Source organism: Corvus hawaiiensis, chromosome Z (assembly GCF_020740725.1).
Source record: "Corvus hawaiiensis isolate bCorHaw1 chromosome Z, bCorHaw1.pri.cur, whole genome shotgun sequence".
Lineage (NCBI taxonomy): Eukaryota > Metazoa > Chordata > Aves > Passeriformes > Corvidae > Corvus > Corvus hawaiiensis.
The window spans coordinates 75,902,856-75,965,309 of record NC_063255.1 but is presented as its reverse complement, the minus strand read 5'-3'; the positions used below and the strand labels follow the sequence as shown (position 1 = coordinate 75,965,309).

The 62,454-nt window shown below is 43.3% G+C and overlaps 2 protein-coding genes across 5 annotated transcripts; both read left to right on the top strand.

Annotated features, from left to right (window-relative positions):
- Positions 1–8,900: 8,900 nt before the first annotated feature.
- FSD1L (fibronectin type III and SPRY domain containing 1 like) lies at positions 8,901–36,568 on the top strand. Of its 4 annotated transcripts, none has more exons than XM_048291843.1 (14): positions 8,901–9,001; positions 13,413–13,508; positions 14,430–14,561; positions 15,092–15,193; positions 17,674–17,696; positions 20,667–20,788; positions 23,642–23,851; positions 24,179–24,277; positions 25,637–25,763; positions 27,455–27,487; positions 30,671–30,765; positions 31,202–31,453; positions 31,802–31,890; positions 33,298–36,568. In XM_048291843.1, the coding sequence occupies exons 1-14, from the start codon at positions 8,987–8,989 to the stop codon at positions 33,415–33,417; spliced, it is 1,515 nt and encodes a 504-aa protein (XP_048147800.1). In that variant the 5' UTR covers positions 8,901–8,986; the 3' UTR covers positions 33,418–36,568. The 4 variants fall into 4 exon arrangements, with proteins under 4 accessions (XP_048147800.1, XP_048147799.1, XP_048147802.1 ...); XM_048291842.1 differs by having other exon boundaries at positions 30,668–30,765; XM_048291845.1 differs by lacking the exon at positions 27,455–27,487.
- A 165-nt stretch (positions 36,569–36,733) lies between these two features.
- FKTN (fukutin) lies at positions 36,734–50,202 on the top strand. Its single transcript, XM_048291930.1, has 9 exons — positions 36,734–36,906; positions 38,190–38,249; positions 40,151–40,354; positions 41,755–42,032; positions 42,775–42,907; positions 44,502–44,631; positions 45,746–45,879; positions 46,097–46,224; positions 49,262–50,202. Exons 1-9 carry the CDS (start codon positions 36,802–36,804, stop codon positions 49,473–49,475), a joined length of 1,386 nt encoding a protein of 461 aa, XP_048147887.1. The 5' UTR covers positions 36,734–36,801; the 3' UTR covers positions 49,476–50,202.
- The last annotated feature ends 12,252 nt before the right edge of the window (positions 50,203–62,454 follow it).

Below are 62,454 nucleotides of genomic sequence, written 5' to 3'. Positions count from 1 at the left end.
GAGTCTGTAATTAATTAAATAATGCCGTTCTATCCTCGACTTGAATTCCATGTTGTTCATCTTGCCGTCCCTGCGGACAACAGCGACACAGACAGACTTCCCTGGAGGATCTGGGAAGTTAAGGGGTCAGGTCTATCACCCACTGCTGCTCCCCTAAGAGAGCACACAAGCACACACAACACTGCCTCCACAGAGGTGCAGAAATGTGACTTTCAACCCTTTTGTAATTCTCTTCTTGTCACCAGGCTCACACACCCTGAATTCCGCTTTTTACCTCACCTCAATCCTTGTAGTCCTGACTTTTTCTTTTCTTTGATCACACAGGAGGTCTTCATGCCACGTTCAAAACTCAGTCTGTCCTCACCTTTCCACCTCTCTCCATCATTTGTCAAGCCAGATATAAAATCTGTCTCACAGATTAAACATCGCCTGAGAGAAAGGAAAAAAGGATTGGAAGCTGTCTCCAACTCTGGCTTGCCCTGATAGCAGATGGACAGTATGTTGAAATCTCTGCCCTGCTTTTTACAAGATCAGTTGATGGCCATGGAGTTCTGCTGCTATTTTTAAAGCTTTAATCTCCTTGCTTTCTGCTGGCAACGGGGAAAGTGGATGCGTTGTTACCGCTTTGCAGATCCGTGCTGCTGCTCCTCTCTCTGTGGAGAAAACCAGGGGTACCACTCCCTACAAAATGTCATGGTGGGATTTTCAATTGCTCTTGGTTCTGACCCCTTTAACAAGCAAAGTGGAGGGCAGAAATGCACTTTCAAGTACTTTTAACAATGTCACCTTAAAATTACTTGAACAAGGATTCTTGTGTAAGGTGGGTTTGAACTTCGCTCTTCAAATACCATTAAGGTGGAAGTGGTAGATGCAGGGTCCCTTGTTAGCACTGCATTCCCCACAAGACAACAAAACCATAAATAGAAGCAGCACTTTGTCGACATTTCGTTCAGAGACAAAACCTTGACTCAGGTCTTGTGGGGATGTGGCAGAAGCCCCGGGATGATGCAGGTCATGGCAAAGCCAGTGAAAATGCTTGCAAATTCATGTCCTCTATCTCTCTGCCCGGTCTTTGTTCTTCAGACCTCTGACAAAGTCGCCCAAATGTGCCCAACAACTTCTATTGGCCTGAGCAAAACTGCAGCTACTTCAGAAGAGGACATGCCCCCAGGAGGATAAACACCATTAAAATACAAATGTCCGTCGGAGAAAAGCCAGTGGCTCATCTGGCCAGCAAAGGGCAGGCTTTTCCAGCCAGGCACAGGCGAGTCGCCTTCTCCTCCGGCCGGGCAGACTGACGGGGACACAGTGCCATCAGCTGGGCACTTGCAGCCACCGGCCCAGTGTATTCCCACCCGAAGGCAGGGGCTCCGCACATCTTTTCCCTGGAGAAGCTCCTTGCGGGAGAAAACAGCGCACGCAGAGCCTGTGCCTGCCCTAAGTGAGCAGGGCAAGCCAGCCTGCAGCACAAAACCAGGATTAGGAGGTCCTGAGCCCATTAAGAGGACAGCAGCTAATCCTCGCTGCAAAGGAGCTTTAGGGACCTTGTGTCCTGCAAGGTGCACCCTGCCATCCACCAGCACTTGTTACCTGGAGGTGGCCGTGTGTGCTGGTTTGGGCTGGGGTAGAGTTAATTTTCTTCAGAGTAGCCAGGCTAATGGACAGGGCTCTTTTGGCCCAGAGCTGAAAACAGTGTTGATAACCCAGGGAGGATTTTTAATGGCAGAAGAACGATTGCCCAGCATCAAGTCCTTGCCTGCTTCTCACAGTGCCCCACCAGCGAGGGGGTGCACAAGGATTTGGGAAGAGGCACAGCTGGGAGAGCTGATCCCAACTGACCACAGGGATATTCCAGACCATATGGTGTCGGACTCAGCACACAGAGCTGAGGGGAGAAGGAGGAAGGGGGTGTGCTTCGAGTGCTGGCCTTTGTCTTCCTAAGCCACCTGTGATGGAGCCCAGGCTTCCTGGGGATGGCTGAACACCTGCCTGCTCACAGTGAATTAATTCCTTGCTTTGCTTGCCTCATGTGTGTTCTTTTCTCATTCTTTTCTCTCTGTATTTATCTCATCCCATGAGTTTTCTCACTTTTACCCTTCTAGTTCCCTCCCCAGTCCTGTTGGAGGGACAGTGATGCATGGAGGGACAGCAGCTGCATGGGGCTCGTTGCTGGCCAGGATTAAATTGGTGACATCAGTGGTGGTCCTGGCCCTAGAAGCAGTCTGCCATGGAGGCAAAAGCTTCTGCCCACAATTTGTTTCGAGAATCTCTTAAGAAGAAATGGGCAGTCCACATGACAAGCTGGAGAAATAGCATTCCTTAATCTTTAATGGCCAGAGGAGAGCAGCTGACTGTACAGCCCAGCAAAGGGCAGACAGCCCTGAAAACCTCATTAACTATGTTCCCTCTCTTCCAAACTGCAACTGGCCTCTCCACTGGAGTATGCCAGCACATCTCTCCCTGAAGAGGAGAGCTCTTACTTTCTCTTCTCCTCTTGCCTTCTGGTCTCTGAAAAAACCAGGCAGCTGCAGACCCTTTTTCCTGGGAGTGCTTGCTGATATGCCAGGTGAAAAAAATCCCTTTCTCTTCTTTTTCTCTCTTTTTGTTACCTCTGCTCCTCTGCAGTTTATCTCCTCACTGCCTGTCTTCTTTCTGCTGCTGGCTGGCTGGCTGCAGGTCTTCTCAAACCTGGTTTTAAAATCCAAAGTGACTTCTGGACTGCGTGGCTCTGGGCCAAGCCTTCACAGGCAGTGGCTAAGAAAATGTACTTATTCCCTGCTCTCTGACGTGGGTCAAAGCTTATTCCAGTAGGTGCTTTGGGTGAGAGGAGCAACCTCAGAAACTGACAAAGTGATGGGATTTGAAGGACTCAGGCTTCAGCTTCAGGGGTGGGTGACTCCTGAGCAATGTACATGTAGTGGGTCTTTTTGTTTCTGTCCAGCAGCTCTCATTAACTCCTCTGGCTCTGCTTAACTGGAGCCATGTATGTGGGTATATCCTGCTTACACAGATATATCCTGTCTCCTGAAGAGTTTCTCTCTCAGGGGTTGTTGAGGGAACTTTCCAGCCTGAGCAGTCAGGAGGCTCCCTGGGAGTCACAGTCCCACTACCCAAGTCTTTAACTGCTGGGACTGAAGCTGCTTCACAGCAGACAGTGAGAGACATCAGAAAAGAAAGAAATTCACAGTAGTTAAGTGACATTGAAGGCCAAACTCGACTGAGGTGGGTCCTTTTCTTCAGTAGAAGAAAAATGCAATCCACAGCAGGGCAGTGTCCCAGCCATGGCACAAGCCTTGCCAAGGCAAAGGCCAAGGGATGGCATGAGCAGAACTGATTTTACTGGGCTTGGATGTTCCCTTTTATCACTCCCACGGCTCACGGAATTTGATGCCAGGCCAATTTTCTAGGATGGAGAAAGGCTGTTTTCTCTCAGTTCCGGCTACCATGAGCTCTGTATCAAGCTGTGGCACTGAAGGGTTGTTTTCTGCAGGCTTGGATGTACCCAAAACATGCACCACTTACTTCCACATGCAGTTTCTGTTTGCTCTACTGATCTGGACAAGACTGTGACCCAGGGCACAGCTGCAAGTGTCTCTGTGATACTTCTGGTGCCATGGCATGGAGTGGGAGCTGGGAAGTTCAGAAGTTTGTCTCAAGAGGGGACACTCAGACAAAGGAGCTGACTTAAAATACGGGTGTGAAATGGTGTATGGTGTACAAGGGAAAGTTGTGCATGGTAGCAATATCAAGAGTATGAAACCTAGGGACATTGAAACGGGAAGTGGGAGAGAAAAAAAATGTGGGATTTAACAGCGAAAGGTACTCTGGAGAGCACAGGGTGTCTAACTGATTGGCTTAGGTATGGTTCTCTGTCACATCTTCAGGAATTTTTTTAAGCTTTAACCTTTGTAAGAACACACGAGGAGTACCAGGAGCATGTACAGGTGTTTTCAACAAACCCACTAAATTAGTCTGCATGGGGCAGGATCTTTATGTCCTCTGGAAAAGGCTGTGGTTCATCACCAGGTCAGAAATACTCTCATCCAGGAGCTACAGGGCTCCTGTGGGGCAGCTTGCTCTGCATCCATAGCCTTCCCAGCTAGATGTGCTTACAGGAATCAGGTTTCTACCCAGGCAAACAGCAAAACTTCCAAATCCGAGTGCTCTGACTAATAAAGGAGGTGCTCCATGCCACATTTCTTCTTTTTCTTACTTTCTCTTCCCCTCAGAAATACCCAAAGCTTGAACTCCAGGTCTGCAGGGAGCAGAGAGCCAGCACAGCCACTCTGCTACCCGGTACAGGATGTGTCCTTAATGGATTCAGACTCCAAGTTTTTCTGTCACATCGATGATGTCAAGCTGGAGTTGGGGACCAAAGTATTTCATCTCACCTATCCTGATTTATTATGTACTAAATGACAATGGTGTTTTTTACATCAATCTCACTAAACTCCTTCCCTCCCTCCTTGCAATTCAGTGCTACCAGAGACAGATTTACCCCTGACTTACAGTGCTTTAAATGTTAAAAATACTATTTTTAGAGATTCAAACCCTCATTTGACACCATATTCATAGTGGGCATGAAGGCAGCACTAGTGAAGAGCAATTGAAGTCTCAGGGTTTGGGTTTTTTTGTCTCATCCCACAGGTTTTCTCACTTTTACTCTTCAGATTCTCTCCCCCATCCAGCTGGTGGGGTGGGAGTGTGTGGTTTTGTGATGGTTCGCTGCCAGCTGGGGTTAAACTACAATACATGTATAAAACCAGAACTGCAGTGGATTTAAATGGGAATTCCAGGGGACCAAAACCAGTCGCTCGAGTTTCAGAACACATTTTACTCTCCTCCCTTTGTAATTGGAAGACTAATAAGAAAATTAATTAAAAAATCAAAGCTCTGCTATACTGAGTGTATGTACATAACACACAGTTCTTACCACAAAGCTGTATTTGTGCGCAGATTTTAAATAGGTGCAGAGCCTACTGTAGAAACAACAAAGCAGATTTGATAGTCACAGCCTTCTCCGCGTGCACATAAATAAAACCTTACTCTGTCTCCTCCAGCGCAATGACTGATTCAGAGAACTGAGGGAAAGCCTGTTTTCCTCTGCCCACTGTCCTCTGTTCAGCAGCACTCTCTGAGAGAGGCAGCCGAAGCTGTTAGTGGGGAGAAGGGAACTTGGCAAATCTTATTTTCTCGAGTTACGATAGGAACACCGCATGAATTACATTCAAAGACCACGAGCCGTCAGCAGACCGACTTCTGAGGCTCTGTTGTTCATCGAGCTAATGAAGCGATAAACAAGCATTGTCATGGTCTCTTAGCCCACCCACGGTGACTCCCTGCTGTGCAGCTCAGCCAGTCTCAGGTAGTTCGATGGCAGAAAAGCCGGGGAAGTCTTTATTGTTCTCAGATTATTTCATGTCCCACACACAGAGGCTTCTCTGCCGCTCCACCGATCTTCCTGTGAGTGGCTGTTTGTGCTGGCGGCTCCTGACCGTCTCAAAACAGGGGAAAAACAAGTGAAGAATAATGCATCAAGAAAAAGCCAGCACCAGTGAAGACCCTGCTGAGGCAGTCCGTGTATGGCTCACTCCTTGCTTTTGTCCACTTACAGACCCTCAGAAACACGGGAGGGCTCCAGGTCGATGGTGGGAGTGAGTGACCTCGTGGGGCTGGTTTAACTACCTCCAAAAAAGGCCTTTCCAGAGTCACAGGGACCTGGAGCTGCACAAGGAGAGGAGTTAGTTGGTGCCAGAGCCACACTGAGCTGCACATAAGCAGCTCCAATGCCTGTAGCAGTCGCCACGGGGTCCAGCCCTTCTCAGAGCCAGCACAAAGGAAATTTACGGTCATAAAGGCCTTCTTCCTCCCTTGTTATTTGGCTAGCTTGGTTTCTCAGGCAGTTTTTGTATAATTTTTAACTACTTCCAAACCTTCTTCCATACAGAAATGTAACGACTTCTACCTCCTTCTCTCATATCCCATAGATTTATCTGGCACTGCAAATAAATAGAAGTGATGTGGTCCAGCTATTGTTTGAAGAAAATACAACAACATCCTTATCTTATGCCTGGAGCAGCAAGAATAGAATGCTAATATTCCCTTTCTTGTGACTTTCAAAGTAGTAAGAGCTTTTAGGAGGTAGCCAGGTAAGGTCAAATCTTGGTTTACGCTTCAGGTGTTAAGTGTAAGGAAACGTTATGTTTGGTGGCAGAACAAAACTGCTCTGGGGAAAAATCATTCCTGAAAATTCTAACCTTTGTTTTAAAGAAAAATGTGATGAATAGATGCATCTAATTCACCATCCTGCATGGAGACAGATTAAATGCAACTTCTACTTGTATTATTCTGTGATTGCCCAAATTGGTCTATTACTGTTTTAGGGGCCCGAAGAATTTCTTCCTCCTTCAACTTCTTGCCATTGTTTCCTTTGGGTCTTCTGTCTGTGACATTTCTTTTTGGCCTAAAATGCGCTAAGAATGTTAACTTTGATGATACTCTTTTTTCCCCTCTAGCACCACCATCTGTGCCAGGGCCTCACCACCCACAGAGGGAAGAATTTTCTTCCCAACACCTAATCTAACTAACTGCTCTCTGTCAGTATGAAGCCATTCCCCTTGTCCTGTCACTCTAGGTCCTTTTAAATTGTCTCTCTCCATCTTTCTTGTCGGCTCCTTCAGGTATTGGAATTGAAATTAGGTCTTCCCAGAGCCTTCTCCTCTCCAGGCTGAACAATCCCAATTCTCTCAGCCTTTTTTTGTAGCAGATGTGCCCAATCCCTCTGATCACTTTGGTGGCCGTCCTGTGAATTTACATCCACAACAGCGCTGAAGGAACCCACAAAACTGTGGAAATATTTCTTGATGGTGACACTTCCCCTGCACTTGCAGTTTTGAAAGAAAACATCGAAAGATGTGTGGTTGAATCTTCCCACACAATCCAGACCTGGAATTAAGATGTGGGCCCACAACTTCAGAAATCAATGTAACCAGCCACCCCAATACACCACAGAGGGTTTCAGTGTTACTGGTACCCTGAGTGTCTGACCACAGGCACTACTTCTGACCCAGCTGCCTCCCAGGCCAAGAGATGAAAAATCCCTTTGGATTTTAGTATTTTATTTCTAAACTGTTTGGGGAAACCCTTGTTTCATGGGCTCATGGTCATGGTCAGTGTCCTCGCCTCTGGTCAGCCTGAGGCGTGGCAGTCTGACCACACATGATTTTCCTTCCTCTTCTTCCAACTGGTTTCAAATTGAAATTACCAGCCTGTGGGTGTTAATTGGAAAAATTAAGACATCAGGTACCCGGAAGACACCAAGAATGTTCAAACCACAGCCAAGGCCCAGTCTGGTACCAGTTGATGCATTCCCAGGAGATCTCTGGATGGAGCTGGGAAGACTGGAGGAATGCTTCTACATCCTCTTGCCCTGGATTTGTGCAGTGCTGCCAATGGGGAAGGCACAGCCACAGTGGGAGAGGACTCACAGAGGCAGAGATGGCTTTAGAGAGGCATCCTTTGCCACCTTCACTGGCAGGGGGCAAAATCTCCCCACAGTGATGTATTTCCACACTGGTAGTGGGCTCCTGTCACTGTGTCCATGCCAAAAGCACTGCATTTTAATTCCAGCACAATGCTCAGAGCTGCCAGAAAACCACTACGCTGCACTTCAGCCCAGTGGCTGCATCTCTGCCAAATGCCATCACCATGAAATTACTATTCCTTTCCAACACCAGAGCACTGGAAAAAAAACCCCTTCCTAAGATTGCATTAGTGAGCTGTGATGTAAAGCAAAGGTGCCTCGCAGGACATCCAACCTCACGATGCCCAGAGAAGGGAGTGGAGCTGGGAAGGGTCTGGAGCACCAGGAGTGGCTGAGGGAGCTGGGAAAGGGGCTCAGCCTGGAGAAAAGGAGGCTCAGGGAGGACCCTGTGGCTCTGCACAACTCCCTGACAGGAAGGGGCAGCCGGGGGGGGGTCGGGCTCTGCTTGTAAGTCCAACTGGACTGTCCAGTGCAGGGACACCTGGAGCAGGTGACACAGGAACATATCCAGATGTGGTTTGAATGTCTTCAGAGAGGCAGCTCTCCACAAAAGTTTGGAAAAAGATGGCATTATAGATGTATAATATGTCAGAGGATCTCCTAGGCAACTTCCAGACTTGGTCACTTAGGGCACAAGCATTTCAAGCACTGAGCACAGGTAAGTTGTTTTGCACAGTAATTTCTTGCACAGCCTACTATCACTGTTTCCTGCGTTTAATGGTTGTCCACGAGCACAATTTTGACAGCTTTTTCTGTGCTACAATTATTATCTTTAGGTCTCTTCTTTCACCTCTAAATAATTTCCTGCACTTAAGCACCATTATTCCTTCAGTTGCACAATTATGTCACCCCCTTAAAACCCATGCTGTATTTGAGCATGAAAAATACACTGCTGGATGCATCCATTCTTTTTTTTTATTTTATTTCCTTTTAAACCAAAAATAACAAATAATGAAAGGAATAAACGCCCACAAAGCCTCGGTATTGTCCTGTTACACAGCAGTCACAGAGACACCAGATCAAAAGTAGCTTCTCCAACAAAAACGCCGGAGAAGGTTAAAAGGAATGTCGGTGGGTGAGCTGTTCAGTGCCCCGCCACCCTCTCTGGAAAAGTTGAGGAGGAACTTCTGGTGCCAAGTTGGTGTCACTGGGCACCACCAAGAGCAATTGGGAGGTATCTACAGGGATTGCAGGCATTTATAGGAGTTGAAGCGATGCCCTCTCAGGGCGAACAGACCAGCGCAGCCCCCTCCGCCCATCCCCGCGGTGCGGCCGGGACTCGAACCCGCGGCCGAGGGGACGCGGCGGGAGCGCAGGCGCGCGCAGGCCCGGTGCGCGCGGGGCGGGGCGGCGCGGGCCCTTATCCCGCGGGAGCGGCGGGGCCGGGAGCGCATCGCCGCACCCGCGTCCCGCCGGCCCTGCCGCCACGCCCTGCTCGCCGACATGGACGAGGAGAGGGTGAGTCCCCGCGGGGCAGGGCCTGCGGGCCGCCCGGGAGCCCGGCGGGGCTTTTTCCCGGCGCTCGGCCTGGGAAGAGGGGCTGTGCGGGAGGGAGGGCAGCGGCGCGGGGGAGGGATGCTGGCGGAGTTCTGGGGGGACCCCGAGTCCGCTTCCCTCCTGGATGTGTCTCTCTCTCTTTCTGGGGACATTCCAACCCCACCTGGCCGCGTTCCTGTGCCACCTGCTCCAGGTGAGCCTGCTTTGCCAGGGGGGTTGGACTGGGTGATGCCCGGAGGTTCCTTCCAGCCCTGCGTATTCCACGGTTCTGGAATGAAGTGCTCCAGCGGTTGAGGAGCTCTTTCACTCTGCGTATTCCTGTCATAAGTAATTATGATGCGTGCATAAGCCCTTCTGTTTACTGTTGATGTAATCTTGTGTTGAAGGGAGCTAATGCATAAAAGGGTTTTGTAGGCGATTTTTTTTGTTGTTTTCTTCTTCTTTTTAAAAAATTTTATTTTATTTATTTTTTTAATTCCCTCCTTCCCTTGCTTGCCATCAGACCCCTCGGGGAACTCATTGAAGAGCAGAGATGTGCCCACCCAAGCGTTGGGGCTTTCTAGGGCAGATACCCCCTCCCTGTAAAAAGTTGTGACTCAGCCTCTTGGCTTCCAGTCCATCAGTGCAAGAGGGCTCTTACTGTGTTCTGTGGACCCTGTGCTTTCCTCAGCTTAGGAACGTGTGGGGCCTGAGTAACTTAGTGCTGGATAATGGATTGAAATTTACAGATCAGTGTAATTTTGTCGTGCTAAAGTCGAGCCTTATCCTCAGCGCTGTAGGAGTTAGTGGGAAATCACTGAGGAAATTAACTCTATCCCAGCCACAAAAGAACCTGCTGTGAGTTCACAGCTGGCAGCCCAAGGCTTCAGCAAATCCAGCTCCTGATCCGAAGCAAGCAACACTCTAAATCACAAAATACTGTAACTCTACGTAACTCATTTTACATAAAACTTATTTATGCTAAGCAGCTAGTATCTCTGGAGGTGTGCTTTGGAAGGTGAGATGTGAAATGTCATAAAAAGTGTGCTTCTGGTAGAAACTCTGTGAGTTTGGGTCTGTCTGCCTTTGCCTGCTCTGTGTGAAATTTGTCCCTCTGGGGGAGGGCTGCCCCTGTTGTGGGTGCTCTAGGTAGATGTTTCTGAGTGGGGTCACGGATCATATTTGAATTCCAGAGGTTCTGAATACAGCAGTAAAACTGCAGTGGATCTTGTATTTTACAGTGCTTTCTCTACCAAGGATTAACTTGCTAATGTCACCTGTTCTGTACGAAGTTCTCCTTCAAACTCTGGCAACTTCACTGTGTTGACAAGTGCAGGAGATTAAATTGATGGGGGCTAAGTAAGCATGTCCTCCTTGAAATTTGATCTGGATATGAAGGTTATAATGTCGCATGATTTTGTCCTGGGCCCAGCACTGCTTCAGGAACTCTTCTGCTTGCAGTCAGCTCCTGAGCCTTCAGTATGATCTTGAGCAAGTTCGTAACTCGCTTCTTATACAGAACTGCTGTGATTGTTTAATTTATCAAAATTTAGTTTTTATGAGGTGCCTGTCTGCTTCAAGAGGTGCCATGTCATGTTAGTTACTCACTATTCAAAGGAGGGTGTTTTGTTTTTATCCACCCGTCAAGACTACAAACGACATGTTGTAGGGCTTCCCATCCTTTTTCCTATCCTTTTTTACTCTTTATCCTCTGCTCATCCACACTCTTGCTTCACCAAAAGGAAAGAGCAGCATGAAGCTCACTGACAGCAGCAAAAATTACCTCTGTGATAAACATTTCGTAATGCTTCGAAAATCCATTTGAAACTGACCTCACATAGAGGTCAGAGAGAAAGCTCAAAGAAAATTGCTTGTAATAGAATTCTGTGAAATACTGCATTTATCAGTGGGCAATAGAGTTAAATGTCTTTTAGTGCAGAAATGCCAAGGAACTGTGCTGGGCTTAGTGCTGTTGAAGTTCTTCTGTAAACTAATGTAGAATGTAGGCCTCATCTGCTGCTTACCTTGGTAATTTTTCTAGAACTCTTTGTTCTGTGAAATTATACTGACTTCTCAGAAATTCCCCTTAAAGGAAGAAATGGCAACATCGCAGCATGTTTTTAATTTGGCATGTATGGTATGTCTGGAAGGAAATCTATGTTCTACATATCAGTATTAGAAGATTGTGTTGGAAAATAGAGTAAGGTAGTAGTTCCTAAAAGCTGCCTTCTTTGTTCTGGTGGTTTGTGCATTGGTGTTTTAGAAAAATTCTGTCTACTCTTGGTGGGTACTTTTAAAGGGCATTCAAACTCATTAAAATTTCACCAAACCTGGTTGAATTTCTTGACAGAGGAATTGGCAGCTTACTTAAAAAGAGCCATACCAACCCACATTTAGTCAGTTAAATGTAACTTCAGGTGAAAATCTTGTTTAACAGCTGGCTTCCAGTTGCTGCCCTGTGCTTGGCTGTGTAAAGGCCTTGTAAATGTTCTTCACGTGTAGCTATTTTCCTTTATTCGTGATGTAGCTATAAAACCAAGCATCATTGTTCAGCACTACACGCAAGAACACTTCTCCCCCATGTGTTGCAGCTGAGTAAGCCCTAAGATCCGTGCTGAAAGAGGATTGTGAGTTTTCCGTGTTCATCCAAATTGACAGTTGCGCTCATAGGATCTAAGGCTTATCTCCAGGCTATCTGGCCTGTGAAAACAATTGCCTCTGGTCAGTAGTGAATGCAGAAGCAGCTGGCTGGACAATGGCTATTCATCTGGCATTCTGATGTGTACAAAATTGCCTTCAAACGTTCTCAGTTTTCACCAGACAGGAAAAGGTTCAGTAATGAAGTGGTCAAGGTTTTCTGTGCCTCTGTTTCTGAAAGAAGCCAAGGTCTTGTTTCTGTTCCCCCAGAGTCCAGAACTGAGTCATTGCTGTTTGACCTGTCACATCTGTATGTAACGCTATGTAACACCATCAACACCTGTGGTAAAAACACTAAAATTTGTTTTTTCTACTCGTGGTTTAACTTCCTGAGTATGACACTATTAAGCAGGAAGGGGACTGGAATACCCATAAACACTTCATTGCAGATTTGTTGTGAGCTGCCCGGGAGGGGGTCACAAGAAAGAGGAAGGGGCACAGCTTAGGACGAGTGGAGAAGTTCCTTAAATCTGATGTAGTGTTGAGGTTCACTGTGGGTGTTGTGAAAGGATAAAATATTTTTCTTGCTTTTTAGCAAACAAATGTGATCTAGGTAGTACATGGTTATTAAGAAATTGCTTCTGGGGGGGACTTCTGCAACATCCCTTTGGTGGTCTGGCTGTTTCCAAGGTGTGTTTATTATTTCTCTGTGCCGTGGTTTCCTAAATTTCATCAAGTTACAATGTTAGAATGAGCAATTGTAACTGTAGGTCAACTGATTAATAATATATTAATTAAGATAGTGTTTACCTGTCTTTTTAGAGTTACATTTGCTTCTAAAACTTGTCAGCCAGCGTGAATTAAATTACAGAACATTCTTAGTTAACTCCTCATCTTTTATTTTTGCGTAGATATGCTGATATGCTTTAATAATATAACTTGACTTAATTTTATCTACCAAGCATTGATGTGTTTTTGTCAAATTCTTGGAATATGTGGCTGGCTGCTCAACCAAGTTAGACTTGGTGGTCCTATTTAATTTAAAATAAGTTTTGATGTACTTTAATAGTTTTGCTGGCTTGGTATGTGTTTTTTGTAAGCTGAATCTACTGCTTTTTGAACAGCTGGAATGCATATCACTGACATAACCTTGATTCTCTTTCTCAGCTGTCAGTAAGCTTTCCTCTTTGAGATCACTTTTAATTTGAATATAGAAATTACTCACCCAAAATGTTTTCCCACTTGTAGAATAAGTTTACAAATTGCTTTTACAGATCTATTCTGTATATAGAATAAACTGTGAGTCTGGTTATTTCACACTAGCTTCTTTTGACACGAGGAAATCTTACCTTTTCTTCTGGCTTTCATTTTACCAGTTTTTAAAATTTTCTTTATTGGGTCTCTGTTTGACTGCACAAGCACCAGCTTTCTCATCTGGAGAAGCTTTGTGGTGCCAGTGGGTGTTTTGGTACAGGTGACTTGTGTAGAAAAACATGTGAAACGGTGGGGTATCTTAAGGCAGGTTCTTGATTTCTCTTAGACTAACACCTGGAGATCTTTAATTGGGTAGAATGCTTCCTAGAGCTTTAATACTCTTTCTCTGTACTGAGAAAATGCATTTCCTGATCCTGTCGAAACTGAATTTGCTGCAGCTGGAGTGTCTGTGATGAATTTTCATGTATGTTGAAATGGTGATGATTTTAAAAAACTGCAGGACGGTTTTAACATCTTCTCTCGCTTGTTTTTGTAATTCTAGGAGACTCTGCAAAGGATTGTCAGTACTCTAGTGAACAAAAATGATGAAATTCACAACTTCATTGACATGCTGAACCATACAATATCAAATGTTCAGGTATTTATGTTAAGTCTCATAGCTTGTATCTGAGAGAGGGCACCTTTGCACTTTCATTAGTCTCAAACTGGGTAGTGTCTAAAGGATGGGCTGTTAAGAGTCAAGTTCAAAATACATCTTCATGTTAGAAGTGGACAGAAAAACGTTTTATTTTTTAGGTCTCTCTCTAGATGGAAGGTGTGGTAGTCTTGCATTTTCTGTGAAAAGCTTTTGTAGAACTTCATTTGTGTGGGAGAGAGAATCTTCAATCTGATGCAAGATCTGAAACTCCCATTAGTGGGAAATAGTCTGGATTTTCAGACTTCTGCTCTGTTTGGCAGACTGAAAAATGATACTTGAGAGGAAATTCTTCACTCTTTCTCTTTTCAGCAGTTTCACATTGTTGGGCTCAAGTTTAGAGTTAGACCTAAATGTTAGAGCATCTGCATGGGTGAGGTTCATGTTCCCTTGGCTTGTCAGTCAGCCCAAAGTTATTTCATCCTAAAGCTGAGCCAGGTTGGCTGCAGAAATGGAAATTATCCAGCAGATCTTTAAACTGCCTTCTTGAGTGTAGTTTTTAGTATCAAATGAAATAATTTTATTTGGAACTGGGTAGCTTCCTCTTCCCAAACATCTAGCAATCCGTATACAATTGTGAGAGGGAAATCAAGGCTTTTGGCGTGGAACAAAGTTGCCACGTGTGCTGGTTCTGTGGAGTTTTGAGTATCGTGGAATTTTCACAGATCTCAGCATTCAGTGTCCTGATGTAGAGCCTGCTTAAGAGACTGTTCCATCTTTCCTAATTGCTTTTTACCTTTTTGATAAGATGAGAAGCAGTCACAAGGTAGCCAGTGGTCGTGGCAAAATGTGTGGGGAATAATGTGACTTTCAACATCTTTGCATTGTTTCCAGTGTTAACAGCATCTTCAATTCTCCTCTCAGGTAAACTCTTCTAATGCCATCAGCGAGCTGGATGAGGAGTTTGATGGTCTGTATTCTGTACTGCATGAGATGAAGGGGAGCATGGCGAACACTATTCAGCAAGAAGAGGCTCGTAAAATTCAAGCTCTGCAGGTAAATAAATAACTCCTTCTGAAAAATGTTGCAGCTACATAGAAGCATTTTTAAACTTCCTCTGTTCCTGTTATGCTATCCCCATTTGTTACACAGCAATATTGATTTTCAGGATTGTCTTGTGACAGTTCCAGAGCTGGTAAAGTCACTGCCTTTTTCAAGGCTGTTGTCACACTGTCATTCAGTGATGAAGTGCAGTCCTGTAAATAGAAATTGTAGTGCACATGAATGTAAGTGTTTATTTCTCTGCTTTCTGAAACCCTGATGCTGGGGGAAACAGGGCATTGAAATTAAATCTGGCTTTTAAGTTAGACTTCAGCTTTTTCCCCCTTGGAGTTGTGGGATGTGCCAAGTATCACTGTGCACTTGCCAAGCAGAGTGAAGTTAGGGCACTGTCAGAGGCCTTGGTTATATAAGGGAATAAGTTGTCACAGATGCATAACAAATCCATGTAGTTCCTGGGACTGGTGCTTCACAAACCACTGTTCTAATGGGAATACATCAAATTATTTTTTCTGTTTTTGCTCCAGGATCAGCTGAGCCAGTGCAGCCGTGCCCTGGAGAGCTCAGAAGAGCTGCTGGAACTTGCTGTCCAGTCGCTGGACATAAAGAACCCTGTGGAACTCTTAGAGGTAGAAAATATTGACTGGATGTGTGTGAGACAAGTGTTGGCATCTGTCTGAATTTGAAATGTCCTTTGCATTACTCTCCTGAACACTGCAAACTTACCAGGTGAACTTAGAGTGAGGACAGAGAGGTATCTAAAAATACAGTTATTGCTCTGCTGAAAAAGCCAAGTTAAGCACTGTAGTCCTGAATTTTTATGCAATTTCTGATAAAAGAAGTTGGGTCTTTTCCTTAGTTAGGGTGGGGGGGAGGGAATACAAGGCCTTCTCCTAGACAATTGATAGGCAAACTTGCAGGGATGACCCCAGAAAGTGAGGGTGAAATGACTTGTATCTAACTGGAAGAATATACTTGTAAATTAAGGAAACAGTTCCACATATACAGTGAATCAGTACACTAATGCTTGCTGCAGTAATCCTGGTGGTAGCAGTGGGATCAGCCATGCCAAATCCAAGCCCAGCTTTTTTTTCTCTCTGCATTTTAATGGAAACAAGCACACAAATCAGTTTAAAAGAGCAAGGGGGAAAGCTGTCTTCCTGTGTCAGTTTTACCTTTTGGCTGCATGTTTGTGTGCTGTCGTGCTTTCTGGGTGTCAGCTTTGATTTATTTGCTTTTAAGAGCAGCAATTCCTAAACACTATTTTTTTCTTTAGCTGGAGCTGTCCTTTCTGTCTTGTAGCAAAAAATTAAGCTAACTCTTGAATGCTATGCAAAATGCAGCTTTGACTTTCTTGGAAGTTGTTCTGTTTCAGATCTCTCTAATGCTTTTTTCCAATCAAATACACCAGGGAAAGCTGTCTGAACATTTGCTGGGGGGAAGCCTCTTCAGATTTGGAGTCTGAAGCTTAAGATACTGAATCCAATTCAATGAGCTCTAATATGTAGGATTTGATACTGGTATTGCACTTGTGCATTTGGGGATGACATTTTCAGGTAATACTGCCTTGGCTATTAGGCAGCTAATTCTATTACTCTGCTGCTAGGAATAGCACGTGTTTGTGAAGGAGCATCTCCAGCCCTGACTCCTGTATTGGCACAGATTTTCTTTGGATGCTCCAGTAAATCAGTTCAGGAACAACTAGTATAAGATTATTTTTAGATTTTTTTTTCTATTTTTTTTTTTTTGGTGGCTTTACTCTGAGTTGATTTACCTGGAAGTCAAAAGAACATGAGTGGAAGATTGCAGGAGGGTTCAGTGGTTAGGTAGGATGTGATCAGACACTGCTGAGCAGCTCCTCTGGGGTGGGCTGATCCTTCTCTGTCAGTAGCTTTGAAACAAACTAAAGTCAATGAAGTTGAGCTGGGTCTGTCTTACAGAAGATGTTGAGTCTTGGCTACCACATAGTTTACAAGACATGGAGATTAAACCCGAGGATTTTGTTGTGAAGTAGCTCTGTTTTATCTGCAGCTGTCATGTAGGAAAATCAGTCAATAGTTCCTGAAATAACTTTGTTTTGAGATAAAGTAAAGCTACCTCTTAAGCTAAAATATTTCTAAGCAGTTGCTTTTTTTATTCCTGCTTCCCACTTTAGGAATATATGATTGGTTTTGTAGCAGTGACAGCCTGATTTCCTATTTATTTTTTTCAGTGTGATTTGCATTTAGTGAAAAATTGGAAAGTTCTCCACTTTTGACTTCAGACTGGGAAGCTGCCTGATGATTCTTGTCTCTTTGAAAGGGAAAATAATTCAGCTGAATGAGCAGCTAGATCAAGGAGCAATGTTAACTCCAAGCCTGGATTCAACAGGCACAACCAAGCCCTCACTACTTCAACAATAACCTTTTGTCTTAGGTTTGCAGCTCCTTTTGGTGAAGGAGAGGGATTTTTGTTTTTCCACATGCTGGTTGATGTTTATCTTTTAGATGTCATCACTTCTGCATCTGTTTCAGTGTTATCATTTGAGAAGAGCTGCTTGCTGTCCTTTTTGAATGCTGCCATACAGAGAGAGTCTTTTGTTATACTTTTCCAACAATACTTTCTAACTTTCAGAGGAAAAGTTAGAATAAGTTGTATCTTTTCTTATTTATCAGGGCATGCATGCTGTGGTATGTAGTTCAGCAAGTCAGGCATGGTTACTTGACACTAATAACCACTTCTTAGTTTTAAAGAAAATACTATGTCAGTTAAATGTTTTTGACTTGGTTCCGTAGCTCTTTTAAAAAGCCACGGAGAGTAACTCTGATTGAGAGAAGTCTGGAAATACTAGGTCACACTCAAAGTTGAGTAATTTGGAATTGGTTCGGTGTAGTTCTGGAAACCAGGTTTTTTTCCCCAGATGCTATGGTGTTGCTGTGCTAACCCATGCTATTAACATGCTTCATGGGACAGTTTATTTTGAGGAAAATCTTAATCTTAAACTTTTTTTGAACTTCAACTCTGAGCAACGCAGCAGAGATTGTTCTTGGCCTTCTTGCATGTTACTGCCATTGATACTTGCATGGAAATACTAACTACTTTCTCTCTCTTCTCCCTGACATGCATCAAGGCTGCCAGACAGATCAAAGATAGGTACAGTACAAAATCTATCACTTTTATGTCTTTGGATTAATCTTATCCTTGAAAATGCATTTACTTTGAAAGGGCCATAGTCAGCTTTAATCAAATTAATTGACTCTTTCCTAAGTGTTAGTTATTACAACTTTTGAGGGGGAGCTAAAAACTTCTGTGCTGCTCGTGTAGTGTTTTTCTTGGCTTTTCATAACTTTAAATAAAAAGATGTTTTTGATGCAGGGAAGTAGAGCTCTGCATCAGCTGGTGCTGTAATTATTAGGTCTTAAAATATAAATGTATATCATTAATTATTATTGTTAATAAGCTTATTTGTTATTAATACCTCACGGCTGAAATTTAATGGTGTTTCAAGCTGACTCTGCCCCTTCAAGTTGTGGGAGGATTTTGTTGGTTTGGTTTTTTCCCAAGTGCTTAAAGACTTTTGCTAGCTAATTTTCCTTCAAAATGTAAAAAAATGTTGCTGTTGAAGTACTTCTGGTGACACTAGTGACCATGAAATTATTATTTCTGGTAGCTTTTCTTTGAACTATTGTTTAAAAAGCAAAACTTTGCTGTTTCAAAATCACTACTAAGGCCATTTTTGTTCACTTGGAAGAATGCTAACTCTATTCCAAGAGTATGACCTTCTGGTTCAGAAAACCTTCTATGATGTGCATAGTATTTTGAGAAGCAGCTCACAGGATGTTGTTGCTCTTGTGGACAAAATAGGTTGGCTTTCAATGTACAGGTTTTTCAGTGAAGGTCTGATTTACTAAATTCTCTGAACCTCTGTGTAAAATGGGTAATTGTTAGATTTTAAATTAATCTTTGCTTTTCCAAGGGTGAATATTTAGTATCCATAACAGATCAGAGGGATAGCGGATAGTGTCAGTGATGGGACTCTTAATACTTTTTATCAGTAATAAGCATCCTCTTCTGGTTTCTCAAAATTCTCACCAAATCCTCTGTGGTTCTCTGTCCAAGACTGGTGTCTGAGCAGAAGTTAAAAAGATGTCTGAAGCTGACTGTTCCCTGGTGTTCTCTAGCTGCTAATCAGAGGATTATTCTTCCTTAAGGAGAGATTTACTCTACCCATCTGGCTGAACACTAATGTGCTAGGCAGCCCATACTGAATTTCAGAATGTGAGCTCTGTCTTGGGAGATCAATTGAATTGTCTTTCATGATGTTCAGCTCGGTCTCATAATTGTCTCCTATCCCAAAATTGCAAAGCTCATCACTCCTGACTTGCATATATCTTTATTATTAAACTTCATGTTTCCTCCACCTTCCCCATTACCAGATTTTTTGGTTTTTCAGTGTTCTTTGAGGTATCTGTGGTTAGTGCACAATCTCTCTTACATACTAGTGAAGTGCAGGAAGTGGCATGCCTTAGGTGTTCTAAAGGTGCCACATATCTCTGGGTGTAAAATGGATCCATGTCTTGGCAGTTGACTTTTGTGGTATATATATTACTTGGTAGTTGAGAATCTTTTTTTTTTTTTTTTTTTTTAAAGGAGGAGTTGGGACCTCTGTGCTGTCTGAATCAATGTTACTCAAAATCTGCTGCATGGCCTGGTGTCTTCATAGATAGATAATAATAGGACAGCCTTTTTTTTTTTTTTTTTGGTGGTGTAGTTGGAGAACAGAAATGACTTGAGGTTGTTCAGAATAAGTACTGAGCTAAGATTTCAAGAGTGGAAATGGGAGCTGTGCTTCACAGAATCCCAGGATGGGTCAGGCTGGAAGGGACAACAGTGACTCATCTGGTCCCACCTCCCTGCTCAAGCGAGGCCATCCCAGAGCACAGGGCACAGGATTGTGTCCAGAGGGTTCTGCAATATCGCCAGTGAGGGAGACTCCACAGCCTCTCCTGGCAATCTGCTCAGTGCTTGGTCCCTGCACAGGGAAGAAGTTCTTCCTCATGTTCAGAGGGAGTTTCCCAGGCATCAGTTCCTGCCCATTGCTCTGGTGCCATTGCTGGGCCCCACAGAGCAGAGCCGGGGCCCTGCTGGGGGCAGCCAGGGACACCCAGGGCTGAGGGCCCCTCTCAGGTGGGGCTCCTCTTGAGGCTGAACAGCCCCAGCTCCCTCAGCCTTTCCTCAGCAGGGAGATGCTCCAGGCCCTTCCTCAGCTCCACAGCCTCTGCTGGCCCCGCTCCAGGAGCTCCGTGTCCCTCTTGTGCTGAGGAGCCAGAGCTGGACACAGCGCTCCAGAGCTGCCTCGCAGGGCTGGGCAGAGGGGCAGGATCCCTCCCTGACCTGCTGGCAATGCCCTTCTGAGTGCACCCCAGGATCCCATTGGCCTCCTTGTGCCCAGGACACTCTGCTGGCTCGGGGACAGCTGTTTGTCCCCCAGGACCTCCAGGTCCTTCTCTGCAGAGCCGTGTTCCAGCAGATCACCCCGGCCTGTGCTGCTCCTTGGGGTTATTTCTGCCCAGGTGCAGGACCCTGCATTTGCCTTTGTTGAATGGAAGTTCTGGTCTGGTACTTGCATGTTCCAATCTGCAGCTTGAAAACAAACTCTTCATCCCCTGATAAGGTCATAGATAGATATAAGATCAGCATAGTCAGGTTGTTAATTGCTGTTTAGGAGTGCCTAAACATGATCCTGAGTCTGCACTACTTCAGACTTTTCATACTTGCTGAATTTATGTCAAGTGATACGAATTTTGTTTTGTTTCTTATCCATGTTTTTTGTCACTAGTATAAAGTCTTAAACTTTTCTTTAGCCACCTCGTTAGTATTTATTTGCTTAGTAATATGGAACAGGTGGTAGCTCACACCATTATTCTGAGACAGTCACATTAGCAAAACTTTCTATTTTGAGTGTGCTGAATGGCAAACAATTATGTGTTAGAAAAATGTTCTAATCTTTGATCGGTAGTTTGACGTCAGTGATACAGATTGTCCGACTGCTGTTTTGGAAAATGGGATATAGGACTTGACAATGTAAAATACATTTTGCTAATGCTGCTTTCTTGGCTTTAGTGTCACAGTGGCTTCAGCATTCCGCCTCTCTCTGAAACCAAAAGTCAGTGACAGTATGACTCATATGATGGTGGACTTCGCTTTGGAAAAGCGCATGCTCCAAGCTGTGAAGTTTTTGCCAGGTAAAATCCATACCCAGTGAGTTTAATTTGTTGCTATGTGAACAACTTGCTGTATTTAAACCAACCAAAGGACAACCACACCTCTTGTGCCCTAATAAGCAAATTTTTCAGAGTACCTAAACTCATTCTTACTCATTGTATGTTAAATTGAGTACCTTGAGGGTGAGAGTTTTCTAGTTTTATTGAGTTACTTTCTACATAAGACAGCATTTTGAAAAATGCCATTGGTCTCAGAAATGAGAATGAATCTTCCAGACCATGTTTTTTCCTGAGTTGTCAATTCCTCTGTACTCCATGAAGTCACCTGAGGTTTCTCAGGACTATCTCTGCCAGCTTGATGCTGAGTGACACCCCAGAGTCCTGCTCATGTGCTGGAGTGTTATGTGTGGAACTGTAAACTAATGCATTGCTTACAAGAGTGGTGAAATGATCTGAAATACAGGAGATGGACAGTCTATTAGTACAGTGATATTACCATACTACAAAACGTATATTAATCCATCTACTACTGCTTGACAGTAAACCTAGGTGCATTAGACCAGTGTGTATCTTTCATACCTTTTTATTCCTATTGGTTTCCTATTTAAAACACTTTGCCCTTGGCTGTTACTGAGAATATATTGACAAGAACAGTGCTGGCAGGGGTGTAAAGTTGTTTCATCTCTAGGTCACAAATGCAAATCTGTTAAGGACTTGGCAGCATCAGTTTTCATTTCTGCCCTATGTGTTGCAGATACAGTATGGGGTAGCAGGTGTAGTAAATGACCAGTGTTATTCCTAGTGGTCAGCTGGCAGTGTCCAGGCAGAAATTCACCTTCTAGTCTTGGACTCTGAGTGTCAATCATTGCCCTGCATTTCACAGCTAAGGGAACAGTGCACATGTTGGGATTGGGAGTGTAAAGATTTAACAGCAAGTTTGAACCAAATTTTGCATCTAGATAAAGGTATTATTTAGTATGACCCATCTTGTACATTTTTCCTTGTCAAATACTTAGGAATTTAAATTTGGCCTCTGACTTGTAAGCAGGAAAATTGACTGTCTGGGTATCAATCTTGCTTTTTCTACTGTAGTGCCAAGCGTCCAAATTACCCAGACACCAAAAGTTCAAACTGTTGCAGGCAAATTTGCACTGAGCAAATCTTCATACACAATGAAATACTAATGTCCTAGTGTGGGAAGTTGACAACAGGTTTGGTGTTGTGGTAGTTTGAATACTGCTTGCCAGAATTATGCTTAAGACTTGGTCACCCTGAGTAGGTGGAAGACTCTTTACCTGGTATCTTACACCGTGATAAAAATATTGGGGTAGTTAACTAAACTTAGAGACACATATGCTGAAATAATTGTCCTAATCTTAATTTTTCTTTGAAGGGATCTTCTCAAATTATTATTGGATGACTTTAAAGCTTGGTTCAAATGGATGTAATTAACACTTGAGACTTTTTTGTACTTCAACCCCCAGCAGGCACCACACAGGCAGGATAGGGAAGAGAATAAGAAGGGTAAAAGTGAGAAAAATTGTGGATTGAGATAAACACAGTTTAAGAGGTAAAGCAAAAGCTGTGTAAGTGACTTAATTTGCTGCTTACCATGGGCAGGCAGCTGTTCATCCATCCCCAGGAAAGCTCCATTCCCTATAGCAGAGGGTTTGGAAGACAAGATGCTGTCACTCCAAATATCTCCCCCCTCCCTTCCTTCCCCCCACTATTTTATACTCTGAGCATGACATCCTATGGTCTGGAATATCCTTGGGCCAGTTGGGGTCAGCTGGCCTGACCATCAAGCATTTAAAACCTATACCCCCAGTTTCAGTGTAAGTTCCTTCTTGGCTTAAACTGCAGGGATGTGTGAGGGCAAAAGGGTTTGTTTTAGTAGTGCTGGGTTAAAATATTGGAACAGATCACAAAGATAAAGTGTGAAGGTAGTGTTCATAAAGCAAATTAGGCTTTCTGCTTCTGGTGGGCCTGCTGTAGCTAGGAGGGGTTTGTGTCTAGATAGAGAAATTACACATCTCTAAGTGACTCAGCTGTAGGTAATGTGAAGCTGATTGTCATCAGTCATTGTGGAGGGGACTTGTGGTGAATAATCTGTTCTGGAAAAAGTTGTTTCAACTTTATCAAGGCGACCTGTGTGAACTTAGGACTTCGTCATGGGGACCTCTGTAGAACAGCACAGTTAAGGGTTTGAGTGTTCAGAAAAGAGATGGCTTTTGACAGACAAAATCTGTAGGCCTATCAGTTCCACAGATGCATCAGTATTCTACTTTTTTGATGTTCCTGCTTGATACATTGACTTGCAGGCCACCTTTATATCTATTTCAAGCTATTGTCAATGCTGAAACAAAGGAAAAGGGTGTTGCAGACCTGGCCTCCAAAAAATGAAAACAGTAAAACCTCTTTTTCAGTTCCTGCAGAAGTCTTCCTTGCATGTCCTTTAGGCACTGCAAGTAGTACGTATATGCCTTCTTTTTCAAAACTTTTTTCCAGAGACCTAAGTGCTCTTTGATTTCACAGAAATAGAATTCTGTTGTCTGTAAACAAAACTTCAGTCTTTAGTGGGCTTTAGGAATTGTTTCCCCTCCTTTCAAGACAAAGGGATGAAAAAGTAAGAAAACTGGGTAACTGAAGAGAAGCTAGTGGAAAATATTAGTGTCTGTAGTGATGGAAATAAATGTAAGTGATGTTGTGTGAGGGGTGCAGCTGAACTTGCCTTCCAAAGACTTAGAAAGAGAAGTTTGCTTCCTAATGTTCTTCCTGTGTGGTATTTATTCCAAATGTAGGTTCACAATTGTAAATCTGCTCTACTTGAGCCTTCTCTTCTTTAAACTGACCTGTGTGCTTGTCTTTCTGCAGTCCCTAAAGCTCCAGAGATAGATGTAGCAGCATGTCTGGTTGCTGACAACTGCATCACAGTATCGTGGAGAATGCCTGAGGAGGACAGCAGAATTGATCATTTTGTGCTGGAGTATAGGAAAACCAACTTTGATGGGCTCCCTCGACTAAAAGGTGAACAGCACTGGGAGCTGGTCGACTACATTAAAGCTACTCAATACACATTATCAGGTAAAGGGTTTTTATACTTCAAACCCAAGCATACTGATGTAACTTTTTATGCTTGGAAGTATAGCAAAATGCCCCTTTTTCTGCATGTAATGAAGCTGCCATTATATCACATTAGTCTTGGGTGCTTTGTACAATAACAGTTCTGTCTTTTGTTTTGACTTGAATGTTTTGCAAAACATTGTGTGCTAAATAAATTTCACACAGGTATTCAAGCATGATTTTTGAAAACTGAGATAAATGCAAGACTGCTGCATGGGGTAGATCTTAGTCTTGTAGGAGTTGTCAGTAATCAACATGATTTCAAGTTTCTAAACATTCACTTCGTAGGTCTGAAATTTGATACAAAATACATGAACCTTAGAGTACAAGCTTGCAACAAAGCTGTGGCAGGTGAATACTCCGACCCTGTGACTCTGGAAACCAAAGGTAAAATTTTAAAAACTCTTAAACCTTATCTGTGGTGAAAACCCTGCACTTTAGCTCCTCTGCCTTTGTATATGAACCTGTATGTTCAGTCTGCTGAAACACTTCCTAAGTGGAAAGGAAAACAACTGTAAAGGATTAAGAAGCTTATTGGCACAAAGCTGCCCTTTTGGCATTCAGACCCTGAAAAAATGGGGCAGTTAATGTCACTTTCTCCAAAAGCTTGGTGTTGGGTGCTTTGAACTGTGGAGTGACAGTCCCATATGCTGCTGCATGATGCCAACATACAGCGCGAAGAAGGATGAATGTTGTGGATGACTCTCAGGGCATCTAAACAGTTGGTGTGATTTTCCTGTTATTAGTGACAGACACAGCTTTCTCTAACTAGAAGTTGCTCGAAAGGGTTTTCTTGACTTTGTAGCTGCAATTTCTAAAAATTTCTTAAAAATACTCAAAATTGTCAATACTTAAAAAGTTGGCAGCCTCAAATTGCTGAAGGTGAATGGTCATCATGTTAGAAATCAGCTGATCTGGGAATTGTTAAGTTGGCTTCCTAACATCATTTCGTAAATAAATTGAAAGAGAAATTTCTTGGAAGGAATGTTTTGTGACAGAACAGAAATCTTTACTATTAAGGTAAGAGAGTGATCCTGAGGCTTGATTTACAGCCAGGTCTGGTGTAAAGGGTAAAATCAGTTGACTGGTATCAACTATATAAATTTATATAAGTATAAATTCTGTTCCTTTTGAATGTTACTTCATAAGAATAAAGCTATATACAATTTGAATGAGCTGAGGGGCATTCTGGTAACTTTTCTAAGATTATTTTAATACTCTTAAGGAACAATTATTATCAGAGACATAGTACCCATTTAGTAGTCACATACTTCCCTACTCCAGTGCCAGAAAAGTAATTCTGATTTTGATTGTTTGGGCAGTTACCAAGCTTCCCATATTGTTTTCATTATTCCTGGGTGAACACTTAATTCACTTTCCTTAATAATCAACCGGTTGAAAATCAGTTTCCTTGTCCATGGGCTTAAACCAACTGTTGTTTACACTTGTGCATTTTTGAGCTCCGAACTCTTTAAAATAAATCTCAAGTATATGTTCTTTCAGGGTCAGACTGTAATATCTGATGGTATTAGGACATTTATAGAACAGTCTGTAAATACATTTAGGAAATTCAGCCTGTTGTATTAGCTTTTTGATTGCAACCGTGAGACTGAAAAGATGATGTTTCCATTGTGTTCAGTAAAACTCTGCTACAATTTTACTACTGCTTGTATCATTTTCTGTGAACAGCCACCACTGGGAGAGAACATTGTACCATTTCACTGTTTTCTATTTTGTCTTGACCAGCATTTGTGTTCAGTTTGGACAGTACTACTTCTCACCTGAACCTGAAAGTTGAAGACACCTATGTTGAATGGGATCCTACTGGAGGCAAAGGCCAAGAAAAAATAAAAGGGAAGGAAAATAAAAACAGGTAAGAACTGTTTTGTTAGTATATGGGATATCTCATCTGGCAATTAAAGGAAGAGGGCAGGAGGGAATTAAACTACTTGAGGAGGGTGGGACATGAAAAGAATTTTCATTCAGAAGTGTTTCTCTTGAAGAAATTTTAATTTTTTAATTTTCCTTCCTCTGTCACACAGATGTAGAGGCTAGAATTGTGTCAAAATTGTTAAATACTTATTTAAAAAATGCATTTGTTAGGGTATCATTCAGTGTGGTGAGCTAAAGTATAGGTGTGGTGGATTGACCTTGGCTACCCACCAGGTGCCCACCTGCCTGCTCTATGGTTTCTCCTTCTCCTGGTACCAAAACCTTGCTACGTAAGTCCAGGACAGTAGATAAGGTAAATGTGAACAGGCAGCTGATGTAATTCTGTGTTTATTAGTGTTGGAGGTTGGTTCTGGTGAATAGACAGCATTTCTACTATAAAAAAAAAATAAGGAAAGAGCTGACTGACTGCCTTGTCCTTTTGAGAAAGAAAAGGTTAAATAAAATTGATATGGTATGTAGGTGATGTGTGAATGTATCTTAAACCCTCATTGGAAGGGAAAAGGTACTGATAAAACAGCCACAAAAGGTAGTGGATAATGAAACGTAATTATTGTGGAAGTGGTAGCTCTAAACATACTGTTTTCATCCAGGAAAAACACTTAACTTCAGCAGAGCTCTTGGTAGATTGTTAGATGTCTGCTCTTCTGAGTCACAGGATAAATACTGTTGGAAGAACATTTAACTCTGTCTACTCTGGCTGAGCCTTGAATATATCCAAGGATGAAGAATGTGTGGATGAAGAATGCGTTAACTTGCTAGCCCTCTATTCCAGGCCACTTTTATGGGAGGGGAGGAATATCCTGGTACCTGAGTGGAGTTCCCTGTGGTGCAGTGAGTCCCAGGTGCCTCTCAGCCATCAGTGTGACCTCCTCTGAGGAAAGGCTGGCTTGATCTTCCCTGCTCCCTTTCCTGTTGCCTTGTTAAAGACAGCAATTGGTTTTTGTCTTTCTCAGGCTGAGCAAAGCCAACTGTGTTTCTGTGCTTCAGACCCTTAATTGTGGTGTTGGCTTTCCATGGGATGTGCTCTGGTATGTCAGGGTATAAATCCAAGGAAGCCAGACCTGGACACAGGAGGGCTTCAGGGTCAGTCTTACAGCTGCCAAAAGGAGAGGAGTCGTCACTTGCCTTGGGCTCCTGGTCACTGTGTTGTGGCTACAGGCTGGATGTGGTTGACCACCTCTGCCACGAGGGTGCAGGGTGTTGTTGTCAGTTTCTTGCTTCCCAAACTCTCAGTGGCTTTTCTGCAGAGCTGTTCTTCCCTCAGGTGTCCCTCAGCCTGTCCTGCTGTGTGGATTTCCCTCACCTGGAGAGCTGTGAGCCTGTTGTTCAGCTGGATCTGTACAGAGCCTATGGCCCCACTCTCCAGTTTGTACCTCACCTCTTGGGCTTTGGGGGTACTCGGTGGGAATGGGTCCACACAACTGGCTACTCCCTCAGCCACGAATTATTGGCTTTCCACATGCACACCTTGAGATAATTTATGAACAAATACATTCTCCAAAGGCATACATTGCCAGAAGCATGACAGAATTCTGTTGGGATTTTAAAAATGGGGATAATTTGCTGTAGTAATGGAACAGCTCTTTAATGACGACTTATTTCTGTCGACAGTGGCCAGAATCCTCTGCTGAAGAGCAATAGAAGGTGATAATATGTCTTATTCCTAGGATCTAGCACCTAGTTTTGTTGGGAATCTCTGCTACTTTCCTTTGCTTGATGTCATGAGAAACAAATCTAATAGCCTTTATCAGTAACAGTGCACATGCACATTTAGAAGTTACTTTGCAGTTTATTTTGGATTCACAGAGATTATGTATATATTCTCCAGTGACTGGAAGAGAGTCTTTCTGGAAGGATTCATCCTAATGTGTATGAAACCTGATTAGAAATGGTTGGAAGGGCATAATATGTTTTTAATAATTGTCCAAAGATCCCTGTTATATACAGACATATTAATGCTTTCTTAACCCTTTGGCATGTTTTTTACAAATACGGTAAAGATCTCCTTTCTGAGAACTTTAAAATAATTTTTTTGTTCTTATTTTTGAATCTGAAAACCTCTTTGCTTCTGAACTTGTGCTGTAGCTGTTACTAGACATCAGAGGGTAAGAAGTAAGTGTTATTACATGTTTGAAGAGGATGAAGCACGATGGCATGTGTTAAAAGCTTCATGGCCATTTGAATTGCAGAACCAATTGTTCAAATGAGAAATCTTGTTTTTTTGAGATGTAAAGTTAGGAAAAATATTCTCCTATTCCTTGTGTAGTTGTGCTTTTTTAGTGTCACATTTTTTCACTGTTTTTCACCTTTTTGAGAAATTACTTTTCCTATTTTTGATCTCTTCTTCTCTCTTGTTGGTTTAGAAGTTGTGGGACCAAAAGAAATGCCCAGGATCCTAATTTCTTACAGGTTTTATTCCCCTGTATTCATCTATCAGGTGGATCTATCCCTGATTTGAAATCATGAGTAAAGAAAAGCTTATGTAAAAAGCAAAATGAGCTCTTGAAGCCATGCAGTGTCAGTAGTTCTACTACACAAAGTATAGCAATTTCTGCTAAACTTAGTTTTAAAACTAAGGAGCTGCTCCTACTTGCTCAGCTCAGGGAATTTAATATTTTGGTCTCTCTCTGTAGCTGTCAGTAGAGAACTTCCCAAGTTCTTGGCTCAGCTTTCTTTGGTAGAAGGACATGGTTGCACATTTAACTTTGCATCTCAGACTGACCTTTTCTAGCAGGGGATTTAGATGAGCTTTGTTCTTGTAGGAGGCTTTTGTTTCTTCTTAAAAGCATCTGTGAGATGCCTGCATTAGAGGGGAAATTTGGAGCTGACTCCATGGGAGGTGGGGAAAAAAAAATTGCAGTATAGTTACTTTAAACAGCATATGTGCAGTTTTTAAGGGTTGGAAACACATGATGGCAACAAAATTCTTAATTATCTCTAATTTATTAGACCAGAAGAAAGCCTTTCAATAATTTCTGATCTCCTTCCTTGACATTTCTTCTCCAGAAGAGAATACATCTTGCTTGGAATATGTTCTGTTTGCTGAAATGGATGAGAAAACAGGGACTAATTGCAGTGCTGTAGGCAACAATCCTAAACAATGAGACAAGGATATCTGGCCACTGAATTGTGGAAGAAATGTGTCAGTTACTGGCTAATAAGGACTGTGCTCTACTGGAAAATGGGCATGAAACTGACTTCCTGCTATGAAATTTGCTGCCTTCCATTGGAAGGGAGACTTAAGCACTGTGGAGGAAAAAAAAGCCTGAGCAACTGTTTTTTTTAAGCTTTTATGTCAAATAGTCAATGCAATTTTCTGAACTGATAAAGGCTATTAAATTTTGAGAGGACAAAGCACATGCAGTGGCCATTTACAGACTTGAACAAAATAAATGATACCAAGAAGCTTTTAATGCTTACTTAACCTTGAGAAAATTCTAGCAAAGTGCCTGCATTTTTTACTGTGATTCTGTAAATGGCCACATTGCTACATTGCTTTCTGCATAACCCATTTTTACTGGGTCTAATAGAAAATTTTCAGCAGCGTTTGTTGGGAATGTGAGTGGATGATGTCTGATGCAGATGAAGCAGGATGGAATCTGCAGAGTGCCTCCCTCTGAAATGATGCTTTAATTCTTGGCTTTGCTTTTTTTTTTTTTTTTTTTTTGTTCATGCTATCACTTGCTAACTTTTTCCTTTGGTAAGTAAACTGCAGCGTCCCCCATGTTCATAAAATCCAAAAGCACTTGATGTGGTTCACCTGCACAATATACACCTACCCCCTTCATGTAGCTCTTGTGAGCAATTTGGAAGCATAGTTGTCTTCTATTGCATGCTAAATGGTGATGCTCAAGTAAACAGCTTTTTCATCAGTGATTTTTTTGCAGACTTCTGTAAATGGAATGAAACAAACTTGGTCATGAACTAGATTTTAGCATACTTATATATGGCAGCTTAGTATCACTTAGCTTTTGATTCCCATGTGACTTTATTTTCATGATGGTATTAGGCAAAAGGGACATTTCCTAACCTTTTCTGAAATGGTTTATGAGAATAATGAATGAATTGGAAAGAAAACAAGCTGAATTTCACTGTATTAATGGACATGAAAGTAGCAAGTAGCTTTACCAAATTGTAGCTGAAGAAGTTGGAGAGAAAACTCTTCTGTGGGTGGTATCTCTTCCAAAGCTAATGTGTGATATACTCCAGAGGATGAGAAACTGAAAATTACTTATCAAGTGTATTTCAGAGACTGCCATTGTACTTTTTTGGGGTTCTTGTCAATGAAATTAAACTGTAAACCGCACATCTATTTCTGAGAAGTTAGAATTCTTTGCTACTGATTGCCTTTAAAATAGTAATCAGATGTGATTCTCTGTCTACTGCGGAATATTGCAGATAGTCTTCACTTGGCTTAATGGTTAAATTATTGGTAATTCTTTCTGAGGGCCTAACTGAGGTAAAAAAAAAAGCTTGAAAACCTCATTAGGTTAAAATTATTCTTTTATACAACTGATTGCTCATTAGAATATTCCCCATCCCAAAGTGTTTCATTCAAATCACGTGCCACACATCTGCTTTTTTTCCCCCCCTCTGTTTCCATTCTCAGCTGCCTCTGAACTTGTTTTGTACAACACTTTGTACGTTTTGTTTGTCTGTCACCTCTTCCCTCTCAGCCCCTGTGCATGCATGCTGTTAGAGGCATGAACTAATGTGTCATTTCAAGTGTTTGGGTATGTCTCTTGCACCTGATGGACTCGGGGACACCTGAGTGTGCATTTCTGTCGCTGTGTCCAAGTTTTGAGTGGTTCATCTCTCCTTTAGAAGCAACACAGCGTCTCCGAAGAGATCCACTAACAGCCCAAGAGCCTCGGCGAGGGGCGGCCGGGATCGCTTTGCTGGTGAATCCTACACAGTGCTGGGTGAGTTGAACTTGTTTGCTCTGTTAGGAAAGGGCAGATCAGGCAAGAATTAGAGGGAAAGTTTGTGATTGTTCAAGGCTGTGTACTCAGCATTGTCCTGCTCAGAGCACTTTGCCCATATGACACCAGATTTTTGCATCTTCAACTCTGCTCTTTATTACAAAGCTCTTAGTGACTGACATTCATTGCTTTTAAGCATAAATTGGTGTTAAACATCTTGTTGTAATGACCAAGGTAAATACAGTCTCATTATTCTGTTTTATATTTATATTCTATTGTACAATTTTCTTATTCCTTATAGTTCAGATTTTATCTCTTTGCCTTAAAATAAAGTAGAAAAGGCAGCACTGGTGCCTATTTGGAAGGCAGCACTGTAATGTACACTCAATTGTAATTAATTACACTCAGTTGTAATTAAATGTATCTCTCTTGGTAGGAGACACTGCTGTTGAAAGTGGACAGCATTACTGGGAAGTGAGAGCCCAGAAGGACTGCAAATCCTACAGCGTGGGAGTAACATACAGAAACCCGGGGAAGTTTGACCAGCTGGGAAAGACTAATTCCAGCTGGTGCATCCATATCAACAACTGGCTGCAAACCACATTCTCAGCAAAGCATAACAATAAAGCAAAGACTCTAGATATACCTGTCCCAGACAGAATAGGAGTATACTGTGACTTCGATGGAGGTAAATTACACCTTTAGGAGATATAGCAAAAAGAGTTAGCTACTATTTCTGTTGAGTTGGAGCAGTGCAAAGCTGAAGAGGTGCATTCCTTCCAGACTGATCCAGTCTTGTATGGCAACACAGAGCCTAAGTGCTTGTCATGTCAAACGCACTGAGTTCGTCTGTGTGACAGAGCTACTGAAATTCACTGAAAATAGTGAATTTTCACTCTTTTGGACTGCACTTAGTGCATCCTGGAAACAAATCAGGTTTTTTTTGTACAAGTTAGACAGCCAACAGCATCATAGCTTAAACTATGGTTAAGCTGAATTTCAAGTTGTTTTCTCTCTCTCTCTCTCTCTCTCTCAGGTCAGCTGTCATTTTATAACGCAAACTCAAAGGCGCTGTTACACACCTTCAGAACAAAGTTCACCCAACCATTGCTACCAGGCTTCATGGTCAGTATTTATAAAATCTTATAGTTTCTAGCACTGAATTCAGATTTAATTTCTTTTTTTTTTTTAAGAAGGAAACTGGAAGCACTTGGTTTGGCTGACTGGTAATTTTTGAAAGTGTTCAACTATTTTCCTTTGGATGTCGTGTGGTGCTTACAGTAGAACCCCGGCAGGACTCTGCACTGGGATGTCTCAGCTATGTAAACAGAAATCATTAAATTTGTGTATGGGAAGTTAAGAGTACCTTGCAGTCGCTGATGAGCCTGCTGCATAATTGATCCAAACTGATGGAGTCCAGCATGCTCTGAGCCATCAGAGCAGGTGTCATGGGACAGAACAACACCAGAAGTTTCCCAGTGGAAAAAAGTCTCCAGGTTTCACAGCTTTAAAAGCTCAGTGGGATTTTCTTGCCAGTCGGTTCAGTGCTCTCTTTTTTGTGGCTCTAAGCTAATTGGCAACAACTTTCAGCAGTGTTAAAGGCTCAAACCTTGCCCAAAATGCACAGGAGAAGGATTAGTTACTGAGTATTAGATTCTCTTTAATGATTTAAGTAATTTGTTTAGCTGAACTGGGAGGCCTCAGCTGTGTTGTAAGGTGCCATAAAGTGCATCATGCTTTGGGAGCAGGGTGTATAGGCCTTGGATTTTAACAGGCCTAGATTTTTTTCATGGCTGTTTATTTGCCTTGCTGATTCTTTTCAGCATGGGGGGAAGAGAACAGCTTGAGAAATGCTGGGATACATATGTTGGCCATCCTATAGCATAGCAAAGGCTGACTCATATAAATTCATTTCCCAAGTCATATGGGGAAACAGTAGCTTGCCAAAATTCAGGCTATCCCTCTGTACCTCACACAGCCAGCTCCTCACACGGAGTGACAGCAGCCTTATTAGCTAAACAGAAGAAGTAAAAATGACAAACTACTTAATTACACCTCTCAAACTTACTTATAAACATGAAAATACAGCATTCTTTCATGTGTAGAGTAGAAGTCACTGGTACCTGTGCCTCTGGAGCTTCTCAAACACTTTTTGTTTGTAATATGTTTAGGCTAAAAAATTTTAGCATGACATGGCAGAAATAAGCACTGCTTTCAGGCACTGGAGCATAGTGAGAGTTGCTTTTCATTGTCACTCCACTTGCTGCTGGCACACTGGCCTTCAAAGAATTTTTCTAGTTAGGAGCAAGTGGTTTGAGTACTAGGTCTTGAAGCATAGTACTAGTTATGAAGCATAGCATGTGAAGCATTTTAGAATTTATGGACTAAAAAATTAGCATGTCTGTGATTGGAATGGTTTACAGAGTGCCGTGACAGAAGACAGGCAGCTGTGTTTGTGCTAGTTAATTGTGGGATGGGAGGAGAGACATGTTTGGTTCATAATGCAGATTATTTTTTTCTTTCTCCCTCCAGATCTGGTGTGGTGGGCTCACAGTGAGTACTGGATTGCAGGTGCCAAGTGCCGTGAAAACTCTTCAGAAGAGTGAAAATGGATTGGGTGGTTCAACAAGCAGCCTGAACAATGTTGCCTAGTAATGTCTGTTCAACACTTCTGCTGCTGAATGTTTTTGTTTTTCTGTGTAGCTACTATTCACAGAAGCTTGTGAACATTGGATTTTGCTGGGTTTGCTACCTTCTGCTGTTTAGGGCCTGGGTGCTGATAGTGCAAAGGTTTGGGACTAAAGTGTTAGGAACCAGTACTGGGAATCCAGGAAAATGTCAGAAAGCTGAACTGTTGCCTACTTTAAAAAAATCAAGAGCTGTAACTATGTACTTTTCTAATGCTGTATTCAAGCATTTTGTTATGGACTTGAATAATAGTTTTGTTACAAATACTATTTTTCTGTGAAGAATATAGCAAATACCAGTTTTTAGCTCTCCTAATACAAATTACTTAACTATGTATTTTATTACTACTAGGCTTGCCATTAGAAGTTGTGATTTCTGAGATGCATTTTGAAAACAGACTGATTTGCTGGCCTAGCCTAGCCAAATATCACAGCAGTGTGGTTTCAGAAGGATATTATAAGAATGTGTAGGCCTGGTATGAAGAAACAGTAAGAGCAGGCTGTGATGATTCCCCCCCCCCTACAAAATCTTCCTATTTTCCATGGGTAACTCATTTTTAAAGTGGTGTATATTGAGATTAGCTCCAGCTTGTCACAATTACATCAATTACATTCTAATTACATTAGAAAATTAAATATGTATAGATGTTCCATTACCTTGACTCCTATCTGCAAGCCTAGTAAAACAGTAGTCAAATGATTCGTAGTAATGGGAGAGCTAAAAAAAGAAAAATCATGTTATATTCTTCGTGGAAAATCCCAGTTTGCCAGTGGGAATTACTTGGTTATTATAGACTTTTTTAATCTGCTTTCTTCCCTCTAATCAAGCCGAGGAGCATATAAGTAGTTTTCAGGTACACTCTTAAATCAGGTGTTTCCTAACTGAAGATTTGTTTTCTGGTATCACCTGAAAACTGTTATAAATTCATGGTCCATAATGATTTGGCTCATTTACTGCTGGGCCAGTATAATTTTTCCTTCCGTGTATCCTTTAGCCCATAAAACCATTAACATCTAATGATGTCAAACCTCAGTATTACCAATGGCTCCTTTCTGTCCCTCACAATTTCTCAAGAGGAGGAGAAATTCCTTGAGACACCTTCTAATAAACTGGCTATGATGTTCAGTGGAAAGTTAACAAGGAAATGTAATTACCTGTTCTCGGAAGTGTTATTTTTCTTGAGGAATCATGAAGTTGACAGGTTGGCTGAGCCCTAAATGTTTATTTTGTGTCTGGAACTTGAGCATCTCTTAATTATTTGCGTTGTGAACTTGTAATCTCTCTTTGCAGAGGAAAGTACAAAATAGTTCCCAGTTTAACTGTACCTTCTTCTGCCTGTTCTGTTGCTTGGGCTTTGGGACAAAGATACTCAGAAGTGACGTGGTTCTTGGTCAACAGTGTCTGCATCTGTTTCACACATTATCTGCAGATGTTATTGTTATGCAAATAATCTGTGTATAATCTTTTCTCTTTCCATTTTATTGCAATGGACACCTGACTAGGAGTTTTTTGGGGATAAACTGCTACAAACTCAGTTTTCAACCAGTTCTAGTCCAGGGCTGTGGTACACAGACACCAGGACAGACTGGCACCTCCTTGTCACCACCCATCCACTTGTCTTGATCTTGGGTGTTCAGCTGCAGTTCCTCTTCAAATTTCCCTTTGTGGAAAGAAAGGGGATGTTTACAACCAGCTAATGTGTAGTGAGAACCATGAGTATTTTCCAGCCCTCCACAAAAGCATTTTAATTATGAAGCTGTTTTTTTTGTTTGTTTTTTTTAGCAAGTTGTAGTGTAATCTGCGAGGTGAATTTGATATGCACCAATGTAAAAATGTAATTTTTCTTTAACAGTTAGTTAGAGGAAAGCTTGGAAGTGTTTCATACTGTGACTTGTGACTTGCAAGTTTTGGTTTAGCTGATGTCCTAGGTGAACTTTAACATGTGACTTTTTACCCTTAAAGGATGGGTTTGTTATATAGTAGTTTGCACAGATGTCAAATTTTTGCTGCTAACATCTAGTCCAATTGTTTTTAGTAACTGGGGATATGAAGAATTGCCTTAAGCACTTTAGATATTTTTCTTTTTAGACTGTTTTTTCTTAACTAGTGTCTCTCCAGCACCCATCATCATAGGAAGATGAGTGACACCACACTGCTCCCAGTGTTGCTTTTCGTTGCAGTTGGTGCAGGGTTTGTGCCTGCAGCTGGGCAGGGATACCTGGAGCCTGTGGAGTTACCTTTTCCTTTGTGAATCCACTTTCAGGGATTTGGAGAGGGGTGGTTCCTTGGCAGTGGATTAGACTTTTTGAAGGTCTGTAGTTTTGCCCTGTAGTTCAATCTACCAGGCACGTGCTTATTTACTGTTAATTACTCTGGAGCTGATACTGCGTGGTGGCTAAAAAGGAGCTTTCTGTTCTATGACCAAAAGGAGATGCTGAATTTTTTTTTTTTTTTAAGTACTGACTGCTGGTATTCTGAAGTTACTTTGACTCTGAAAGCCTGAATTTTGAGGAGCTAAAGGTTTTCCTTGAGGTTTTCATACATCAGATGAGCGTAGCTCCCATTGTCCTGTGGAAAACTATGAGGTGAACTGCAGCTAGGGATGTCAGTGTCAGACAGGATAATTAAAAAAACAAACAAACAAACCATCCGGGGATATAAATACTTCTGCAAATACCAAACAGCCAGGGCAGCAGTTCATTTCTTAGAAACACAGGAAAAACAGAGGCCAGTGTACAGATCTTGTTTCCTTACCCCTCCCACGTTTGAGATGGAGACGGGGGGAACCACCTTGGGAGTATGTTGGGCTTGTCCGTGTTTTTATTTTGAGGCCTGCGGGGTGTTGGATGGACGCTGACCGTGACTTGTGTTGGTGTCGTGCGCCAGCGTCGCTATTTTTTTGGGTGTCCTGTGGCAGCGGCAGCCCGGCCGTGGGTTTCCTTCGGAGCAGAGCCCGGTGCTCCCGCAGTTCCCGGTGATTCCGGTGGCCGAGCATCCCTGGGCCGCACCGCGGGGTCCCTGCCCGGAGCCCCCCGGCATGGAGTTGTGGGGGGGGGGGGGGGGCCGTCCGCGTGTGACGCGATGTTTTGTACTAATACAGAAATCTGCAACCCTGCGTGTCTCTCGGTGTGTAGTTTTACCTCCGCCTTGGTTTTGGGGGGATTTGAGGAGGTTTTGGGGGGGGGGGTCTCGGGGTGGGTGACGGAGAGCTCCGTATGGGGGGATTTACGACAGCGGGGGGGGGGCGTTTTACGCCGGCGGGCGGCGCTTTGCGGCGGCGCTTTCCGGCGTGACGCCGCATCACGGTGAGGGCGGCCGGGCAGCGGCTCCCGGAGCGCCCGGGCGCTGATGCAGAAAATCAACAGGAACGTGGTCCTGGCGCTCCTGTCGCTGACTAGCCTGGTTTTCCTGCTCTTCCAGCTGTACTATTACAAGTTCTACCTGTCGCAGAAGGTAAGAGAGGAAGCGTGCTGCCCCGCGTCTGGCTGCGTTTCCCCGCCGAGCGCTGTATGGGCGTTTGTATGTATTCCGGAATTCTGCCTCTGCCGCCGGAATTCCCTGGAGCCGCTGGGAACGCCGGCAGGGTGGGCGGGGGAGCCCAGGCCGGTGTCTGGTGTCACCGGTACAGTCGGGTTTGTGTTCCCAGTCTGGTATCCAAGTCACTGTGTCAGCCAGGGGCATCTGATTTTCTCCTGGAGGGAATGATGCCCCCGCCAGCTTGGAGCCGCCACGGCTTTTAACCCTCAACTCTCGTTGCTCGGTGATTTTTATTGACGCCGAAGTCGAACCGAGCGCTGTCTGAGGGCTCTGCCGAAGGAAGACAGCATCAGCTGACTGCAGGGTTTCCGACACTGGTGTTGCAGAGAGAAATCCCAATTTTTTCTTCAGTCGTCTTAGCGCTTTGTGACTCAGTGCTCTTAATGTGCCGGATGTCACAGACTAAATCCTGCTTTTATAGCTGGAATGCTGTTTGTTCCTCTTTTTATACCTGACCTGGAATGTTCAGACAGACGGTTTTCGGTAACAGCAAAAGAGGTGAATGTTACAGTAAATTAAATCCTCTGCTGGCTTCATAGTTTACAGTTGCAACCCCGACTCAACAAAGGAACTCCCTTTATTTTTACAGAAGAACCGTGTAGGTTTCAAAGTGTCCTGACTTGGTTTTTGGCTTTTCTTTCCTTATTAAGTGCAGTCAATGTCAGTGACAGGTGCTGCTGCAGCCTTCGACTTCCTTCTCACCGTTTCTGATTGTTAAAACAACAACTGAGAAATTCTTTGTGCTTTTGAAAAGCCAGAAGCTGAGCCATGAGCTGCCTTGACTCTCACGTGAATATGCTGTCTTTAAAACTGAGTTGTCCAGGATTACACCTGGAAGGACTGAGGCATAGCCCTGCTGTCTTTGCCCCTGTGGTATTTGCCTGACAGGGTTTGTCATCCTCCTATTTTACATTTACTGGCACATTGACTTGGAAACCTGAGGCCTCACCATGCAATCCTTGCATATCTGGAGGTCCCTGGGGCTTGTGTTGTCCTTCTAAATATACTTAAGCCAGAGCAGTTGTTTATGATTTCACATTCAGTGCTGTAGCTGAGTGACCAGAGGCCTAACCCCAGCCCTAACCATAAAGTGGATAAAGCCCCCTGAATGTCATGTTAAGAAAGCAAGGATTCACCCAAAATTTTGGGTTTCTTTCTCCCTTCTCCTCCCCTTCTTATTATTTTGGTTTTTTTTATAGAATGGAGCAGCTTTTTCCAAAGTCAGAGGAAGCCAGTCAGGCCAAGACAGCACTCGATGGGTATGTACAGTGTCACGGGTTCATGCAGCTCTTCCACAAGTCTCTGAGAGAGAGAACTCGCTTGGAACTGCCAGTTCAGGGTCCAGTTCTCTTCACTCTTCGCTGGGCACTTTCTGCTTTGAAAGACAAAGAGATACACTTTGTAACTTTGCTCGGTAAAGAGAGTATCAGAACATCAGTGTAAAGTAAACTTGAGAAACAGTTACAGCTTCACAACCTTTGCCAGTGCAGTGCTCAGTTGTGTTGTTAATGTTTCTGGAAGCAACACTTGTTCTTTCTGAGACAGAAGTGTTGATCCAGGGTTTTGTGTCTTTTCAGGCTGACTATGGGAAAGATTGGCTGGTTTGCCGTGCAGCTTCTTTGTTAGTCTGAAACGGTCCTGGGTCGCCCAGTCCTCCTTTGCCCACTCCAGGTGTTTAATCTGCTCACTGTTCTGTGTTGCCTGCTTGTGCTGGCTCGTAAAGCTCTTCCCAAGCAGGAAAAAGTCACATTTCATCATTTGCCAGCTTCTGCATTCCAGCCCTCATGACCAGTGCTGGGAGTGCCATTAGGTGCTGGAAATGGGATCTGTTTGTTGTGTCTTGCTTCCGGCTTGCGAGATTGAACGCCCACCCTGGGGAATCAGAAGCTCCGTTATCATATTTGTAGTTAGGGCTTGTTTGGAAACACTTTTGCAGAAGGCTTTTGTTAACTGATCTCCCAGTGGACAAACAGCACAGATGGTTAAGGAGAAGGATGTGCTGGGAGCTGGCTGCCTTTCCGATTGGATGCAATGTTGCTAATTAGCAGAATGGCCATTTAAAGGCCTGGTTTCTGCTGAGCAAGAGGGAAGGTGCTCTGGTTAAGAGCTGTCCCTGGAAATAATCCAAACTAGCTGCTCTGTGGACTGCTTGCTTGTGCCAGGAATGCCTTGCTATTCTTGGAGGTGACAGCCCTTGGAGGTGACACCCCTTGCAGCTGCCTACCAGGTGTGAGGTGTCATGTTCACAGGGGGCTTCCAGTCTGTGGGAAGAGTTCTTCTAAAGGTTTAACTTGCTCTTACGAGATCATTTGTGACAAAGGATGCTTCATGATCCTGCCAGGGACCTACTGCACTCCAGGCTTTCCTCAGAGTCCCTGCAGTGATGTGCCCAAAATAATAAATTTGAAGACATTTCTCATGATGACTTGGCATCAAGGTCATGTCTTTCTACCATTATTTATGTTTTTTGACTTATTTAAGTTTCAACTGAAAGCATCTGTTTTCTTGGAGTATTGATGGCTTGGGGAAGGGGAAGCAGGTACTTTTGCCCAGTTTTTTTTCCTGTTCATCAGTCTGGTGTGTCAGTTTTAGTCACAGAAGTAATACGAGCACATCCCTTACCTTTCAGCTCCATGTAGCTGAAATCACTGTGAGGGTGGCCTTGCTTCTGCCTGTACTACACAGGTAATGCTGCTGCCAAAACTCTGTTGTTGACCCACATCCTGCCCTCGTGTTTTCACATCTGTCTGAAGCCAGAGCTTTAAAATCATTAAATTTAAATTTTACAGTTGAATACATTTAAGTAGCAGGGTGACTGTGACTGCTGTAAGTGGCTTCTGTGTACCATGGATGTTTAAATGTGCTTGATTAATGTTCTGCACTGGACCAAGTTAATAGCTCCTTGCATCAGGCACAGAACCCTTTTGCTACAGCTTTTAACACCGTATGCAGTGTTGAGTGCCCTGGGTAGACCAGAATCCAAATTCTGTGAGGCACTTGATCCTGCCTTCTCACTCAGTCTCACAACTGTTCATGGAAGTGAAGTGTACACTCAGAGGATGTGTATTGGGAGATAAGATTTTCTTCTTTCAGTGGGCTGGGGTTTCTTTCTGTTAAAGAGTTTTAATGCAAAGATGTGTTTCTGTCCTCTGTCAAACAGCATGTGGTTAGGAAGTTCCTAGGATTAATATCCAGTCACAATATTCCAGTGTATTTGATCGATCCTTTGATTTTGGGACTGGTTGATAAAGACATTGAGCAGATCAGAAGCTCTCCTGATGGCCTCAGCCCGGAATGCAAGTACTTCTGTGCTCCAAGAGACTTCACTACGTTTGCACTGCTGGACAAAACATGGAAACATGAAGTAAGTGCTTGTCTTCACATTTGTGCTGTTCTTTGATGTTGTGACGTATTGCTTTCATGTTTGAATTCATGTGGTGGTAATATTTTAGGCAGAGGGATCTATGTTTTAAAGTAAAAGTTACCCATTTACTAGCCTGGATACAGTAAGAGTCATTTATAGCTAAAAGTTTTTAGAGGCTGTCTGCAATATTCAGAAAATCACTTGTAGTAAGAGTCCATGCCAAAAGGAAAGAAAGAAAGGAGGAAAGAAAGGAAGGAGGAGAACCTTGAGCCTACATGTAATGTAGGTGCAGCTGTTACAAATCTGGAGTTTGGGAACTTATGAAGAAGAAAATGCAGGTATTGATGTGACAAGTCTGGAAAAATTATCACAGTCTGCTGGTTTACATTTCTTTTAGCACATCCTTGTACTTAATACCATTTCACTCAAGGTGTTGGTATCACTGCTGCTCTGTGGTATTAGGAGATTTTTTAATGCGTGTGTTAAAAATAGAGGTGTAGCGCATGATGAAGGACAAAATTGAATCCAAAATTATTTCATCAATTAAGTGTAGTCTGGAAATATTTATTAGATTAATTTATACAGACTAAAGATACCAGTGGTAAACACCTTTTTTCTTCTTCTTTTTTTTTTTTTTTTTTAAATTAGAAAAAGCAGAAGACATTGAAATGGTCTGTGACTATTTCACTGAAGAACTTGAGTGAAGAGGGATGTCACTTGGGACCTGATCGGGCAGTTGTTTTGCTCATAGCTGTGAAGGAATTCAAGAAACTGAGAATAAAGTTGTGTGGCAGCACACTGAGATAAATCCATCTCCCCATTGTGTTGTGTCTCAGTGATAATTTCTGTATGATTCAGAGGAGAAGCTGATATGCTTATACAAAACATTTCAAGAGGGGAAATTGAAAGGTTCTTCAGATGCTGACTGGTTTTCTGTTTTTTTTTTTTAATCAGTCAGAATTTAATTCCCTTTATTTGTGGAAATATGAAAGCCTGTTACCTAATGCAGCGTTCAGTGTTTGGCGAGATTTATATTTGCCCCACTAAAGAAGGTTTTGGAGTAATCAATTTTGCATGGTGGTGTTGGTATTTAAGGACTTAGGAACACCAAGTTTGGTAGAAGAATAATTGCAGAGAATAGTTTGAGAATGCAGGGTAGGGTGCAAGGAACAAACCCAATCCATGCATGGCTTACAACCTTTATTTGTTGTTTTATTGGTGTTTGGAATTGCTTGTGGCTGCTGGTCTTCAAGCTCTTAGAAATTTTTGATTCATTTGTGCTGAAGTCTGATTAAAAAGTAGAAATGGGGAATGGTGTGAGTTAATAATAAGCATTTAGCATTCAGTTTTGGTTTCTCTAATCTTTAGCCTGCTCTGCCTCCTGCCTCTCCCATTTTCAGGTGGGCCTTTTTAGAACTGCTGAGAAGATGGGGTTCCAGTGGCTAAAGATCATAAACAAGGACCCCCGCCTGGATGGGATGGATGACCTGTCTGGGGTGGAAATTCCCTTGCACTACATATTCAAACTGGCATCCCATGCCATTCACCTGGTGGTCTTCTATGAGAGGAGTGGCAATTTCCTCTGGCACGGACCCCTGAGACTCAAGAAACACATGGACAGAAAGTTTGTGCCTTTCCGGAAACTCCACTTTGGTCGCTACCCTGGAGCGTACGAAAAGTGAGTTCACAACAGGGAAAAGGAGAAAGTCATCGTGGCACCCCGAAAATGACTTCCTTTGTGTGTAAAACTATTCTCTTTCCTTAAGTCAGGTTATAAAATTCAGCTCATGTGGGATTCAGACTCCAAAAGTGCAGACTTTGAGAACATCGTTTCTGAGAAAATGAGGAAAGTATTGAGATGTTTCACAGGTCAAAAGAAATCTGTTAAACTTTTTCCCTTAATTTGATCCCGTTCTTTCGTCCTTTTAAAATGTGGAATCTGTATGGGATATGTGCCTACACGTTTGAAGTAAACTGTGTAAGCTGTTAAATAATCCCACTTCAATCGTTATGAAGGCTGAACAGCTTTTAATTTTTAAAAGCAAATAGCCTCAAAGTACAGGGTAAAATTTGATTCTTAAGTGCATCTCAAACAACCAAACAGGCTGAATTTTAGAAAGCACTGAACAACATCTTTGAACAAATTCAAGTCATGAGTCAGTAAAGCGATCAATGATCTGACAGACTAACTTGGGGTTTGGAGGTGTAGGAGTTCTTTTTAAACAAAATTTTGAAATGTATAGGGAATTTGTTGAAGCTCTTGTTGCTTTTTTTGTTTATAATTGGTTTTGGCTGTATTTGGACAGCGGAATCACTGCCAGTAGTGTGCATTAAGACTATAACCCAAGTTAAAGGAAAAAGTGCCGTGTGGTTTGTAAAGGAATTAAATGGGGTAATGTATTATCTTTCTTTCCTTGCAGGCCAGAACTTCTGCTTGTTTCCATTGATGACTTAAAAGTTCAAATTCCAAAAAATCCGTCCAGTTTTCTAGAGGAGATGTCCCACTCTAGATTTCTTGAATGTAGGTACAGAGAAGCTCGGGCTTTCTTTCAGGTTAGTGGTAACCAGGTGGTGTCTCTGCGATGAAATGTGTGTTTTCACTGATTGACCCAAACCTAAGAACAGCTCACTGGTGTTTTTTGACCTGAATGGGACTGTTCACATGCACAAAGCTGAATACAATCCTTGATTCTGTTCCAAAGAGTTTGCTAAGTGGTAATGAAAGCAGAACTTTACCTGGAGATCATGGCCTTTTTTTTTTTTTCACTTGTAAGCACATTTTTTTCCAAGAGGGAGCCAACATATCCATAGTTCTTACACAGCCTTACTGTTAAATGGATCTCATGTAAATAAAACTAAGATCTTCTGTATCTTCATGGCTGAAAACTTTCCTTATGGCAATCTTCAAAGTTTTGAGTAGTGTTTCATTTCACATTTTTTGAGCCATGTCCTGCAGTTCCATATTCCTCGTTTGGCGTATTTGAAATGGTCACATTCCAAAGTGGCTTATTTAGCTGCTTTTCTGACTGTGTAAGCTAATGTTTTATTCAGAGAATTATTTTTAGAATTTTGCTACCTGATTTAGCAGATAAAAAAGTCTCTGCTGCAGTGTGGGGAGCATTTTGTCCTAACTTGAAAAAGGCACGAGATATAAACTGACCAAGAGTTCACAGTTAAGACTGCAGAGTTAGAGTCAGGCCACTGAATCTGAGCCATCTCTGAGTTCATGGAAGGGCGAAAAGGACACTGGAGGCTCCATTCCTCAGCCTTTCAGGTGCTGGGGAAAGGGAGGACCACTCCTGTTCAGTCTAGTAGGCTGTAGATCCCTGTTTGTGTAGCAGGAGGGTCACAAGGGCATCCATGTGTTGTCCCTTCATGTGCAAAAGACAGGAAAGTATGTTCCACTTCAGTCTCCAGGCAGAAATCACCACAGGCAGAGAAAATGTGCCCATGAATGTTTTTTGAACTTTGCTGGAGCTTTGACACTGAGATAGGCAGCTGGCACCTGTTTTGAAAAGTTCATTTTGGCTGCTTGTTGCCCTAAAGCTCTTAAAGGAATCCTTTACAAAGCTGCGTGGTTGTTCCTTTGTTAGAACTGGTCGTGTTTGCCCAGGCTTCCGTGATGGTTTTGGCTTTGCATGGACAGCAGACCTTGCTGCAGTTGCGTCTAGAAGATTTTTGTGTTCTCACAGTTTCTTCTCCTTGGCAGTTTCCCGTAAAACTTAACACCCAATTCTGTCACTTGGTGGCGCCAAATAAATTGATCATGGAGTTCTGGAGGTTGGAAAAGCCTTGATGTGCTGGCAGGGACTGAATCTGTCCATGTGTTCCCCTTGGGACTTCGGGAATTGACTTCAGCATATGCAGAACAAGGGCTCACCCGTGTTGCTGCCAAGTGCTGAGAATCAGTGTCTAATACCTATTTTCTTATTCTAGTCTACTGTTAATTTGCATTCTGATGATTTGGAAAAAAAGGAAGGTTGGTGATTCAGAGTTTTGATTTTAACTTGTCATTCCAGTGCATGTTCTGAAAATAGGCTATGTATGTGAAAACAGGTATTAGTTAAATAAATTTTTAAAGATCCTTTTCTCCTAGGATGGTGAGAAAAATGAAGCGGCAAGTAACTTCCTTACTCTTGCCTTGCAGCTCTATCCTGATGATGCCTCTCTTGATGCAGTGGAATTCAGGAAAAAGGCAAAATCCTTGCTTCATCTGGCTGCCCTGACACTGAATAACTTGGGAGTAAAGTTCTGGCTGAGCAGTGGAACGTGTCTCGGTAAAACATTTGTGTTGTGTTGCGTTTTTAAACTCATCTGAAACTTTAAACACTTCATCCTCCGTTGCTTGTGATGTCAGCAGAGGCCAAACGTACTGGGTTGGAAGGTAATAACTGTACTGAAATAGGCCTTTTTGCTCCTGAAAAAAAGCTTTTTCTTTAGAAATCTGGGCCGTGGAGATGCTGGGCAAATTTCCAGTGAAGGATTTGGTGTTGTTAGCAATTACCTGTGTTGTATTCATCACTGCTGCGAAGTAATCAACAGTTCCCTAATTTGTGTGACGTGGAATTCACTGAAGTGCCAGTTGGAAAACGCAATGATGAGCACATATTTCTGCTGTCCATGTACGCTCTAACCCTGTTTTACTTCCCATGCAATTTGATGCTTATCACTGACTTCTAAAATACAGTTTACATTTATTTACTTTCTTTAAAAAACAAACTTTTAATAAAATAGTGCATTTGAGTAGGTAATGCAAGTTTTCAGTTCTGCTGAAGGTAGAAGTAGTGTCTTATCACTGGTGAGGATTCCTTTGTTATTGAAACAGTTTGTGAAAACTCGTGTGTGCACATTTGGCTTGTATTTATTTAATCCTAGGGAATATAATTTTCTGAATGAGCAGTTACTAAAAGCTGCCTTAATGAAACAGACAAAAGGGTGTCCCACTTCTTGTCTCTCTGCTTTGCAGTGGTGACTGAAAGATGATTAACATTTTGGATGCAGTATAAAACAATAGTTGGAAATCAGAAGCACAGCTGTGGCTGTGTAGCTGTTCATTGCTGATTAGTTTTGGGCCCAGATAAAGAATATTTTTTTTTTTTTTTAATATAAATGCATTTAAATTAGAAAACTGAAGATATTTTATATTTTTTTTCTCTTGCATTCTTGGCTTTCTGAGAGGAGAGAGATGACTATAAGTGCAGTAATACTTGTTTTCTTTGATGTGATTCATTCCATACTAAAGAAAGGCAGAAGTCTTGTTTATGGCCTCAGCCAAAGACTTCTGCCTGGTGATCTTAGGACAGTTCATTTTTGTGTTGCTTTGGTTCTGTTGAATTCATGTTCCTGAATTAAGTACTTTGGGATTTTTCTGGTTTATTTTTTCCCCCACAGGCTGGTATAGACAGTGCAATGTCATTCCTCACAGCAAAGATGTGGATTTGGGAATCTTTATAAGGGACTACAAAGCAGATATCATTCCAGCCTTCCAGAAAGCTGGGTTGCCACTGAAGCACAAATTTGGCAAGGTACATAGATAATGAACATTTTACTCCGTGTGTCTTTCTGTAGGTTTGTAACTTTGAGTTCAGTTGCAGAAGTGTTTAAAAATAATGCAGAATTAGTGTGTTTTCTTCAGTTAGAATAGAACTCACCCTGTATATCTCATGAAAATAAATTTTGTTTTCTGCTGACAAATTGCTTTGTATTTTTATGTTAGATACAGTGTGTATTTTTGTCTTCCAGGTGGAAGACAGCTTGGAACTCTCCTTTCAGGGAGAAGATGATGTGAAACTTGATATTTTTTTCTTCTATGAAGAGGATGACCACATATGGAATGGAGGAACTCAGGCCAAGTCGGGCAAGAAATTTAAGTAAGAGCTGATTTATAGTACTAATAGGAAAGAAATTGAACAGGCTAGTTTTTACTGATGGCATTTTGTGTGCTGTTGCCTAGCAAAGTCTGTGCTCTTTGTGGAAATGTGGATGTCAGAGGGGAATCAGTGGAGATTCTGCACTCTGAGACCAGTGAAGCAGAGAGAGAACAGTCCTGTGCCTTACTAGAGGGTAAATGGCAGATCTCTTGTGAAATCAAGAGCAGGGCTGGTGTATCATGTATCAGACAGATCTTATCTGACTGTGACAGGCTCCCAGTTACATAAACACCCAAGATGAGAAAAAGCCTTTAAAACAGTATTTATTGCAAAACCTAATTTTGCAGTAGAAGATTAATCCTTCTGTCTTGATGAAGAAATATTATGGCAAAAAGCCTCAACTCTTCTTGCACAGTAAAACTCACAAGTTGGGATTTTGAGGTAGCAATTTGGAATATTGGGTTCGCTGCAGTGTTGTGACAGCAAAGCAGATGATTCCTGCAGGCCTTACTCTTCATGTTCTGGAAATGGAATTTTGAATAGGATCCCATGTTTCTTGTTTTACCCCTTTCAGTATTAAATCAGCAAACAAGCTTCCTAATCGACTCAGCAAACTGAATATACGTTTTGACAATTAGATTTATTTCCATCACCCAACTTCACTCAGAAGGAGATAGCTGTAGACTAGTTGAAAACCTTGTTGGGCTTCTATAGGATTTCATTATCTTTCATATTTTGCTTGAAATGTATTTGTTCATATATAGCTAATGAGAATTTAGTGAGCACTGTCATCCAGTTGGAGATAATGTCCAAATCCTTGTCTTCGTTATCTTTGTTCTGAAGTGATAAATAAAGACTGGGAAAGATACTTTGATAACCAGATTCAAAAGGCACATTTAGAAATGGACTAAAGGAAGAGCTCTTGGAATATCCCCACAGAAAATGTGCTGTGTAGCAGAGTTTTTTTTTTTTTTTAGAATACAGCAGCAGTTCCAGTTTTCTTGTGTGATGCTTTCTGAAAAGCAATCTGACCAATAAATTCCTTTCCTTTTCTTTGTGCTTCTGTTGCATCTAAATTGCCGTTGCTGTTTCCATGCCAATGGAGTTGACATGCTCCTTCAAAATTCCACTGTAGCATCAAACCTTGGATACTTGAGAGATGTTTTTCCCCTGTTCCTTTGGTAATGACTTGTCCAAGACATGAGATTAGGGGGTAAATGTGACCATGTGCTAAACTCCAGCTTCTGTATCATTGGATATTACAGCTCTTTTGGAACTCCAGCTTTCACAAAACTCTCTCCTTTTCTTGTAGCTTCATACTTATTTTTGGTGGTAGCTTTTTAAAAGTACCAAACGTGGCTTTCTAGTTCAATGAGAATCAGATAATAACTTTGCTTAGGCATACCATCATAAGGAAGCCAAGCCTCTTTTTCTGAGCTGGTGTTTCTTAGTTTGATGCATACAGAAAAGGAGCAGGAAAAACTGCTTGTTTACCACCATAAAAGCCCTGAGCCAGGACAGAACGTAGCTGTTCAGAATCCTTACCCAAGTAATGCCAAACACATCCTCAGAAAGTAGAAAAGAGATCCAGCTTTTGTTACTGTGAGATGTGAGAGCATTTGGCGTGATTAATCTGAATATGTGCAACACCAGAATGACCCTCAGTTTTGCTCAGTCTTCAGCCCTATTAGAATTTTGGAGGGAGGCAAAAGTGAGGAGGTCAGTCAGAAGAGAAGTGATTGGTCATGCTGAATTCTAAATCCACTCTAGCAATTTAAAAGAAATCTCACCAGCTGATTATGTAGTAGAGATGTTGATTGCTACTAGATCATCAGGGAGAAGGGTAGGAGTTCTCTTCTAAGATTAAAACTGAAAGGTAAAAGATGTTTTCTTCAGGAAGTTAAATATTTGCACAGGCGTACTTTCTATACATCTAAAAGGGTGGAGAACTAAAGCATTTCTCATAGAGTCCCTAAAATATTTCTCAGAGTTATTTTTAGCCTCTGTTTCCTTGGAGAGCTGGTGTCTAACCCTCACAGTCTGGCTGTGTGGTTTACATTTATTTCCATGTGCACAAACACTTCCTCAGCATTCCTGACACAAGCATATGCGTCCTCCTGATATTGTCTTGGAGTAGCAACAGTTGAGGCTTCTTGTTTGCAAAATTAATACTGGACAGTTGCATTCTCCAGCAGAAAATGAGTATCTACAAAAACTGAGTCTGGGAATCAAATCCACGCTGTTTGCTTTAATCCTTAAAGTGAGTTAATTCTGTAGGTTTTTAACAGAGAGGACTTTGTGTAAGAGTTTAGTTTAATCAGTAGTCTCTGGATATATATACAAAAAATGCGTGATCACTTTGTTCTTTCCCTCCACTTAAGGCATAAAGCAAAATTATTTTATTTCTCATATTGTTTGCTCAGACCTTAGAAATAAAATTCACTTCATGCTTGCAAGAACACGGAGGCAGTTCTAGTTCATCATACAAATGCACAAACCTTTTACAAAAGGACAAAGCGCTTATGGTTTCATTTTAACCTGTGAAAAGGAATTTTAGGATGACTTTTTTTTTGTGTGTGGAAGTCTTCAGAACTTCAGAAGTGGGAGTGATCCTCTGCAGGAATAGTAGGTAGACTTTGGTGTTGTTTAGCACCTCAACTCTGATACTTCTATAGGATGTCATTCTGGTGAAGCTGCGAAATTTACCTGTGAACTGCCACTGCTGTAAGCATGTATCACCCTCTTGACACCTTTCTATAAACGGTCACTGTTAAATCCCGTTTGGAACTGGCAGGGTCTAACCTATAGGTGGCAGAATGATATGAGCACAAGCAACAAAAGAATTAGAAATGCTCCTTCCTAAGCACACGAGGCAAATGTTCACCCGTTACTGTTGATAACACCCTTGTCCACTGTGTAGGAGAAAAAACAGTATAAATGTAACGTGGCCACTCTCTGCAGCTGCTTGCTTTCTCCTTGAACTTAGAGATGCATTCTAGCCTTCTGCCAGTGACCATGCCCTTTTGTTCTGGCACAGGTATCTCTTTCCCAAGTTTACTCTGTGCTGGACTGAATTTGTGGAGCTCAAGGTCCATGTGCCCTGTGAAACCCTGCAGTATGTGGAGGCCAACTACGGCCCAGAGTGGAAGGTGCCGGTGAAGATGTGGGACTGGAAGAGTTCACCCTCCAACGTGCAGGACAATGGAGTCTGGCCTGTTGATGAGTGGGATGATGTCATCCAAATCTACTGATCCCTGGCTGCTGACAGAGTCTGTCACCAGAACTGTCACTTTGTGATTTCCCAGTGCCCAAAGGCATTGACATCTGTTCCCTTTGTAACGCCTTGTGTGTTTCCTAAGGAGACATTTACCTGCCTTTGCTTAACAGGTATTTTCTTCAACTTCATCGTGCTTTTTCCAGGTGGTTAAAGGAGAAGATGAAAAGCAACTGGAGGGAAGGGAAGCTGAAAGGAAAGCTGCTGCACAAAGGGAGTAGAGAGGACTGCAGTGGACTTACGGGCAGTTGACTGTTTAAATGTAAACAGTGGCCAGGTGGCTTCGACATTCCTGGGATCATCAAAACCTTCAGACTGTTCAATTCTCAAGCTTGAGAGAAGGTTAGGATGGGAGAATCTCAGAGAAGTTCCTCTTTTTTCAATGGAGATTGTGTGACTGTTTAACTTCAAAACACCAGAGTTACGAGTACCTCAGATGTGCTTGATTTGGGACTGATACATCCCTACCATGTGCAAGGGGTTGCTCTGGGGAGTGGAATGTTTCTGTTGCACAGGAGCCATGGGACCACCTGCTTTACATCTAGGAGGTATCTGGTAATGGTGTAACACTAAATGAATGGAAGGAGAAACTATCCACACTGGACATTTTTCAATTTGCTCTTTTCTTCTCTAAGAATGTGAAGGTGCATGCTGCTGGGATGGCTTCCCCATGAAAAAAAATAAAAGTCTGGTTTAATGTCCCAGTTCTCGTGTTCTCCCTGTAAAAGGTTTGACTGATTTTTAGAAAATTACAGCTATCCCTGCTTTCCTGCAAGTAGGTAGAAATGGGGGTTATTCATAGTTTTCTGTTTCACAGAACAGAGTCTTCTCTCTAAGGAAAAGGAGAAATGTGTACAAATACCAACGGTTCATGAAATTTGCAGCAGCAGTCCTGCCAGTCCTGTCAGTTTCAGTTTCTCCTGCCACTGAAATACTGGAGTAAATTATTCAGCTTCTGGCAACAACTTGTCAGGCTGGCTCTTGGAGTTGCATGGTAACTTTGTTAGCTCTGCCTGGTTAAGAAGAGAGAGATGTAAATTCCTGCTAACACGATTCACTTGCTAAAGTAACCACAACATCATAGGGGATAATTTCTCAGGTAGAATTTTTTGGTACTTTTTTCTTAGGATGGAAAAAAAAAGAGAATGTCCTTGTGGTTTCCATGTTCAAAACTCTGTTGTCCTGAACTTTGCAGTGTAATAACATGCAGTAAGCCTGCGAGTTTCTCAGATGTGATAAATGTTTAAGAGTGAAAGAAGAGATGCTCTCAGAAAATTATAATCTGTCAATTTTTGACTGTGTAGATGAAAAGACTGATGGGAAAAAAAAAAAAAAGCATGTCCCTGAAAGGGAGGATGTCTTGAATGGGTGATTATACCTGTAAGGTATTCTTCAGGTTAAAATGTTTTCTCTTCAGAAGATTCAAGTGTGTATTTAACACATTAAAAGGGGAGTCTAATTTGCAACTCAAGATGCTGTTTCATCCTTTGTTTGGTCATCTTGGGCAGCATTTAACAGACTTCACTGCAATTACCATGACATAATGCACAGAGGAAAGTCCTGAAATGTTTCTTACACTGCTTATTGACTGCTTGTCTTTGAGCTTTTATTTTTCAATAAATAGTCAGAATAAAGTAGATGCCCACATGTAGGGGAAAGGATCCTTTACTTGCACAAACAGATTGCACATTGCACATCTCCTGTCACTCTCTGTGCAGTGCTCTAGCCACAGATTTCCTGCTTGGACGCAGGTTGGGTCCCAAGGAGAGGTGTGAACATCATAGAACTGCTGCTGTTTGAAGGCACAGCAGGAGGCTGAAGCCTTACCATTCCCACAGGAACAGACAGATTGAGGTGTGTTCCTTTTAGGTTCTCCAGAATTGCCTCACCTGAAATGGATTCTTAATTCTGTGTTACCTTCTTAACTTACTAACTGCCTTCATTTTGGAAGTGGTCTGCAGAGGAGGGCAATTCCTAAATTCTCCTAATGGTCTTAAGTGGCCATATGCGGAGTCCCTTGACTTTACTGTAGCAAACAAGGTTTTTCATGTTATTTATGTGCTGGTAAAGATGGAAAAGTGTTCAAAGCTCCAGAATAATGGCAAGGAAAGATCGAAGAAATAGCATTGCCTGAAGAGAAGGGACCATAAAAAGACCATGTTCAAAAGCCATAAAAGATGGTTATAAAAAAAGGAAGGGATGTGTGTGCTCCCTATCCATGGGTGGTAGGAAATAGAAGTAAATGGGAGGAATGCAAATTGATCCACCTGCATAGAAACTGGAGTATTTTACATGTGGAAATGTGTAAAACCTATGACTTTGGGGGTCTCTAAGAACACATCAGGTAAATGCCAGCCAAGGCTGAGTGCAGTTAAGGACTGTCTAGTTAATCTTATCTTCCATCTGGAGGGAGTTCCTATTTCCCATGATTCTGTAGCAGTTTTCCACAACTTTCTGCTTTTACAAAGTGGAAATTGGAATCATCATTTGTACACAAGCTTAAGAAAGGATCTATTTCTGGAATCAGACACTAGAGCTCATGCTAGGAGTGATGGTGAATTGCCACTGGAAATGAGAGAAAACTGCAGCATCTTGAACACTTGAAAAAATGTGACTGTTTGCAACAAAAGAGTTGAGGCTGCTGAACAATCATGGGATGGACAATGCTTGACTGTACAGGGCAGGGAGGGTCTGAAGGAGATGCTGACACCTTTCACCTGTCCAGGACCATTATTCTGACAGAAGGGCCTGTGTCTGTTCCACCACATTGCCCTTTTAACCTCAGACATGGAAGATGGGCAAAACTGTGGTGAGGCAGGTAGGAGAGGATCCTGGAAGTATGGATGAGTCTTTCCCTGCTGTCCAGGTCAAAAAGTAGTAGCTGATCTTGTTATGCCCTTGCTGTTGAAGCAGAGTCTGGGAGATGCTGGTTGCTAGTTTTGAACAGCCTGCACCCTTTGCTGCTTTGGAATTCTCTAGAAGTCTAAAGTCTGTCAGCTTAGGAGAAAATCAGTCTCTGCTTTGCACCGTGCACTGCAACTGTGTGTTTTGCACAGATAAACGAGATGTGTAACAACACAGACACCTTCCTTCCAAGGACTGGCTTGTGACAGTGCAGTGGCTCCCAGGGATGTGGTTCTGTCCTTTATTACTCACCAGCAGAATTCTCCGAGTTCACACAGCGGTTCAGGAGTTCAGGGCCAGCTACCTCACTGCTCAGACTTCCTTCCTTCCTCTTCATGTGTTTCTATCATACTGTGAATTGCAGAACAGAATAAGGGAACTTGAGAAATGATGTGCGAGGACGTCAAAGTCTGTCCAGTGCTTGTTTTCACTGATCTACATCAGCTGTTTTGGTAAAGTGGCACCAACAGACGGTTTACACCAGCTGATAATCTTGCTTAATAGCATTGTGTTTCCTCAGCTCAGCCATTTCTGTTCCTTCCACTTCAAAACCAGGATAAGCCAAGTGGCTCTCTTTGACATAAAGCAAATAATTACAGTGCCTTTTACCCAGCCACTTCCTGTCAGAAAAGTCAAAACTTCAAAAGCAGCTTCCACGAGGAGCTACTGTTGAACTGTGTGGCATCTCTTCTGGAGTTGATACTACCCCTTCTTTATCACTGTCACTGTCCAGAGCAGTGTCTCAGGAGCCCATTGGGACAGCAGGAGCATTTTCTGTAGAAAAATCTGTGTGTCTGCTCTTTGGGCTCCTGTAATCATCTCACATTGTCAGCATTCAGGCTTGGTCGCCTGTTGGTAACAACCTTTTCCAGCTGCACTTGAAGAGGGATTTCTGAACAAACACAGAAAGGGAGAGAAGATTAAATAGGTAACAGCTGGTAAAGACAGGAGCCAGGCCAGGCTGTTGGGCTTTGGGAGGGGTTTTTTGTGGTTTGTCTTAATTAATTATTTTATTTTGGGAAGCCAAGATACACTTGTGTCATGCAGAAAGGGGTCCCTCCATGACTGACCAGACATCTGGTGCCTTATTCGCTGGGCAAAATTTTCTTTATTGTCATGGTTTCAGCTAGGACAGAGTTAGTGCTCTTCTCAGTAGCTGGTGTGTTGCTGTGATGTTGGATTCAGCATGAGAATAAACGTTGGTAACGTGCCTGTGTTTTAGCTGTTGCTATGTAATGCTCACTGTAAATCAAGGACTTCTCAGTTTCTCATGCGGTACCAATGGGCAGGTGCATAAGAAGCCTTTGGGGCAGGTGAGCTGAACAATCCAAGGGTTTCAGAGAATATCAAGCTCTGTGTGTAAACTGGGGGAGTTGGCTGGGAGGGGGCTGATCCCTGCTGGGGATGGGATGGGCATCAATCTATGGGTGGTGAGCAACTGTGCACCTCTTGTTTCTCTTCGGCTTTCTTGCTTTATTATTGCTCTTATTATCAGCATTATTAGGATTTTACTTTGTTTTCAGTTATTAAACTGTTCTTATCTCAACCCATGAGTTTTATGGGCCTTTTTCCCGTGATTCTCCTCCCTATCCCTCTGTTGGGGTGAGAGGTGAGCAGATTATACCCCTGTACCCACCCAGTTAAGCGACACAGTGGGTTCTTGTGCATTATTTGGAAGAAGAGGAGGTGTTATTTCTTGGAGCATGCCTTCTCAGCCCCAGGGTCTGACATCCCCCGCAGCAGTGCGATGTAGCCTCCACTCTTACAAAACGAGGTGTCCTTTTGGGAAGAAAAGTGCACTTCTGTGTCTCAGTCCCAGCACAGACAAGGGAGAGAAGATTAAATAGGTAAAAAGGATGTCAGTATGGCTTTTGGCTTGACTTGAAGTGTTCTTGGTTGGTGTTGTTTTGCTCTGTGAGCTTCATAAATACATGTAAGAGAATCGAGTAGGTTGGAAAAGACCTCTGAGATCATCAAGTCTAACCTGGGACTAATCACCACTCTGTCAACCAGACCAGAGTACTGAGTGCTAATTCCAGCCTTTCCTCAACACCTCCAAGGACTGTCACTTCCACCACCTCCCTGGGCAGCCCATTCCAATGTCTGATTACCTTTTCTGTGAATAAATTCCTCCTAATGCCCGACCTGAATCTCCCCTAGCACAGCTCGAGGCCATTTCCTCTCCTCCTGTCCCTGTTCCCTGGCAGCAGAGCCCGACCCCCCCGGCTGCCCCCTCCTGTCAGGGACTTGTGCAGAGCCACAAGGTCTCCCCTGAGCCTCCTTTGCTCCAGCCTGAGCCCCTTTCCCAGCTCCCTCAGCCACTCCTGGTGCTCCAGACCCTTCCCAGCTCCATTCCCTTCTCTGGACTCACTCCAGATCCTCAATTTCTTGCTGTGAGGGGCCCAGAACTGGACACAGCACTCGAGGTGTGGCCTCAGCAGTGCCCAGCACAGGGATGGTCACTGCCCTGCTCCTGCTGCCACAGCCTGGCTGGGACAGCCCAGGATGCCATTGGCCTTCTTGGCCACCTGGGCACCCCTGGGCTCATGTCCAGCTGCTGTCACCAGCACCCCCAGGGCCTTTTCCAGCTCTCCAGCCACTTTTCCCCCAGTCTGGAGCTGCAGGGGGTTGTTGTGACCCAAGGGCAGGGCCCAGCAGTTCCCCTGGTTGTACCTCACCCCACTGGCCTCATCCCATGGATGCAGCCTGTCCAGATCCCTCTGCAGAGCCCTCCTGCCCCACAGCAGATCCACACTCCCGCCCAGTTTGGTGACATCTACAAATCTGTTAATGGTAAACTCAATCCCTGTATCTCCAACATACCTGGAAACACAAGAATACCACCAGTGAAGGAACTTGGGACCCATCTCCATCAAAGACCCTGGCATGTGCTGCCTGTAGCCACCTGTGACAACTTTCCTGCACTGCTGATGCCTTTAGTCCCTGGTTGTTTGCTGCAGCCACTTCTCTGGGTTTATGATGCCTCTGTAATGCATTTGCTGTTTGATCAGAAAAAGTGCCTGTTCTTTCCTGCTGCGATAAAGCTGTTGCTGAGGTCAATGTGCCAAGACCATCGTTAGCCTCTTCTTGCTGGTCTTTTACAGCCACTTTGCTGCAAGCAGTTAATGAAGTCAGGCAATTAATCTGCTGCCCCTCAGCCCTCCTCGGACCTGCCTTTCCGGTAGCACAGTGGAGGTGTTCTAACCTCTGAGTAAAGGTCCACAATGTCTCCTGTGAACAAGACAAGGAAAGGCCCAGAAAATACTGTTACCTGTTCTTTCTTTGACCACTAAATCTTCCAATCCCTCCCAGCACCACTTCTGAGCCACTCTGGTTGTTAACCAGTCCTCACTAATGTCTCATCTGGCAGCCTGGCATGAGGCTGGTTGAAGCCTGGAGATGGGTACTTTGGATTTTGGCCAGAGTGGTGACCAGACTGGCGCATCTCCCATCTCATGTATTGAGGCAAGAGGGTTTCATGAGAACTTCCACTGAAGTGATAAAAGATGTTGCCACGGGGGCCACACAAGTTCAGATTTTACCTACAAATGGCCCTGAAAAGGGAGAGTCTGTTTGACATGGGGCTAATGAAACTTTAATGATGGTCGCCAGTGCTCATGCTGAGGGCTGGAGTCCTTACCTATGGCAGTAATTGTTGTGTTAACTCCACAGCGTTAGCAAGGACTAAGGTAGAAATGCAAAGCCCTACCGGGATGCCTTCTGCCTTGCTGAGGTCTTTCTGCCAAAAAAACCCTAATAAAAGTGTGGAGCAATGGCAGCTGGAAACAACAGATGATACAGATTAAGTGAGTTTGTAATTGTGCTGGCTGACAAACTGTGGAAGGCCTTGAGTTTGTTAATTGTTTTTGTGTGGCTGCCTTTCCCTGGGACTCTTCATCCAAGGCGGACTGCAAAAGGATTTTCTGAATCTGAATTAGTGTGATACCTGAATAATGCCCAGGGTCTGTGCAGAAATGGGCATCCACCTCCTGGAAAGGCAGCACTGTCCAAACAGAATGGCCTTGGTGTGTTCCCTGCAGGTACTGGGAAAAAAAGAGGGGGTAAGGGTGAGCACCAGAGGGTGTTCTAATATTTTTCCATGATTCATCAAGGCTGTTTTATAGCAAAATGCTTGACTATGGCCTTTTTGAAGAGGGAAGACTGCCAGGGACCTGAGAGTCCCTAACTTCACACGTTAGGAACTATGTTTTTTATGGGAGGGAATGGGAAAACATGAAATAGAGGAAAATGTGTATAAACTCCTTCTTCCTGTTCTGATCCTTAGTTGGTGCAAAGAGGGAAGGCTGCTTATGCCAGCCCAGCTGCTTTGGTTAGCCCTAAAAAGGGCAAATCCAAACCACCCACTAGGTGGGCACTGCTGCCCTTCCACACACTGTGGATCAGGACCACGGCTCTAACAGTGACCAGTCGCAGCTGGGAGGTTTCAGGCTATTCTTCCTTGTCCTCCCCAGCCCTCCCCCAATGCTGCCCGGTCCGTGTTCCATCCCAGAGACCCGAGGCACAAGCAGGGACCTTAATTTATAGGGGAAAAAAAAAATGTCAGCGCTGACAGGCAAAGGGTTGTGAGTGGAAATGAGTTGTGCTGATAAGCCCGTCTGACTGTATTTTACTTTACTGAGGTTCTTAACAAACAATCTTTATGAAATGCAAACCTGGCTTATCAGGCTAATGCAGATTGTCTGAAATCCTTATCTCCGTGGGCCAGTTAGCTGGAGTGATTCCCTTTTCACAGGGAATAGAGAATCAAGAGCTGCACACAAGCCTCCCCCTCGCCTCCTTCCAATCACTGCCATTTACTGGCAGTGAACCGAACGGCTCTGATTTCCAAACTCATAAATAACGCAGGGCCCCCGAGCTGAGCTGTCCTGTGTTCCCAAACAGTTGTTCAGCTGCGGAGGGAGCCGGAGTCAGCCAGGAGGGGCCCGGGGGCAGGGCTGGGCAAGGGAGAAAGGGAAGAGCCCCTGGTATGTTGCACCTTTCTGAGGAGAACAGTCAATGTTTAAGCAGATATCTAATGCTGGAGCAGCACAACCTCCTCACAAGATGCATCCCTCCCTCTCACCACTGTGAGCAGATCTAGACCCTGACATTTGTATGTGTTTCCCTGGCATGATTTTTGCTCCATAACTTTGTCTGCTGGGGAGGAGCTGCTGCTATTTGTATGTTGAAGATTTATTGTGAGAAATGTGCCCGCTGCTCAGGAGAAGGGTTTTTTCTTCTTCATTCTGTTTGTGCTGTCTGTGTATTTTCTGTGCCTCATGTGGGTCAAGTTTGTGTGCCTGGGGAATGGATGGCAGCTAAATAGCTCTGCTGCTTTTTTGGGGGTGACAGAAGAGTGGAAAAAAGGTAATAGCAGTTGTGAGGAGATGTTTTTCCTCTGGCTGCTGAGCCTCTGGGGAATATATATAAAAGTCCATCTCTGGGAACACACGATGGAGTAAACAGATGCTGCTGTTGTCCCTGCTGTGTCTGTGATCTGTGGAAATGTTCAACTTTCCTGGGACACCATGAGGTGCCAGATGATCTGCACCAGGTCCTAGCCCTTCAATTCCAAAACACAGAACAGGCCTGTACTGAAGTAACAAGACCAAGTGAAGAAGGGGCCTGACTTTTATCCACCAACACGTGCAAGTTCCTTTCACATCCATTTTGCCTCTTGCCATATTGAATGTTTTTCTGATCAGGAGGCAAGGGTCTAGATTCAACAATCCTGAGACATAAGAAGGCCTCACAGAGCTGTACAGAGGTGTACAGAGAAATAAGGCTCTGTAGGAGACAGGTTTCCCACAGCACGTGGCAAGAGAAATTCCAGTGGGGTTGCTGTCAGTTCTTTATTCTGCTTGACATCTGAGAAGATGCCAGCATGAAGGATTAGGTTAGCAACAGAGATTATCTTTCTCAAAGCAGGAGAGCTTGTGTACCCCAGGATGCAGTATTATCACTTTCTGTATATTCTAGTTAACTCCTAAACCCAGGAATATTAATTACACCAAAGCACGGAAATATCTTTGTGACCCCTCTGCCACAGAGAGGAGTATGGAGATACCACTGCTAGGGACACCTTGGACACCCTGTTGGCCATCCCACCGGTGCAACTGCTGCCCAGCCTGGCAGGTCAACCAGCAGCTGGCAGGGGCCATTGTTTCCAGGGAGCACTGAGGGTTGAACAGCCAAAGGACATTTATTTCTCTGTGTCACAGCTCCTTGAAAAAAACAACCCTCTCAGTGGTGATGGCTGTGCACACATAACGTGTCCTCTGGTGGCTGCTTCTCAGCCTTTAGTCTTGCGTTTTTTGCCCCGAAGTCAGAAGTTTTTCCTCTTCTTGCTTAAGAAGAGGAGGAGAATTTGGATGACCAAACAGGCAGGATGACTTCAGGATGCTCTGCAACCTCCCTGTTCTACTAGGCCACTGTGTTCCATTGTTCATTCACACTGTGAGGAGGAGTAAGGAAGACACACTGAGCTGTAAATCTGTTTAGGTGTTGTCAGTGAATGGCAGCTGTCAGGCAGGTCTTCAAAAACAAATGAGCAGTCTGAGTCACAAATGAATATGTAAAGCATCTCCAGACCTCACTGTGAGGATGAAGTGTGCTCCTGGAAACAAAGACTCACAATTAGTCTTGGTGATTATATTGCAGCATTTCTACTGGGGGTGGGGATTAAATTTGGTTGTGTCTTTTTCTTCTAGAAAGTCCAGTTTTAGTTTCATTGGAAGGTTCTAAAATCTTTTAAAGTTGCCTGCCTTACAGATGTCCCTTTGTATAATGGGGGAAAAAAAATCCAAATTCTTCCTCTTCCCCTGGCTTTGATATGAATGTGTGTGGGAGGTTCCAGGTTACGTTATCTGGTTTTTCTCCTGAGCTGGAGATCTCTGTGTCCCCAGTTCTCTCCATTCTAGAGTCCACATTGTAGAGTCTAGTTTCTCAGTTGGGAGTTTCAACCCTTCATCACGGATAGATGCTTGGGATGCAGACCTGGTTCTGTGGAAACCAGCAGATGTTGATCTCGTCTTGTCTTGCCAGGACCTGAATTTCATCCATCTCCCATTCCTTCTGGGCGAGCTGGACAGTCAATGCCCGTATGTGGTGCTGAGTTTTGTAGTGTGCTCAAGCAGCTATGGTATTTATCTGTCCTTTCAGGTTGGTTTTTGTTTTAGCCTGCCTGCTGAATTGTTACAGGAGAGTTTGCTGCTCTCCACTATGAGAACTGGAATTATTTAGCCTGGAGAAAAGGAGGCTTGGGGCAGGAGTACCTTATTTTTCTTTCAATTACCTGGAAGGAGGTCATAGCAAGGTGGGGGTTGATCTCGTCTCCCAGGTGACAGGACAAGAGGAAACAGCCTCAAGTTGTGCCAGGGGAGATTTAGATTGGATACCAGCAAAAATTTCTCCTCTGAGAGCTTTGTCAAGCACTGGAACAGGCTGCCAAGGGAAATGGTGGAACCACCATCCCTGGAGGATATAGGAGACATGTAGATTAGGCACTTAGGGACATGGTTTATGGTGGACTTGGCAGTGTTGGGTTAATGGCTAGGCTTGATGATCTTAGAGGTCTTAGAGCAAGGGTTGGGACTGGTTTGCTCCCAGCTGAGCGAGGCTCAGGGGAAATTGTGCTTTTTGCATGTGCAGGCCCCTTCTACTCAGCTTCTTTCATGGCAGATCAGGATGGGCCCCACTGAACTGGCCACAGGGAAACTGGGCCCTTTGCCCTTTTCAAAGGTGATGGCTGTTCCTGATAATGCCAACTGGCTCAGCTTTCATTTCATCTTCCTGGTGACTAATGCAGACAGATCAATTAGGGGCTGCACACAAGAAGCTGCAGCTCCTCAACCCTCCCCCAGATAATAATAAAAATATGCCCCCGCTTTTCTCCTTCCTTGAAGTCCCCAGGAGAGTATTAGCTGGTGCTGCAGGTGCAGCCGCCCTGCAGGGTGGTGAGAGCAATGAATAGTAAGGTTTTTAGCTCAAGCACACTAAGGCTGTTCAGCAGCCATTGGATAATCCTCTGTTAATCAGATTATGCAAATTACTACTTCAGCATCCCTATTCCATCTTTCGTCCCCCTGCTCTCCAAGCTGGAAATAAAAGGCACTCTAAAAAGGAACATTTAAACTGCAAAAAGGCAGCAGTGCTGAAAGGGGTGGGCAGAGAGTGCTGGGATGAGGAGCAGGAGCAGGGCTTTGTTTCCATGCAGGCAGGCAGGCAGGCATTCTGCCTTGGCCAAGCAGTGGGAGACACCAGCAAACCAAAGGTCAGGAGTGAGTGCTGCCTGTGCATGAACAGTGCCTTGGTGCTGGGCTGGGGAGGGCAATGCTGGTGTGTTCCTGGAGGCCAGAACTTTGCCCAAGGATGGTGTGCTGGAAGAGCCTTCCTTGGAGCATGGAAGTGTTTGAGCAATGCTCTCAGGCACATGGTGTGACTCTTGGGGACAGTGTTGTGCAGGGCCAGGAGTTGGCCTGATGATCCTTGAGGGTGCCTTCCAACTCAGCTTATTCTGTGATTCCTGCCTGTTACTTTGCATTTGTAATTTGTTGTGAGTTTGTTATTCACAGTGGAAAGTCCAGCACCACAAACAAGGTTTGGTTGAGAGAGGCTGCCACCAGCCTGGGCTCAGCCCCTGAGCACAGTAACCAAACTGAAGGAAGGGACAGGTTACCAAAAACAATCTGTGCCTGCAAAGCCTGGACTTGTATTGCCCAAAACCTGCTTTAGTGCAGACAAGGTTATCACCTCCTCTGGCTCTGGGTTTGGTACAGGCTTGTGTCTTCCTGAAACACTAGTCAGGAGCCCAGGCAGTCACACCAGTACCTTCCTCAAGTTTGACAGTTTCACAGAACATGGCTTATGGCTCTCACTTGGTCTCTGAGGCTGTCACATTTTTCCTCCAGGGAGAACCAATGGTATTTTTTTTTGCCAACTGGAGTAGAAAGCTGGAGAAGGAAAGAGAGGTCAGTTGCAACTAAAAGAGAGGAGCTGAGAGCTTGTTAATTCTCTGTGTGCCCATCAAAAACGACCCAGAAAATCAAGCTGAGCTACATTTGTGCTAAGGTACTCCTGGATGAATGCAATTTGTTTGTGACAAGGATGGGGCTGCCTCTGCTCTGGCAGATACAACCAGGGCTTTGCACTGGGCTTTTGGTACTCACAGATGGCCAAGAGAAGTTGCCCCCCAGTCCTTTTCCACTGCTGAACACACATCCTGATATTTATGTCTTGTTCACTCAGGGCAGGCAAAGCTGTCTCGAGGGCTGTTTGAAATTTGTACAAACAAGGTTCATATCCTGCAGGTTTGATGGATCCAGCAGGTCACAGGGCATGTCTTGGTTTCATGGGCTCAGGTGACAGACACGGGTGGGGTGGGGACACATCGATGTGTACAGGTAGGACTTCACTGGTGTAAATGGAGCTGCTTCCCTGTGCTGGGGTGTGAAAGGCCGGGACATCAGCTCTGCAGGAATGATACTCATGGTCAGGTGGGGAATGGACACCCTGGTCCAAACCATTAGGAGCTTCTGCCTGACCTTGAAAAATTATTTTGAAAATTCAGGTGGTCAGATAAACATCCTGCACAGCTCTCAGCTGGAGGAATTTTGTCAAAAATTCGTGTTCCTTTCTCTGTCTGCTGTTGGCTTTCTGTAGAGGCAGTGGAAAGTAAGGGGGTGTTTAGCATGGTCATGTGATGGAATTCAGGTGAATTAAAAGAGTAATGGGGTGATACCTGCATGCTGCAAATCAGCACTGTTCTGTAGTAACTGACGAAAGTTCATCACTTTGCACCAGCTGAGCTTCTGAAATAACAGAAAGGTACTTAAAACCAATGGAAACAAGGCTGTTGAAAATGAAATTTGAAACGATACCATCTCTCCCACCATCAAGGCAGCAATATGGGCATATGTTCATAATTCAGCAAAATACTAGGATGGAATAACTTTAAAAGCAAAGGAAGAAAGCTACCTTTAAGAGTCAGAATAGTGAGTACATCTGTTTTTTCTATCTGAAATGGACTGTATGATCATAATGAGCTCCTGAAA

Excerpts from the sequence above, each read along its gene's own strand:
- FSD1L (XM_048291842.1), top strand. Across the intron at positions 14,562-15,091 it reads GTAAAATTCAAGCTCTGCAG|GATCAGCTGAGCCAGTGCAG; the intron begins GTAAATAAATAA and ends TTTTTGCTCCAG. Across the intron at positions 20,789-23,641 it reads AGCTGTGAAGTTTTTGCCAG|TCCCTAAAGCTCCAGAGATA; the intron begins GTAAAATCCATA and ends GTCTTTCTGCAG.
- FKTN (XM_048291930.1), top strand. The coding sequence starts at position 36,802 with ATGCAGAAAATCAACAGGAACGTGGTCCTGGCGCTCCTGTCGCTGACT. Across the intron at positions 40,355-41,754 it reads ACAAAACATGGAAACATGAA|GTGGGCCTTTTTAGAACTGC; the intron begins GTAAGTGCTTGT and ends TCCCATTTTCAG. Across the intron at positions 45,880-46,096 it reads TGAAGCACAAATTTGGCAAG|GTGGAAGACAGCTTGGAACT; the intron begins GTACATAGATAA and ends TTTGTCTTCCAG.